The following is a 72,089-nucleotide window of genomic DNA, read 5'->3' as shown; positions in this document are numbered from 1 at the left end:
TGCCGCATCTTCCACTTTTATTGAGGCGGTGACGTCTTTCAAGGTTCCTAGTTCCTGTTGAAACACTTCTTTGGCATTAGCCAAGATGTCTTTTAATCATTCAGGTATGACATCATCATCATTTTTTTTCTTACTGGTCACCGTCAGTGCCTGAATGGAGTGCCAGTCTAAACGTATCTTCCTGATCCATTCATGTCCCAACAACGGTGGACTACCATCTTGCAGAACGTATAAATACAACTTCTGTATTTCCTTGCCGTTGTATACAACAGGCACCCTTATTTTCCCTCTGGGGTATACTTTCTGCCCCGTATATGTCTTCAAGATAATGGATGTGTCTTTCAAAGGTATATGCGGAAATAGCCGCTCGTAATCCCGTCGACTTATGACGGTCAGAGCTGATCCTGTATCTAGCTCCATTTTAACTGGGGACCCCGCTATCGTGAGGGTAACCCAAATGGTCTGGTAATCTTCTTTGGCAATTACATTATGTAATTTGAGACAGCTTAGTCTCTTGTTTCCGGAGTCGCTATCGCTCTTCTGGTCTTCGGAGCTACTGTCCATCATCATTTGTACCTTTCTGTACTTTTCCTTATTGATTTTTTTTCTGTCAGTGGATTTTTTGTTTCCAGATCGGCATACACGTGCAATGTGTCCCATCTTTCCGCATTGCCTGCATGCTTTGTCCTTGAACCAGCAGTCCCTCTGGTCATGGGTGGATCTGCCGCAGCGATAACATCTCTCAAAACCCCATGTCATTTCATGGGTGCCGAAGTCCTGTGGCTTTTGCTGTATCTCTGCAGCTCCTCTTGCTGCTGTTTCGTATGATACAGCCACACTGAAAGCCTTGTCCAGTCTCAAATCTTTCTCAGAAAGTAGCCTTTTCTGTGTTCCTTCACTTAGGAGACCGCAGACGAATTTGTCTCATAGAGAATCTGCCAGTCCTGCCCCGAATTGGCAGTGCTTTGACAGCTTTCTTAATTCGGTGAGGTAATCAGCGTTACTTTCATTCTTGTGCTGATTCCTCCTGAAGAATTTGAATCGTTCCGCTATCAGCAGCGGTGTTGGGTTTAAGTGCTCCTGTAGGGTATCAACAGGCGACTGTGTGGAGTTTGCACATTCTCCCTGTGTTTGCGTGGGTTTCCTCCGGGTGCTCCGGTTTCCTCCCACAGTCCAAAGATGTGCGGGTTAGGTTGATTGGCTATGATAAATTGACCCTTAGTGTTAGGGGGATTAAATACGTGGGGTTACGGGGATAGGGTGGGATATGTGTTGGTGTAGGGGTTACGGGGATCGGGTGGGATATGTGTCGGTGCAGGCTCGATGGGCCGAAATGGCCTCTATCTGCATTGTGGGGTTTCTGTGTGATTCTGTGATCTCCTTAAAATTCTTGTCCATCGGTTTGGCTGGAGTGATTAAGTTTCGTAACAGCCCGTATGTCCTTGCGCCCATCAGATTTAGAAGTACCGATGCCTTTTTATCATCCTCTACTTCATTCGCTGTGCAATATACCTCCACTCTTTCTACATATGTGGTCCAATCCTCTATATCACTATCGAAAGCAGTAATATTGCCAGTCTTAGGCATCCTGAAAATCAAAAATGGCGCCTCCCGCGCTTTCCTTTCTTCCCTGCTGAGAAAAAAATGGCGTCTCCCGCGCTTTCCCGCCGCTGCCGCTGCTGACAATGCTGTTCTCCGCGGTTTTTATTTACACAGATATTTTTAATAGTTGGAGACTCGTTCCCGCCGGACTCTCTGGGACTTTTCCCTCCCTCTGCTTGGTCCGAACGCCGACCTGCTTTGCAGCGCCGGCCGTCTCCCGAGTGCTCCACCCTCCATCTCTGTTTGCCTCCGCCTTCCGACTCGCTGCTCGGCCCCGCTGCAGAGCCACCCGATCGAGCCCCAGCCCGCCGCCCAGGAAGGATTAGTGCAGTACCTGCCACCAGCCCGGCTAGCTGGTGAAACCACAGTTTTTTTTTCTTCGACCTTCGTCTGAGGAATCGATCTCCTTGAGGTGCTGCCGAATTGCAGGTAAGTCCGTTTCCAATTCGTCGCCACTGTTATATCCGTGTGTTAATGGAGACACGGAATGCAGGAGTTGGTTTAACAGGTGTTTACTGAACAAAGTCTGGAGGTGAACTAAAAGATACAAGACGCTATACAGGCTTATATACCCGAGTGGTCACTACCGGCATCACAGTACACAGGGGCTCTTAAAGGTACATACACCACAGGGGCAATTGGAGCTTTCAAGACTGAGATAGACAGAATTTTGTTATGTATGGAGGAAAAGCAGGGTAATGGAGTTGAGGTACATATCAGCCATGATCTAATTGAATAGCAAAGCTGACATGAGGAGCTGAATGGCCTACTCCTGATCCTAATGTTCCTATTTTCAAGTCATCTGTAAGCGGGCATAAAAACAGGAAGGCCCTGAGAATCATTAAAGACGCGAGCCACCCCAGCCACAACCTCTTCGCCCTGCTCCCGTCCGGTAAGCGATACCGAAGCATACGGTCTCGTACCAGCAGGTTTCGAAACAGCTTCTACCCCAGGCCATAAGACTCATGAACAAATAATTTATTATTATTTATTACTGTTGTTTTATTTATTATTACTGTATTTCTATTAGTATTTTTATCATTGTTATGCCATATTTATTCCAATGTTGGGAGGACTTGTAAAAATCAACATTTCATTGTGCAGTACACACGTCTGCTGCATATATGACAAATAAAATTGAATTGAATTGAATTGAATTGAAAATGCTGGAGATACTCAGCATGTCAGGCAGCATCTGTGAAGAGAGAGACCTTTCATCAGAACTGGAAAAAAGCAGGAAATGGATCAGATTTTTAAGCAAGTGTAGGGGCTGTGAAATGGGGGAGGGGATGAAAGAACGAAAGGGAAGGTCTGTGATAGGATAGAAGGCCAGAAGTCTTCCCCCGCATGGCTGACCCTTTCTCTCGCTTTCAAAGATCTCGTTCTACCGGGACCCCTCCCTCTGGCCTCTTACCCTCTCTAGATCTTTTCATTGCAAACTGCCGGTGTGACATCAGCCGCCTCCATTTCTCTGCTCCCCTCACTCACTCCAACCTACCTCCCTCTGAACTTGCAGCACTCCATTCTCTCAGATCCAACCCCAACATAGTCATTAAACCTGCTGACAAGGGTGGTGCTGTTGTTGTTTGGCGAACCGACCTCTACCTAGCGGAAGCTGAACGCCAACTCTCCGACACCTCCTCCTACCTCCGCCTGGACCATGACCCCACTACCGAACATCAAGCCGCCGTTTCCAAGACTGTCACTGACCTCATCTCCTCTGGAGATCTTCCCCCCACGGCCGCCAACCTCATAGTTCCCCAACCCCGCACAGCTCGCTTCTAGCTCCTTCCCAAGATCCACAAACAGGACTGCCCTGGTAGACCCATCGTTTCAGCCTGTTCTTGCCCCACGGAACGTATCTCTTTCTATCTCGACTCTATTTTTTCTCCCCTTGTCCAGTCTCTTCCCACCTACATCCGCGACTCTTCCGACGCCCTCCGCCACTTTAAAAATGTCCTAGTAAAGGATCCCCTTGGAATGAGTGACCATAACATGGTTGAATTCCATATTCAATTAGAGGGTGAGAAGGTTGGATCTCAAACAAGCGTGCTAAGCTTGAATAAAGGAGACTATGAAGGTATGAGAGCGGAATTGAGTAGAGTGGATTGGGAAAATAGATTAAAGGGGATGACGATACATGATCAGTGGTGTACATTTAAGGAGTTATTTTACAACTTCCAAAAAATATATATTCCGCTGAGAAGAAAAGGGTGTAAAAGAAAAGACAGCCATCCGTGGCTAAGTAAAGAAATTAAGGATAGTATTCGACTAAAAACAAGGGCATATAAGGTAGCCAAATCTAGTGGGAGGATAGAGGATTGGGAAAACTTTAAAAGACAGCAAAAAATAACAAAAAGATTGATTAAGAAAGGGAAGATAGATTATGAAAGTAAATTAGCAAAAAATATAAAAACAGATAGTGAGTTTTTATAGTTATATAAAAAGAAAAAGGGTGGCTAAAGTAAATGTTGGTCCCCTAGAGGATGAGACTGGGAAATTAATGGTGGGAAATATGGAGATGGCAAAAACACTGAATGAATATTTTACATCAGTCTTTACAGTAGAAGACACTAAGAATATCCCAACACTGGACAAACAGGGGGCTAAAGGGGGGGAGGAGCTAAACACGATCAAAATCACTAAGGAAGTGGTACTCGGTAAAATAATGGGACTCAAGGCGGATAAATCACCTGGACCTGATGGCTTACATCCTAGGGTCTTGAGGGAAGTGGCGGTAGGGATTGTGGATGCATTGGTAATAATTTTCCAAAACTCCCTGGACTCGGCAAAGGTCCCGGCAGACTGGAAAACTGCAAATGTAACACCCTTATTTAAAAAGGGCAGTAGACAGAAGGCTGGAAACTATAGGCCGGTTAGCCTAACATCTGTGGTAGGTAAAATTTTGGAGTTCATTATTAAGGAGACAGTAACAGGACATTTGGATAATCATAATTTAATAGGACAAAGTCAGCATGGTTTTATGAAGGGGAAGTCATGTTTGACAAATTTGCTGGAGTTCTTTGAGGAAGTAACGTATAGGGTGGATAAAGGGGAACCAGTGGACGTAGTGTATTTAGACTTCCAAAAGGCATTTGACAAGGTGCCACACAAAAGATTATTGCTTAAGATAAAAAATCACGGGATTGAGGGTAATATTCTGGCATGGATAGAGGATTGGCTATCTAACAGAAGGCAGAGAGTTGGGATAAATGGTTCATTCTCAGACTGGCAATCAGTAACTAGTGGTGTTCCGCAGGGGTCAGTGCTGGGTCCCCAACTCTTTACAATCTATATTAATGATTTGGAGGAGGGGACCGAGTGTAACATATCAAAGTTTGCAGATGATACTAAGATGGGAGGGAAAGTAATGAGTGAGGAGGACATAAAAAACCTGCAAGGGGACATAGACAGGCTAAGTAAGTGGGCAGAGATTTGGCAGATGGAATACAATACTGGAAAGTGTGAGGCTATGCACTTTGGCAGGAAAAATCGTAGAGCAAGTTATTATCTTAATGGCAAGAAACTGGAAAGTACTGAAGTACAAAGGGATCTGGGGGTCCTGGTGCACGAAACTCAAAAGGTTAGTATGCAGGTGCAGCAAGTGATTAAGAAGGCCAATGGAATGTTGGCTTTCATTGCTAGGGGGATAGAATATAAAAATAGGGAGGTATTGCTTCAGTTGTACAAGGTATTGGTGAGACCGCACCTGGAATATTGCGTACAGTTTTGGTGTCCATACTTAAGAAAGGACATACTTGCTCTCGAGTCAGTACAAAGGAGGTTCACTCGGTTAATCCCGGGGATGAGGGGATGGACGTATGAGGAGAGGTTGAGTAGATTGGGACTCTACTCATTGGAGTTCAGAAGAATGAGAGGTGATCTTATTGAAACATATAAGATTGTGAAGGGGTTGGATCGGGTGGAAGCGGGGAAGATGTTCCCGACGATGGGTGAAACTAGAACTAGGGGGCATAGTCTTAGAATAAGGGGCTGCTCTTTCAAAACTGAGATGAGGAGGAACTACTTCACTCAGAGGGTGGTAGGTCCATGGAATATGCTGCCCCAAAAAGCTGTAGAAGCTACATCATTACATAAATTTAAAATAGAAATAGACAGTTTCCTAGAAGTAAAGGGAATTAAAGGTTACGGGGAGCGGGCAGGAATTTGGACATGAGTCTAGGTTCGGATCGGTCATGGCCCTGTGGGTAGCGGAGCGGGCCCAGGGGCCGTGTAGCCTGATCCTGCTCCTATTTCGTGTGTCTAATTCTGTTAGATTCAGGAGATGGTTCTGTGATAGTAGATTGGCGGTTAGGATCAGATCAGCCATGATCTTATTGAATGGCGGAGCAGGCTCGAGGGGCCGATTGGCCTACTCCTGCTCCTATTTCTTATGTTCTTATGTTCTTAACAGTTTCCAGTTTCCTGGCCCTAACCGCCTCCTTTTCACTATGGACGTACAATCCCTCTACACCTCCATCCCCCACCAGGATGGCCTGAGGTCACTCCGCTTCTTCTTGAACAGAGGCCCAACCAGTCCCCATCCACCACCACCCTCCTCCGCCTGGCTGAACTTGTTCTCACATTGAACAACTTCTCCTTTGACTCCACTCACTTCCTCCAAATCAAAGGTGTTGCTATGGGAACCCACATGGGTCCTAGCTATGCCTGCCTTTTCATGGGATATGTAAGCTCGAGGAACAGCACCTCATCTTTTGATTAGGCACTTTACAGCCTTCTGGACTCAACATTGAGTTCAACAACTTCAGATCATAACCTCGGCCCCTATCATATATATATATTTTTTATCCACACTTTTTGTCTGTGTCTTTTTTTCTTCTCTCCCACAGGGCAGCTGTCTTTCATTCTGCCAGCACAATTTACACTTCATCTAGAGCCATCCTTTGTTTCTTAACCTGCCCCATTACCATCTCCTCTTGCCTTGAATATCTCCTAATGTCTCTTAATCTCTCCTGCCTTCTATCCTATCACAGACCTTCCCTTTTGTTCTTTCATCCCCTCCCCCCTTTCCCAGCCCCTACACTTGCTTAAAAATCTGTTCCATTTCCTGCTTTTTTCCAGTTCTGACGAAAGGTCATCGACCTGAAACGTTAACTCTGTTTCTCTCTCCACGGATGCTGCCTGACCTGCTGAGTATCTCCAGCATTTTCTGTTTTTATTTCAGATTTCCAGCATCTGCAGTATTTTCTTTCTGTAAGCGGGCGTTCTGTCTGAGCAAGAGTTCTTGCCTGGATGGTTATGGCAAGGTCATCTGCATATCCAAATTTCCTAGACTGGGACAGCAGGATATCACTGAAGTAAATATTAAAAAGTGATGGTGCCGAGACTGAGCCATGTGGGAGCCCGTTATTCAGTAGTCAAGGTCTTCCAATTAGCTCCGTGAGATATACGCGCAACTTGCGGTTAGTGGGCATGGGCATTAGTAGGAGCAGTGTTGGTTTGCAGCATATATTCTAGACACTTTCAGCAGTAGGCCATCCCTCCATACCGGATAATTTGCTGCAGAAAAGTCCACAAAAGCACGGTGGCATAGTGGTTAGCACTGTTGCCTCACAGCGCCAGGGACCCAGGTTTGAATCCGGCCTCGGGTGACTGTCTGTGTGGAGTTTGCACATTCTCCCCGTGTTTGCGTGGGTTTCCTCCGGGTGCTCCGGTTTCCTCCCACAGTCCAAAGATGTGCGGGTTAGGTTGATTGGCTATGATAAATTGACCCTTAGTGTTAGGGGAATTAAATACGTGGGGTTACGGGGATAGGGTGGGATATGTGTTGGTATAGGGGTTACGGGGATCGGGTGGGATATGTGTCGGTGCAGGCTCGATGGGCCGAAATGGCCTCTATCTGCACTGTGGGGTTTCTGTGATTTCTGTGAAAAGCCACTGCTGTCTTGAGCACATGCTGATAACCAGCTTCAGTGTGGGCTGAGAGTGCAAGCACCTGGTCACAGGTTTAAACCCACACTGTTCCTTAGAGATGTAATTCTCCAGGGGTGGCAGGAGCCTTTGGAGTAGCATTCTTTGCAGGAGCTTGTACGTAACACACAGCAATGATATCGGTCGGTGCTTTTTAAAAAATCATTGGCTGCGTTCCCCGGTGTTATGAATGGCGATGACCTTTGCATGTTGGCCTAACTTGGGCAGCTGAACAGAGGTGTGCACGTTGGTAAAGAGGCACTCAAGCCAGTTGCGGGCATGCTGACCTCGGTTCTTCTGGAATTCTGGGAAGACGCCGTCTGAGTCTGCGGTTTTACCAGGTTTGTTAAGTGCCAGAGCTTGCCCTTCTCTAGTGAATGGCCTTGATAAATACGATGCTGGTGGGCAGTTAGAAAGGGAGCGAAGCAGCTCTTTTTTGATGCTGATCAGCATAGATCTTGGAATTGAGGAGTATTTGGGTGGCAATTGTGTCAGCTGGGGGGTGGGGGGGGCTCTACTTTGGGACAATTTAACAAGATTACAAAAGTCACCGCAATTCAAAAGTAATTCATTAGCTATGAAGCGCTTTGGGGTGTCCTGAAGACATGAAAGGTGCTATATAAAATGTGAGTTCTTCCTTTACATTAAAATGTTTATCTTTTGGTTTATATAACTTGCAATTGTACAATGGCAAATTAAATCATAAAATTAAAAAAAATGCTGGAAATACACAGCAGGTCAGTCAACATGTGAAGAGAAAGCGCAGTTTATGAAGTTTCGGATGCATATAGTTTATCAGAACCCTGTTGAAGGGGGCACACCTGAAACATTGACTGTCTTGTGTCTTTCTAGCAATTCTATACTTCAAATCATACTGCATCAAGTAATATTTTTTTTTAATGGCCCTTAATGTCTGAAATACAGTGTTTTTTTAATGTTGTGTTTGACACCATGGGTGGAAACCTTGAGAAGAGTTTGATGGAAGGAATTGACCATCTATAGTTGCTCCATTGCCTAGGTGTTAAAGGTCATTTTCAGTCATTATTTCTACTTCCTAGTCTGTTCTCTGCGGTGGTGGAAGAGTCCCGAAGGCTGTGTTGCCTGCCCGGTGCCAGGGTTAAGGATATCTCCTCGCGGCTGGAGAAGAACTTGGAGTGGGAAGGGGGAGGATCCAGTTGTCGTGGTCCATGTAGGAACCAATGACATAGGTAGAACTAAGAATGAGGTTCTGCTGAGGGAGTTTGAGGAGCTAGGGTCTAAATTAATAAGCAGAACCACAAGGGTAATAATCTCTGGATTACTACCTGAGCCGCGCGCAAATTGGCATAGGGTTAAGCAGACCAGAGAGTAAAATGTGTGGCTGAAAGAGTGGTGTGGGAAAAAGGGGTTTCAATTCATGGGACACTGGCACCAGTACTGGGGAAAGAGGGAGCTGTTCTGTCGGGACGCGCTCCACTTAAACCGGGCGGGACCAGTGTCCTGGTGAATCGAATAACTAGGGCTGTATATAGGGCTTTCAATTAAAAAAAGGGGGGTGGGGGGAGGGGTCAGGTGAGGGGAAATTTAGAAATCTAAAGAGAAAGGTCAAGGCAATAGAGCAGTGCAGCGATTTGGGTAAAAATAAACAGAGTGTGACAGGAAGGAACAGAGGGGGAAAAATTCAGTATCGCCCCGTTTGGAGCGCCATTATCGGCCGTGCGCAAAGTTTAGCGCCTGGCGCTAATTATCGCCTCCGACAGCAAACTTGGCTTTTATCGCCCCTGGAGGTGATTGGAGCGCTAAATCAGGCGCTTCACACCTGTCTTAAGGCGCAAAGGCCAAGGAGCGAGGCGCTACCTCAGAGCACTGGGGAAGCTCATGTGATGTCAGTCAGCAATGGAACACAGACACACTGGCGCCGGCCAATTCTTAAAGGGGAGTTCTGACAAAAGGTCATTGACCTGAAACGTTAACTCTGTTTCTCTCTTCACAGATGCTGCTTGACCTGCTGAGTTTCTCCAGCATTTTCTGTTTTTATCTTAAAGGGGAGGGTTGATTTTGCTCTCCATCCACATCCTGCTCATTACAGCCTTGAATCTCGCCCTGGAGAGACTTGTACATCAAATCTGCTGGAAAGAACAATGGAGAGACCCAGGGAAAGAGCTCAGAGTGCAGCCCCCACAGTCTCTTCTAAATCGATACAAGGGCAAATCAAAATGAACCTGCAAAGTGCTGCTCAGTACCCAAAACTCCTTCACACAGCGTTGAATCTCTCCAGAAGTCTCTCTCTCTCTCTCTCAGAATGCATGGTGCAAAAATGTCACCAACAAAAAAAGGCAGGAAGCGGTCGCCTTTAAATAGCGCTCCCCCAGTCTCTTCCTGACTGCAAAACGCTCCCCTCAACCTGTCATTGCTAGCGGCAGGTGGTAAGGCAGGGGGCGCCACTCAATATCCACTCCAGGGGGCTACTGGGGCATTGCGCACTCGACTGACGTCACGATCTGCCGGTGCAGGAGATCGTGGCGGTAGTGTTTAGCGCCGCCGCAAAATGTCTAGTTAATTTCGTGAGCGGCGCAAACATTGCCGTGCCCAAGCGCTACTTGCTTTGTGCCCCATTAGCGCCCTCTTAAGGCGCTAACGAGAGGCGCAAACAACTGAATTTCCCCCCAGAGAGTTTAATGGTAGCAGTGCAGCAGAGAATAAGGTCAAAGCAGAGAATAATGGTAAAAAATTTAAATTAAAGGCTCTTTATCTGAATGCACGAAGCATTCGTAACAAAATAGCCGAACTATGGCACAAATAGAGATAAATGAGTTTAATCTAATACCCATTACAGAGACATGGTTGCAAGGTGGCCAAGGTTGGGAACTAAATGTTCCAGGGCACTTGACATTTTGAAAAGACAGGCAAAATGGAACAGGAGGGTGTGTAGCCCTGATAATAAAGGATGACATAAGGATAGTAACGAGAAAGGATCTTGGCTCAGAAGATCAGGAAGTAGAATCAGTATGGGTGGAGATAAGGAATAACAAGGGGCAGAAAACACTGGTAGGAGCAGTATATAGGCCCCCTAACAGTAGCTGTACTGTTGGACAGAATATTAATCAAGAAATACATAGGTATGAGGGGTGAGTTGGCAAAGGTAGATTGGATAATAGATTAAAAGGTATGGCGGTAGGTAAGCAGTGGCTAGTATTTAAAGAAATATTTCATAATTCTCAACAAAAATACATTCCCATTGAGAAACAAAAACTCCATGGGAAAAATGATCCAACCGTGGCTAACTAAAGAAGTTAAGGATAGCATTAGATTGAAAGAAGAAGCTTATAATGTTGCAAAGAATAATAGTAAGCCTGAGGAATGGGAGAGTTTCAGAAACCAGCAAAGGTTGACCAAAAATTGATAAAGAGGGAAAAAATACAATGAGAGAAAACTAGCAAGAAATATAAAAGCAGATTGTAAGAGTTTCTACAAGTATGTAAAAAGGAATAGAGTAACAAAAGTAAACATTGGTCCCTTAGAGGCTGAGACAGGAGAAATTATTATGGGGAATAAGGAAATGGCAGAAACGTTAAAACAAATATTTTGTACCTGTCTTCACAGTAGAAGACACAAAAAGCATACCAAAAATGGTGGGGAACCAAGGATCTAATGAGCGTGAGGAACTTAACGTAATTAATATAAGTAGGGAAAAAGTACTAGAGAAACTGATGGGATGAAAAGCCGACAAATCCCCTGGACCTGACGGCCTACATCCTAGGGTTCTAAAAGAGGTGGCTGAAGAGATAATGGATGCATTGGTTTTGATCTTCCAAAATTCCCTAGATTCTGGAGAGGTCCCAGCGGATTGGAAGGTCGCAAATGTAACACCACTATTCAAGAAAGGAGGAAGGGAAAAAACAGGGAACTACAGGCCAGTTCGCCTGACATCAGTCGTCGTGAAAATGCTGGAATCCAAGGAAGTGGTATCAGGGCACTTAGAAAATCATAACATGATTAGGCAGAGTCAACATGGTTTATGAAAGGGAAATCATGTTTGACACATTTATTAGAGTTTGAGGATGTAACTAGCAGGGTAGATAAAGGGGAACTAGTGGATGTAGTATCTTTGGATTTCCAAAAGGCATTCAATAGGGTGCCACATTAAAGATTACTACACAAGATTAGGGCTCATGGGATTGGGTAATATAGTAGCATGGATAGAGGATTGGTTAATGGACAGAAAACAGAGAGTAGGGATAAACGGGTCATTTTCAAGTTGGCAGGCTGTAACTAGTGGGGTGCCGCAAGGATCAGTGCTGGGGCCTCAGCTATTTACAATCTATATTAATGACCCAGATGAAGGGACCGAGTGTAATGTATCCAAGTTTGCTGATGATACAAAGCTAGGTGGGACAGTAAGCTGTGAAGAGAACACAGAGTCTGCAAAGGGATATAGATAGACTAAGTGAGTGGGCAGTAAGGTGGCAGATAGAGTATAATGTGGGGAATGTGAGGTTATTCCCTTTGGTAGGAAGAATAGAAAAACAGAATATTTTTTAAATGGTGAGAAACTTTCAAATGTTGGTGTTCAGGGAGATTTGGATGTCCTCGTGCAAGAAACACAGAAAGCTAGCATGCAGGTACAGCAAGCAATAAGGAAGGCAAATGGCATGTTGGCCTTTATTGCAAGGGGGTTGGAGTATAAGAGTGAGGAAGTCTTGCTACAATTATACAGGGCCTTGGTGAGACCACACCTGGAGTACTGGGCACAGTTCTGGTCTCCTTTATCTAAGGAAGGATATACTTGCCTTGGAGGCGATGCAACAAAGGTTCACTAGATTGATTCCTGGGATGAGAGGGCTGTCCTATGATGAGCGATTATGCAGAATGGGCCTATACTCTCTGGAGCTTAAAAGAATGAGAGGTGATCTCATTGAAACATACAAGATTCTGAGGGGGATTGACAGGGTAGATGCTGAGAGGTTGTTTCCCCTGGCTGGATTGTCTAGAACTAGTAGGCATAGTCTCAGGATAAGGGGTAGGCCATTTAAGGCTGAGATCAGTTAGCCTGACATCAGCTGTCGGGAAAATGCTGGAATCCAAGGAAGTGATATCAAGTCACTCAGAAAATCATAACATTGACGGGATTGAAGGCCGATAAATCCCCAGGGCCTGATAATCTACATCCTAGGGTATTTAAGGAAGTGGCCCTAGAAATAGTAGATGCATTGCTGGTCATCTTCCAAAATTCTATAGACTCTGGAACAGTTCCCATGGATTGGAGGGTAGCTAATGTTACCCCACTATTCAAAAAAGGTGGTAGAGAGAAAACGGGGAATTATAGACCGGTAAGCCTGACATCGGTAGTGGGGAAAATGCTAGAGTCCATTATAAAAGATGTAATAGCAGAGCACTTGGAAAACAGTGACAGGATCGGACAAAGTCAACATGGATTTACAAAAGGTAAATCGTGCTTGACTAATCTACTGGAATTTTTTGAGGATGTAACGGATAGAATAGATAAGGGAGAACCAGTGGATGTGGTGTTTTTGGACTTTCAGAAGGCTTTTGATAAGGTCCCGCATAAGAGATTAGCGTGTAAAGTTAAGGCACATGGGATTGGGGGCTAGGTACTGACTTGGATAGAGAACTGGTTGGCAGACAGGAAGCAAAGAGTTGGAATAAACGGGTCTTTTTCCGAGTGGCAGGCAGTGACTAGGGGGATACCGCAGGGATCGGTCCTCGGACCCCAGCTATTCACAATATATATTAATGATCTAGACGAGGGAACTAGATGTAATATCTCCAAGTTTGCAGACAACACAAAACTGGGTGGGCGTGTGTGCTGTGAGGAGGATGCCGAGAAACTCCAGTATGATTTGGACAGGTTGGGTGATTGGGCAGATGCATGGCAGATGCAGTATAATGTGGAGAAATGCGAGGTTATCCACTTTGGTGGCAGAAACAGGAAGGCAGATTATTATCTGAATGGCAATAGATTGGGAGAAGGGGAAGTGCAATGAGACGTGGGTGTCCTTGTGCACCAGTCGCTGAAGGTAAGCATGCAGGTGCAGCAGGCGGTTAAGAAGGCAAATGGTATGTTGGCCTTCGTAGCAAGAGGATTCGAGTACAGGAACAAGGATGTCTTGCTGCAGTTGTACAGGGCCTTGTTGAGACCACACCTTGAGTATTGTGTGCAGTTTTGGTCGCCTTATCTGAGGAAGGATGTTCTTGCCATGGAAGGAGTGAAGCAAAGATTCACCAGACTGATACCTGGGATGGCAGGAATGACGTATGAGGAGAGATTGGGACGATTGGGCTTATACTTGCTGGAGTTTAGAAGAATGAGAGGGGATCTCATTGAAACTTATAAAATTCTAACAGGACTAGACAGACTAGATGCAGGAAGGATGTTCCCGATGGCGGGGGAGTCCAGAACCAGGGGTCACAGTCTAAGGATAAGGGGTAAACCATTTAGGACAGAGATGAGGAGGAATTTCTTCACCCAGAGAGTGGTGAACCTGTGGAATTCTCTACCACAGAAGGCAGTTGAGGCCAATTCATTAAATATATTCAAGAAGGAGTTCGATATATTTCTTAAGGCTAAAGGGATCAAGGGATATAGGGAGAAGGCAGGGACAGGGTACTGAGTTTGGATGATCAGCCATGATCTCATTGAATGACGGAGCAGGCTCGAGGGGCCGAATGACCTACTCCTGCTCCTATCTTCTATATCTATGTTTCTATGAGATGAGGAGGAATTTCTTCACTCAGAAGGTTGTGAATCTTTGGAATTCTCTGCCCCAAAGGGCTGTGAATGCTGAGTCTTTGAGTATATTCAAGGCTGTGATCGATAGATTTTTGGACTCTAGGGGAATCAAGGGATATGGAGATCGGGCGGGAAAGTGGAGTTGAGGTCGATGATCAGCCATGATCTTATTGAATGGCGGAGCAGGCTCGAGGGGCCGTATGGCCGTCTCCTGCTCTTATTTCTTATGTTCTTATAAAATGTGGTAATGGTACTCCAACAGTGAAAGGTAAGGCAAGCTACCTTACAATGTTTAAGGTATACTACTAAATTTATGGAAAAATCACAATAACGTTCTGGTGATGATGTTACATTTTGAAAAGTTTATATTAAGTGCGTAAACATCAAATATTGGACCGCTTTGACAGTACTGGAACCGTAAAAAGAATGCTGCATTGTTTATTAAGTTCTCGGGGAAGGTGACCCAGTTGCATGATGTAGAGCATACGCTGAACACCAATCAATGAAACTACATTTTTCTTTTTCAAGATGAACTGGGCTAAATTAGATTGTTTGAGGGAACAATTTTTTAGGGCTATCGGCCAGGAAAATTGTTGTGTATGTGCCTTTAAGAGAAGAACTGATTCTATACTGCAGTACCGGCAGTGACCACCCCTGTATATAAAGCCATAGCAGGCTTCTGTATTTCAGTCTTGAATTACTCTCTGTTCAATAAATACCTGTTTTATTGTTCTCCTGCAGTCTGAGTATTATTGATCCTCGGACACTACACTGGCGACGGGCAGGTTCGAACTCACCTGCAGTACTGCATCACCTCACGGGGATCTTTTCCCTGAAGAGAAGCTTCTTGGAGGTCGAAGTCAGAACGGCGGGCGTCAACCGCGGGCAACCGGCCAGGGATCCATCGGAGAGTTGCAGGGGAGGCTGTGGACAGCTGGGCCTGGCTCCCCAGTCGAGGTGTTCCAGCAAGTCATGCTGGTAGCAGGTAGTGCGCTGACCCTTCCGGACTGCGGCGGGCTCGGGCTCGATCGAGCGGCTCTGCAAAGGAGCCGTGCAGCATCGTCGGGAGGAAGAGAGAGAGGGTGGAGCGCACAGGGCGCAGTCGGTGCTCAAGAACAGGGCAGCGTGGAGAGGATAGAACGCGGGGAAGGAAAACTGAGACGCACCGAGGCCGCGGGTCACCGCCATTACCCTGTAGAACGCTAGGAGCAGCATGGCGGCAAGGGGAAGAAGGAAAAGCATGGGAGGCGCCATTTTATTCCATTGGGGAAGAAGGAAAAGCGCGGGAGGCGCCATTTTATTACATTGGGGAAGAAGAAAAAGCGCGGGAGGCGCCATTTTAAATCACCCAAGATGCCGAAGAGTGGCAGTATCACTGTTTTCGACAACGAGGTAGAAGACTGGACCACGTATGTGGAAAGAATTGAAGTGTACTGCAAGGCAAATGAGGTGGCCGATGGAAATAAGGCGTCGGTATTATTAAATTTGATGGGCACGAGAACGTACGGCCTATTGCGGAATTTAATTACCCCAGCTAAACCAATGGAGAAAAGTTTTGAAGAGATTGTTAATATCTTACAGGAACACCTAAACCCTACACCGCTGCTGATAGCAGAAAGATTCAAGTTCCATAAAAGAAACCAGCACAAAGATGAGAACAATGCTATCTTACGGAACTACGCAAGTTATCGAAGCACTGCCAGTTCGGAGCAGGACTGGCAGACACATTGCGGGATAAGTTTGTCTGCGGGCTCCAGAGTGAAGGAACCCAGAAATGACTACTTTCGGAAAAGGACCTGACGCTAGAACAGGCTTTCATCGTGGCAGTATCCTACGAAGCAGCAGCACGGGGAGCTGCGGAAATACAACAGAAACCACAGGAATACAGCGCTAACGAAATGGCGTATGGAGCAGAAAAGTGCTATTGCTGCGGCAGAACAACCCATGATCAGAAGGACTGCTGGTTTAAGGACAAAGTATGCAGGCAATGCGGGAAAATGGGACATATAGCAAGAGTCTGCAGGTCGGGAAAGAAAACCAACACTACAAGAACTACTAAGGAAAAGTACAAGAAAGTAAAGAAATTGACAGACAGTAGTTCGGAAGATCAGGAGAGTGATAAGGACTCCGGGAGCAGGAGACTAAGTTGTCTAAAGTTACACAACGTGATCGCAAAGGAGGATCACCAAACCATTTGGATCACCCTCATGATAGCAGGGTCCCCAGTAAAGATGGAATTGGACACAGGATCAGCCCTAACTGTCATGAATCGACGAGACTATGAGCGGCTATTCTCACACATACCCTTGAAGGACACGTCCATTGTATTGAAGACATACACGGGGCAAAAAGTCTACCCCAGAGGAAAAATAAGGGCGTTTGTGTGGTGGCCGGGAATCAATAAAGAAATCGAGGATATGACCAAGAGATGCACAGGATGCCAGAAGGTCCAAAACGCTCCACCACAGGACCCGCTACATCCATGAGAGTGGCCCTCATCTCCATGGCAACGGGTACACATTGATTTTGCTGGTCCATTTATGGACTCAATGTTCCTAATCGCTGTGGACGCCCATTCGAAATGGTCAGAGGTCATCAAAATGTCCTCCACCACCACGGAGAAAACTATGGCAGTCCTACGGACCATCTTCGCCAGGAATGGCTTGCCAGAACAGATTTGCTCTGACAATGGGCCACAGTTTGTGTCAGAGGATTTCCGGAGGTTTCTGAGGAATAATGGGGTGAAGCATTACACATCTGCCCCATATCATCCAGCCACAAATGGATTGGCTGAGAGGTTTGTTCAGACCTTTAAAAAGGCCATAAAGGCAATGCATAATGACGACATACCACTACAACAAAAGGTGGATAATTTCTTGTTTGCTTACTGGAATGCGACACATGCAGTCACCAACCAAGCTCCAGCCATAATGTTCTTCAATCGAAGGCTAAGATGTCGCCTGGATTTGCTCAAACCAAACATAAGACGAGATGTTGAGGATAAGCAATTCCAGCACATAAATGAGAAGCCAACCAGGAGCTTCAAGATCGGGCAACCAGTCTTGGCCCGCGACTACCGAACAGAAAAATGGCAGCCAGGAACGATATGCACACAGCAGGGACCACTAATGTACACAGTGGACGTTGGAGAGAGCATCGTGAGACGCCATGCTGACCAGATTCTAGAGTCACAGGAACAAGCCAAACCCATACCACGAGCAGGTGCACCTGGTAATCAACCCGAAGTACAGATTGCACCTACCTCAGAAGCAGTGGTATTGGAAGCTGATGAACCAACCAATGACAATGAGCCAGAATCAACTCCACCGCAAGAACAGGATACTCGAGAAAGGTGCTATCCAGTAAGGATCAGGAAGCCTCCTCAAAGACTGAACTTATAAATGATTATTTCAGTTGATGTATATAGTACAGAGAAAATTGTAATTGTAATTAGTTATTATTTAGTTGTTAAATGAATGTTATGTACTGTTTATCTAAAAGCGGAAGAATTGTTGTGTATGTGCCTTTAAGAGAAGAACTGATTCTATACTGCAGTACCGGCAGTGACCACCCCTGTATATAAAGCCATAGCAGGCTTCTGTATTTCAGTCTTGAATTACTCTCTGTTCAGTAAATACCTGTCTTATTGTTCTCCTGCAGTCTGAGTATTATTGATCCTCGGACATTACAAAAATAAAGGTGCTTTCTGCTTGAATATAGCATGTAGAATGGCATTACAGCTAAATGTTTTTTGGTAACTTTCCATTGTGAAATGGACTCCAGCTAGACTAGGGTTGCCAACTGTGGCTGGACGTATTCATGGAGGTTCCATCACACAGCCTCCTGCCACCTCGCCCAGTCACAGAATCACAGAAACCCCACAGTGCAGATAGAGGCCATTTCGGCCCATCGAGCCTGCACCGACACATATCCCACCCGATCCCCATAACCCCTACACCAACACATATCCCACCCTATCCCCGTAACCCCACGTATTTAATCCCCCTAACACTAAGGGTCAATTTATCATAGCCAATCAACCTAACCCTTTTTTCCCCGTCTCTGATATTTTAGTAACTAACAAATTAAAGTGTTCAAAGACAATGAAAGAAACACAATTTTTTTTAATGCCTTTATGGTTTTTCTCCCAGGTTGCTCGCAGCCTTGTCCAGGAGATTAAACTCAAAATCCTGGAGACTCCAGGACAATCCTAGAGAGTTGGCAACCTTAAGCCAGACCATAGACAAACTTTAAGCTCCTCATACCAATATAATACTTTAAATAAGTGGTCTCTTCACCTTGCTATGTGCATGTTTACAACTTGTTTTTGTTACTTCTGAACCTGTAATGAAATAGAAATTAACTTCTGCTTCCCCAATGTATTACTTTGCAAAGTTGCTTTTGTTATCAAGCCAATTTATTTAAGGCCAACAGTGTAAAGCAAAAACTAAATTAAATATTGAAACTCAAGTGCCATCAGCCACTGATGCAATCCATCCCGTTCAAGCAAGAGAAAAATACTTGAGTTACCATTTAAACTGTGCTTGTTGAGAGACTGCAGCAGCTACTCAGGTCATGTGCTGAATCCCACCAGCTCTCAATAAATCCCTTTGCTGCGAGCATTGCCAGTAATTCTGACTTCCTTGCTTCACATGTGTTGCTGCATTCTTCTCCATCAAATCTCAACTGCACCAGCTGCAAGTTCAGATGGATTGCAGATTTACATGTATTCCAGTCTAAAATACACCAGCTAAACACTCTTGAGCTCACTCAGTGTCTGTGCAAAACACAATCCGCTAACTTTTCACACGGCCATAAGTTTGAGGTCAGCTCCCCGTTTACCCCCGTCCCGTGGTACATACTGCCACAGATGTCCAATGTGTAAACTGATATCCTCCGACGACTAGCCTGGTTGAAGGCCAAAATGTAAATAGTAACTCAACTGAGACCAACAGTGCAAATTAAGTCTAAACAATAATGGATGAGGAGGCTTAAAAATAAACTTTTTTTTTTAAAAGAAGAATGCATATCTAATAACTGGCATCAGTTTTTGAAGCAGCATTTTTTTTGTAGAATCAGGGGGGCTCCTAGATATTAAAGTCTCAATACATTTAGAATTAAATTCTGAGGATAATTTATTGTTACTGCACTAAGTCAGCTGCTTCACTACTTTAAAAAAAGGACATAACTGCTGCCAACGAAGTGAAGTGGCTGCGCACGCGCAGTCCGAGTGTTTTTTTGGTGGTTCGCTGTGCCGGAATGGAGCGGGCTCGTTAAAAAATGCTAGAACGCAGCGAGCTTGTTGAAATAAAGCCGGGAAGGGAGCGGGCTCGTTTTAATAAAAGCAGGAACGTCATGCTTCTGGCCGCTGGAGCTTCCAGATTAATGCACAGAACGCTTCTATTCAGCTGCTGGTCGTTGGCAGCAGTCACTCCGTTTTATATTGCAGAACTGCTTCCTAAAGTCATGTTGCACCGCCACCTGCAGCTCCAGCTGTAGAAACTGCTGGGCTTAAATTGTGTGGTGGCTTCTATCTTACTGTTTAGAGATGCTGTTTTTGTGGGTGCTGCTGGCCAGGAACATTTATTGCCCATCTCTGGTTGTCCTGAGAAGGTGGGGTTGGTGGGCCTTTCTTCTTGAAGCGATGGGGTGCCGTTATGGCTGTGTGAAAAGTTAGCAGTTTGTATTTTGCACAGACACTGAGTGAGTTCAAGCGTGTTTAGCTGGTGTGTTTTAGACTGGAATACATGTAAATCTGCAATCCATATAATGTAACCCTGATAGCTTACCTGCGGCCCTAGGAGGAAGCTTCAAGTCCAGCAATGATAAGGGCATCAATGGGCTCTCACATTGGCTAATAAGGCGATTAAATCCTTTGGTGTCTTTCAAACAAATTCCAGCTCCATCAGAACAATGCCTAACTGCACTTGCAAATGAAATATTCCCGAACTGATTAGGCCAGAATCACATGTCCACTTCAGGGCCCAAAAAACCTTCTTCCCATCCAACAAAGACACCGTGAAATTAATTTTGAGGGGATAGGGAATTATTGATTCCATGTGCCCAGAAAATACAAGCACAGCAAAAATGGTCGAGGTCTGGAGTCAATCTTATCCAACGACTGGGACTCCATTGCAATGCCATAACAATTAAACGGCCAAATTAATAATCACCTTAGGACATACCCTTTCATTTAATATTTTAATTCACCCCTTTTGTGTTTTTGTCCTGCAGAGGTGCCTTAATACTGTTGCAATGCTGTACAGGTAGAATTAACAGTAGTGTGAGAAACTGATCTTGTACACAGTAGTTTGGAAACTGAATAGTTGTTAGTTATTTAAATAATGGATTATGTTATGATAAAACTGGTTTACTTACCTATTTAGCTAAACGTGTTCCTGGATTAGGAGTGATTAATATCATCACTCACTATACATTGGAATGATCTTATTTCACCACACTGTTTCCAACCTTAATGACACAAACGCAGACAGCAGAAAATATTAAAATTCATGTTGCATTGAACATCATTAACTTTCTATAGATGGCCTATTGCAGAAGCACATCACCTGACATCTCAGCAATTTTGTGCAGGTCTACTATGCAATGCAGGTAAATAAATTAAAATGAGTATCTCACCTCTTCGTACATTCCACTAGCGATGGCAATGTGAAATGAGGGTGATGTTCACGCCTCTGTTGACTTCGATAGAGAAGGAGACAACTTGCATCAACCTCTTCTTCCCCTGTTGACAATGGAATCACCCAATTAATGTAATGTGGACTTAAAGTAAAATCAACCGAAACCTTAGCACGCAAACAGATATTCTGAAACCATCACTGGCTCAAATCAAGATTCAGTAGCTTGGGAAAAGTCACAGAAGGAGCTCTGCCTTAGGTATTGCAACAATACACTTACAATGCCCCAAGCTCAGTCAGTAACTTGTTACTTTGACTGGGACATACTCCACAGCTGTAGCAGTCAGTGAAGCTCTTTGTTGTTATTCCCATTAAAATACTGTATTCATTCCATAAGGAAATTCATTTCAGCTAATTCTTTGCAGGGTACTTACATAATCTTTGTATGTTACGGCTGTGAATGGTAACTAGTTCATGACCCGACTACTATGTGACTCACAGTGGCGTGATGCTCCCTGCGGGCAAATAGTTTGTTGATATAGGCTGTCTAAGATCACAAATCAAAAAGAGCCACTTGAGTGAGGTTCTGAATGCTGGCCAGTACCCAGAGAACTACCAGTATGAGTCAGTGCCTTCAGCTGGAGGTGCAGGTGATGGGGAGTGAGGGCGGGATGTTGGTGGGGGGAGGGGGGGGGCGAGGTTGGAATTGTAATTAAGGCCGTATGAAAATATAAAAACTCTATGCTGGTGATTACATTATGTATTAATTGAATCATTGTTGTGCCAAGAGAAGCAACTTGTTTTGCCCAAGGCATTAAAGTTAAGGTAGCATATTCCCCTGTAACTACAGTACTGTAACTTTCCCATGTCACCCCATCCAAAAAACTTGGAGTTACATTGCTGCTCTGCAGCAGGAAGAATTCAGCTGCTGTTGCACTGATGTACATTTTTGTATCAAAACGAAACCAGCAAAATCCAGATTAGGGCCTGATGCAATAACTTCTTTACACAAAGGGTTGTTGGAACATGGAATGCTTTGCTACAGGGAGTGGTTGAGACAGAGACTAGTGCATCTTTTGAGGGAAAATTGGGTAAATATTTGAAGCAGAGGAGAATGCAGGGCTACGGGTAGAGATCAGGACAGTGGGATTAGTTTTGGATTGATACAGGGCTAGGGGAAAGCGTGGGGCAGTGGGATTGTTTTGGATAATGCCAGCAGACAGTTGGCACAGATACGATGGGCTGAATGGCCTTCTTCTGTGCTGTACATCTCTATAGTTCTTTGGTTCTAAGAGCTGATGTTACTACATGACCTCCTCCAGTTAGATCTGCAGTCTCATCCCCTGCTATCCATTTAAGAACATAAGAAATAGGAGCAGGAGTAGGCCATTCAGCCCTTCGAGCCTGCTCCGCCATTCAATGAGATCATGGCTGATCTTCTGCCTCAACTCCATTCACCGGCCTTATTGCCATATCCCTTGATGCCCTTACTAGTCAGAAATCTATCGCCTTCTGTTTTGAATATACCCAATGACTGAGCCTCCACAGCCCTCTGGGGTAGAGAATTCCAAAGATTCACCACCTTCTGTGTGAAGAAATGTCTTCTCATCTCAGTCCTGAATGGCCTACCCTTTATCCTGAGGCTATGGCCCCTGGTTCTAGACTCCCCAGCCAAGGGAAACACTCTCCCAGCATCCACCCTATCAAGCCCTGTAATAATTTTGTATGCTTCAATGAGATTCCCTCTCATTCTTCTGAATTCAAGAGAATACAGGCCTAGTTTACTCAGTCTCTTCTCATACAACAGTCCCGCCATCCCAGGAATCAATCTCGTGAACCTTCGTTGCACTCCCTCTATGGCAAGTATATCCTTCCTTAGGTAAGGAGACCAAAATTGTACACAGTACTCCAGGTGTGGTCTCACCAAGGCCCTATATAATTGGAGTAAGACTTCTTTACTCCTGTACTCAAATCCTCTTGTAATGAAGGCCAGCATACCATTTGCCTTCCTAATGGCTTGCTGCACCTGCACATTCACTTTCAGTGACTCATGTACAAGGACACCCAGGTCCCTTTGAGCATCTGCATTCCCCAATCTTTCACCATTTAGGAAATACTCTGCCTTTCTGTTTTTTCTACCAAAGTGGATAACTTCACATTTATCCACATTATATTCCATCTGCCATGTTCTTGCCCACTCACTGAGCCTGTCGAGATCCCCTTGAAGCCTCTTCACATCCGCTTCACAACTTGACACTGCCACCTAGCTTTGTATCATCAGCAAATTTGGAAATGTTACATTTAGTCCCCTCATCCAAATCATTGATATAGATTGTGACTAGCTGGGGCCCAAGCACCGATCCTTGCGGTACCCCACTAGTCACAGCCTGCCATCCTGAAAATGACCCGTTTATCCCTACTCTTTGTTTTCTGTCTGTTAACCAGTTCTCAATCCATGCTAGTATATTACCCCCAATTCCATGTGCCCTAATTTTGTTCACCAACCTCTTGTGTGGGACCTTATCGAAGGCCTTCTGAAAATCCAAATACACCACTCCACTTTGTCTACTCCCCTAGTTATATCCTCAAAGAACTCCAATAGGTTTGTCAAACAGGACTTCCCTTTCATAAATCCATGTTGACTCTGCCCAATCTTACTATTAGTTTCTAAGTGCCCAGTTATTGCATCCTGTATAATAGATTCCAGCATTTTTCCAACTACTGATATGAGGCTAGTAGTTCCCCATTTTCTCTCTCCCTCCTTTCTTAAATAGCGGGGTTACATTTACTATCCTCCAATCTGCAGGAACCGTTCCAGAATCTATAGAATTTTGGAAGATGAAAACCAATGCGTCCACTATCCCAATGGCCACCTCTTTCAAAACCCTAGGATGGAGGTCATCCAGTCCTTGGGATTTATCGACTTTTAGTCCCATTAATTTTGCTAGTAATGTTTTTTTACTAATAATAATTTCTTTAAGTTCCTCATTCTCGCCACACCCTTGGTTTTCTCGTATTTCTGGGAGGTTTTTTGTGTCTTCCTGTGTGAAGACAGAAACAAAGTATTTATTTAATTTCTCAGCCATTTCCTCATTCCGCATTATAAATTCTCCCGTCTCTTATTGTAAAGGACTTACATTTACCTTCGCCAGTATTTTCCTTTTCACATACCTATAGAAGCTTTTACAATCCATTTTTATATTTTTTGTATCCTTTTTGGATTGTAGGATGGAAACTTGCAGCTCAGATAGTCTAAATGCTTCCTTATCATCCACGAGACATAATTTAGCAAAATTGAAATGGTTGCCTCAAGTTCAGCCTCCCTCCTTCCTCTACACCATGCAACCAAGGGCAGGAAACTCTTGGTGATATCGGAACGTGAACGATATTCAAGGCTGGAATTTAAATTTAGGCTACCTAACAAAGTCCAAATCTGGTCTCATTACATTACACCACTCACTCACCATCATTCTACAATGATTCACCTCTTCCTGCGGTCACAATATTTTCTGGGCATTTTTACACAATGAGGCAAATTAGTGCATGTGAGGAAGTCTCCAGAAGGCAGCTCTCAAGATAGAGATGATTATTTCTGTGTGGCAGTGAAGTATAGTTCTTCAACTAATAGATCAAATGGAAATCTTCCAATGTTAAAGTTGTGAATTACCATTATCCCCAGCATCTATCTACATGTGCATTTCCAGCTGGGATCATTGCACAGTAATCAGGAGGAAACACTGGCTCTTTGTCTCCCTATGCTGGGGGCACTAAAGCTATTTACAGTATCCCAGGACTACCCTAGCTGGAATTGGCTAAAAAGAAGTGTCTTATCTGGAAATCAGTATTTACCGATATATTGGCCCAGAAATTCGGGTCCCATCGCGTGAGTACGCACTGGGTACTCACGCGTAGGCCCAACGAAAGTGCCGGTTTCGTGCATGCACTGCGCATGCGCGGGAAACCGGCACTTCCGTTCCCCTGAAAGAAGGGGTTCACAGGTCGAACGCGTGCGCCGGAGAGGCAGCGCGTGCGCATTGAACTTACGTTTTTTTTAAACAGGTTTTTCCGGGAGGGTAAGTCTCCAGCAGTTACACTTTTAAAAAGCAGGCGCAAGGCCTGCTTTTAACAAGCTAAGTGGTGAATTAATTAAAATTAAAATATTTTTTCCACAGGTTTATTATTTTGAAATACTTTAGAGAAAGGTAAGTTAATTTTTGGCCCCGTTAGAAAATGTAATTAATTTTTTCAAAAATTTAAATTATTGTTTAAAATAGTTATTTCATGTAATTTATAGTTTATTTTAAAAATGTGATTTAAAAAAATATTATTTGAGGTTTTAGTGATGTTCTGGGGCTTATAGTATTTATAGGTTTGACAGCTCTTCCTGTCAAACTTATGAATGACGCATTCCCTGCTACCATTGGCTCTCCATGGCCCACGTGATCCCAGGGGACGCTTCGAACTAACTGCGCCCCTGGGATACGCAAGCACTGCGCGCCGGCAGTTGGAGGAGGCTCAGGATCGGAATCCCACACGGGCCCACAGCACAACGGCCGGCACGCTAGGTAAGTGCAGGTCGGGGGCTTGCACCCGCGGGAAGCCCCCGACCCGAATTTCTGGGCCATTATGTACAATATATTGAGAGTTCCCCTGTCCATTTCACGCTAACGATTTTCTGTTATGCCTATTTTCGTCACACCCATCCGTCACACCTGGGTATTACTTTTAATCCAGACTACAAGGTGTATCAATATACTTAGTCTCCCAATACTATTGCTCCTCCAAGCTCTGTCGCCCAGTTCCATTACTCTAGATAGTGGTGCAAGTAACTGAGTTTCATTTAATGTGTTAGTATTTATTTTCTGTCCTCCCTCAGGCTGTCAGGTAAGTTTTACCTATAACTTATTTTACTTTTATTTGCTGCCACCTCCGCCTTGACCCTTGCCAAAATGTATATATTTCTTTCTTTCTTTTCTTCCTCCACCGGTCTTTATTTTACAGTGCCTTTTACTTTTATTCCCATCATGGGCCCCCACCACCTATCACTCCTGAGCCTGCTTCCTGCCACCTGTGGGCCTCCTGCGGACAACCCCCCCCTGCTTCCCAATATTCCCAGGCCTGGGTCCAATTTACTGGCTCTTGTCTGTCCTAGCTGTCATGGAGCTTTCTGCTCCACCCGGGCCAGAACCTGCACCTCCTATTTTCCTGCTCTGGCCTGTCCACCACAAGGCTCCACTACTGCCCCAGCCCTGTTACATAAAAACATAGAAGATAGGAGCAGGAGTAGGCCATTCAGCCCCTCGAGTCTGCTCCGCCATTCAATGCGATCATGGCTGATCATCCAAATTCAGTACCGTCCCTGCTTTCTCCCCATAACCCTTGATCCCTTTAGCCTTAAGAAATATATCCAACTCCTTCTTGAATATATTTAATGAATTGGCCTCTACTGCCTTCTGTGGTAGAGAATTCCACAGGTTCACCACTCTCTGGGTGAAAAAATTCCTCCTCATCTCTTTCCTAAATGGCTTACCCCTTATCCTTAGACTGTGACCCCTGGTTCTGGACTCCCCCGCCATCGGGAACATCCTTCCTGCATCTAGTCTGTCTAGTCCTGTTAGAATTTTATAAGTTTCAATGAGATCCCCTCTCATTCTTCTAAACTCCAGCGAATATAAGCCCAATCGACCCACTCTCTCCTCATACGTCATTCCTGCCATCCCAGGTATCAGTCTGGTGAATCTTTGCTGAACTCCTTCCATGGCAAGAACATCCTTCCTCAGATAAGGCGACCAAAACTGCACACAATACTCAAGGTGTGGTCTCACCAAGGCCCTGTACGACTGCAGCAAGACATCCTTGCTCCTGTACTCGAATCCACTCGCTATGAAGGCCAACATACCATTTGCCTTCTTAACCGCCTGCTGCACCTGCATGCTTACCTTCAGTGACTGGTGCACAAAGACACCCAGGTCTCATTGCACTTCCCCTTCTTCCAATCTATTGCCATTCAGATAATAATCTGCCTTCCTCTCTTTTCATTCGACCAAAGTGGATAACCTCGCATTTATCCACATTATACTGCATCTGCCATGCATCTGTCCAATCACCCAACCTGTCCAAATCACACTGGAGTTTCTCGGCATCCTCCTCAAAGCACACATGCCCACCCAGCTTTGTTTCGTCTGCAAACTTGGAGATATTACATCTAGTTCCCTCGTCTAGATCATTAATATATATTGTGATAACTGGGGTCCTAGCACCGATCCCTGCGGTACCCCACTAGTCACTGCCTGCCACTCGGAAAAATAGCCATTTATTCCAACTCTTTGCTTCCTGTTTGCCAACCAGTTCTCTATCCAAGTCAGTACCTTACCCCCAATCCCATGTGCTTTAACTTTACACGCCAATCTCTTATGCAGGACCTTATCGAAAGCCTTCTGAAAGTCCAAACACACCACATCCACTGGTTCTCCCTTATCTATTCTACCAGTTACATCCTCAAAAAATTCCAGTAGATTAGTCAAGCACGAGCCGACAGCGGCCTGTGCCCAAATATCACCCACCATCAGACCCCCACATCAATATCATTAGTACTGTCACACGCCTCGATGAGTCTTTGAAAAAACGGGCTTTACAAAGTCTTAATTTTTGTTTAGAATACAATAATTTTGCGCCTACCTCATACTGAAAAATCACCCACCCGAAACTCAAGAGTACCCAAACATAGCAACGTGGTGGTAACAGGAAGGGTTTTTTAAAAAGTTTTTAGTAAAGCATTTTCAGATGCAGTAATAGTTTTTGTAAAGAGCAGTGACCTTTGGAGATTAAATAAAGCCACTAATGAGGTTTGTAAACCAACTATCAACCTATATTGGTTTATGTTTGAAAAAAAAGCAACTCATGATTTCTGTACCAAATCCCATGTTTTTAAGAGCTTGTCTCCTGATTTATGAGGCGGTGAGGTTGGCAATACTGAAGGTCAGATAATGCAAACTTTGGACAATGCAGAATGAATCACTGTTCAAGGTTTGCATTAACTTAAAGAAATGTTGGATAATCTAGTTTGTTTAAAAACTCAAGGGTCTTGGAAATTATGGAGTTTCTTTACCCGACTCTCAGTCACAACATCGTGGTGCACATATCCACTGGTCTGTGGGGACAAACCTTGGTGATGCTGCGCTTTTCAACAGCAAGGAAAGCAGGTTGCAGATTCTGATGAAAGGTTATACCTGAAATGTTAATTCTCCCCCGCCCCCTCCGCCCCCACTCCACATATACGATAGCCTGACTTGCAGCATTTTATGCTTTTGCTTTATTTTTTTGACATGCACATTCAGTTTCATTTCCTAACAAGTGCACACGCACCCCCCGGAAAAAAAACAACCGTCGGCGCTTTTTTTTTTGTTTCACATTTACTGTTTTTTATTGTACAACAGTACTTATACAACTCATCAATTACATAGTAAATCCATTACAGCCATTGACCACAATAAGAAAAAAATAAAGCCTTGAGAACAGCTTTACGGTTAACAATATAAATGCAATGATAAATTTTACAAATGAATCAATAATATTTTTTTAGGGAAACTAGATTTTTATTCTTTATTCAAGTACAACAGTACTTATACAACTCATCAATTACAAAGTACATCCATTGACCACAATAAGAAAAGAATAAAGCCTTAAAAACAGCTTTATGGTTAACAATATAAATGTAATAAATTTTACAAATGAATCAATAATTTTTTTTAGGGAAACTAGATTTTTATTCTTTATTCAAGTACAACAGTACTTATACAACTCATCAATTACAAAGTAAATCCATTACATTCATTAGCCGCAATAGAACAAAGCCTTAAAAACAGCTTCAGGGTTAACAGTATAAATGCAGTGGTAAATTTTTACAGATAAACCAATAATATTAACAGTACAGGCATCCACAGTGAAAAACAATTTTACGCCAGTCATATTGGCAATCTAGTAGTTGTCCTTTTTTTTAACATTCAAGTACAACAGTACTTATACAACTCATCAATTACATAGTAAATCCACTACATTCATTGACCACAATAAAAAGGATAAAGCCTTAAAAAACAGCTTCATGGTTAACAATGTAAGTGTAATGATAAATTTTACAAATGAATCACTAATATTGCCCTGGGCGCTTGGGCTGAAGGCAAGCCTGCCGGCGCCGCGTTGGCTCTCGGGGGTTGTAGTTTGGCCGGACGGCCAGCGGGCGGAGTGGCGGACTACATTACCCAGGGGGCCGCGCGCTGGTGACGCACGCGGAAGTGGGGGAAGGGCAAAGAAAAGAAGCCGAACGACAGGCGCCGGAGCTCGTCCCGCAGTTTTTGTGGGAAGAGAATCACCGCGTAAACATCGAGCGACAATGGCAGGATCCGGGCTTCCCAGGCGCATCACCAAGGTATTGGACCCCAAACGCTGTTTATTATACACATACATTTAGTTTAAATTACCTGTTGTGAGGCGGTCGGGGATTTTTTGTTTCTCGCTTGAGAAGCCACTTCCGCTTTGTGAGTGAATGCTGAAGAGAGAGAGAGAGAGAGGGCGCCTCATGGCCTCAACATGGCGGCCGGGAGAGAGAGAGAGAGAGGCGAGTGCGGGCCCGAGGCGGCTGGCTCCGCGGATCGGGGCCTACACGGCCCAAGTCAGGCGTTGGCAAATGAGCTAGGCCGCCGCCGCAGCGGGTTGCGTCACAGAGCGCGGGGAGCGCGGCGAGGCGGAGGAGGCGGAGGCCTTCACAGCGCTCGCCGCCTGCGCACCAGGGCGGGCTGCTCGCGCGCTCATTATTGCAGGCGGCGGCTGGGCGTTGTCTGTCTGTGTGTGGTTGAGGAGGAGGGCGGGCTGGAGCCGCAATGGGCAATCAATGAGAGGGCGGGGGGAAACACAGCCCCCAGTCTGAAGGCGCGCTGGCCGTCAACGGGTGAAAGGCCGGGCCCGGGCTAACACCCTGTGACCTGATCGCCAGCCCGGGCCACCCGCCAGGGGTGGGGCTGTGGGGAATGGGGGAGTTGTGTGTGTGTGTGGGGGGTGGGAGGGTGTAAGGGAGAGGGGGGGTTAGGGCAGGGCTGTGGGAGTTGGGGGAGAGGGGCGGGGCTGTTGAGGATGGGGAGAGGGGCGGGGCTGTAGAGGATGGGGAGAGGGGCGGGGCTGTAGAGGATGAGGATGGGGAGAGGGGCGGGGCTGTAGAGGATGAGGATGGGGAGAGGGGCGGGGCTGTAGAGGATGAGGATGGGGAGAGGGGCGGGGCTGTAGAGGATGAGGATGGGGAGAGGGGCGGGGCTGTAGAGGATGAGGATAGGGGCGGGGCTGTAGAGGATGGGGAGAGGGGCGGGGCTGTAGAGGATGGGGAGAGGGGCGGGGCTGTAGAGGATGGGGAGAGGGGCGGGGCTGTAGAGGATGGGGAGAGGGGCGGGGCTGTAGAGGATGGGGAGAGGGGCGGGGCTGTAGAGGATGGGGAGAGGGGCGGGTCTGTAGAGGATGGGGAGAGGGGCGGGGCTGTAGAGGATGGGGAGAGGGGCGGGGCTGTAGAGGATGGGGAGAGGGGCGGGGCTGTAGAGGATGGGGAGAGGGGCGGGGCTGTAGAGGATGGGGAGAGGGGCGGGGCTGTAGAGGATGGGGAGAGGGGCGGGGCTGTAGAGGATGGGGAGAGGGGCGGGGCTGTAGAGGATGGGGAGGGGGGCGGGGCTGTAGAGGATGGGGAGAGGGGCGGGGCTGTAGAGGATGGGGAGGGGGGCGGGGCTGTAGAGGATGGGGAGGGGGGCGGGGCTGTAGAGGATGGGGAGAGGGGCGGGGCTGTAGAGGATGGGGAGAGGGGCGGGGCTGTAGAGGATGGGGAGGGGGGCGGGGCTGGAGGGGGAGAGGGGGCGGGGCTGTGGGGAGGGGTTTTTGGGGGAGGGGGCAAGGGGCGGGACTTGTGGGGAGGGTAAGATAGGGGCGGGGATGTTGGGTGGGCTGGTGAGGGGGTAAAGGGCAGGGTTGTGAAGGGGCGAGGTGGGCTGATGTGTGGGGAAAGGGGAGGGAGCGGGGCTCGAGGCGAGGTGCTTCTGCTCTATTGCACAATAAGGGAAGTGCTTTGTGATGCAAATTGACTGCTTGGGTAGATAAACTCCTAATACGCAAGCAAAAAACGGGATGCTAGAAATCTGAACTAAACAGAAATTGCTGGAAACATTCAGCTGATCAGGCAGACCTTCTGACGAAAGTCCATCAACCCGAAATGTTAACTCTGTTTCTCTCTCTCCACAGATGCTGCCTGATCTGCTGAGTAGTTCCAGCATTTTCTGTTTTTATGGGTAGATAAGCTGTTCAGTTACATAGCACAGAAAGAGACCATTTGGTCCAACTGCTCTATGCTGGTGTTTGTACACACGGTTCATAACATAAGAAATAGGAGCAGGAGTAGGCCATTCGGCTCTTCAAGCCTGGTCCGTCATTCAACAAGATCATGGCTGATCTTCGACCTCACTATCCCCATCTTTCTGTTCACCTGTCTGTTAGCTGAAGCACAAACATCTCTTGGACTAAATAGTTAATTTTGTACTTCATTGCACAACTGAATGTTTTATATGCTTTTGGGTTGATAAATAAAGGTAATCCTGTGTGAGCTACAGAATAAATTAATCAGGCCATCAGAAATCCAAGCCAACATAAGGTGTGTGCTACAGACCACCAGGTTAACACAATAAAGGCACTTTGCTCGTTGAAGAGATAAAGGCATCTAAGGAGAGGAAATATACTTTTAATCAATAACTTAAGTCAGACAAATGTACATTGGGAAAGACCTATCTACAGTCTGCGTTAGTGAGTACAATGCATGACTAATTCAAGACTGGGTGTGTAAGTGAAGTCTCAACAGCTAGTGTTCATTTTGAGCTCTGGCAACGTACAGAAAATGGAATCCATAGTACCCTTGGGGGAGCACAACCACTGGGTTAAATGTGATCGGTGATTCAGAAATACCAAAGACCAGGATATACATACCCAAGATCAGCAAGCTCGGACTAAACAACTAACCCTAACTGGATTAATTAAGGGGAAGCTAGATAAGTACCCAAAGGGAGAAAGGAATAGAAGGTCCAGTGATGAGGTGAGATGAAGTAAGGTGGATGGAGGCTCGTGTGGAGCATAAACATGGGCAGACCAGTTGGGCTGAATGGCCGGTTTCTGTGCTGTAAATTCTATGTAATATATAATTACATTGCAAGGGAAGTAAAGGAAATTAAAAGTGAAAGAGGGACAAATTACTTCCATTAGTCTAGCAAAGGGATGGGATTTCCTGGGATGGATATAAGAGTATGCAGAAACGCATCAAAAGGGCGGTCAGGGGCAAAGCAAAGCAGTTTCTCCAGAGACCTGGAGAGAAAAAAGCGCACCTGCAGAGGATGACCATGGGGGTTTGTGCGGGGATCAGTATTGCAATAGCAGGAGGGTGGTTGGATCTGGACGAGCTTGAAACTGGGGATAAACATGCAATAGTAAATATTAGAATGATTACTTCCTCAAAGTATTCACCTGGGGGCGATGCCATCCTCTCAACAAAAAAGGTACCATGGCAAGAAAGTCCCAGACAAGCTGAAAGGGCCTAAAATGGCCATCTCCAGGGTTCGATGGTATTTATCGCAATGTGCTGACTGATTAGATGAGGGAGCTTTGAGAGGCATTGACGCTCATGAGGGAGGTAGAGGACACTGGGGAAGTATCAGATTAGGAACGGGAACGTAATGCTCGTATTCAAAAAGAGTGACAAAACAGAACGCGCACCGACAGACTTTATAGTTTTATGTCAATTCCATGTAAAATAATGGAATTGACTATTGGGAGTAAACCTGAAGGTCAATATGTACAACATAAACAGCTGTCAGTGTGGCTTTAGAAGGGGAAGATTCTGTCTGACCAAGCTCTGAGTTCTTTGAGGAAGTAACAACCCAAGTAACGGTGTTGTACTTAAACTTCCAAAAAATCTTTTTCTAAAATTCCATATGAAAGACTACTTGGGGAGTTTGGGGTAAGACTTAGGAATAGGTAAGGAATTGGCTGAAGGGTACTGGTTAGAGGAGTAATAAGTGATATATCAGGGAGGCTCCAGGGTTTGGTCTTCATAGAACCATGCAGCACAGAAGTATGTCATTCAGCCCATCATGTCTATGCCAGCTCTTTGAAGACTATTCCAATTAGTCCCATTTCCCCATCACTTTCCCTAAAGCCCTACAAATTTCTCTTTTTCAAGTATTTATTTAATTCCCTTTTGATTAAGGGCAGCACGGTGGCATAGTGGTTAGCACTGTTGCCTCACAGCGCCGGGGACCCGGGTTCGAATCCGGCCTCGGGTGACTGTGTGGAGTTTGCACATTCTCCCGGTGTTTGCGTGGGTTTCCTCCGGGTGCTCCGGTTTCCTCCCACAGTCCAAAGATGTGCGGGTTAGGTTGATTGGCTGTGATAAATTGACCCTTAAGTGTTAGGGGGATGAAATACATGGGGTTACGGGGACAGGGTGGGATATGTGTTGGTATAGGGGTTACGGGGATCGGGTGGGATATGTGTCGGTGCAGGCTCGATGGGCCGAAGTGGCCTCTATCTGCACTGTGGGGTTTCTGTGATCTGTGAAAGGTACTATTGAATCTGTTTCCCTTTTAAGGCCGTGCATTCCAGATCATCCTAACACTCTGCATAAATAAACTTCTCATCCCACCCTTGTGTCTGTGTTGGGACCGCTGTTGTTTCTAGTTTGCATCAATAGATTGGATTCGGAACCTAAATGCAAGTTGGTTAAATTTGCAGACGGTAGCAACTGGGCAGGGAAGTGGAATCATAAGAGGCAGCCCAAAGATTACAGAATGAGTTAAAATATGCGAGTGGGCTGAACAACAGCCGAGGAAATTTAATGCAAAATATTGCACATTGGTTGGGGGGGGAAATGGGTGACCTATGTACTCTGTGAATTATGCTGAATTAGCTAAGAATGAAGTTGAATAAGGTAGATAGATGCATTTTTTTGTTCTAGTGGGAGAGTCTATAATAAATCCAGAACCTTAAAATTAGCTAGGCCATTCAGGGGTCATATCGGGAAGTCTTTCTTCACACACTGGGTAATGGAAATCTGTAACTCTCAAAGCTTTTGAGGCTATGTCGATTGAACATTTAAAAACTGAGATTGATAGTTCCATATCTCTTATACAGCAAAAATCTACGGTGGGTAAATGGAGTTAAGATACTGATCAACCATGATCTAATTGAATGCCTGAGGAGGCAGTGATCAAACTGCAGTGCTCTGGTCAGACTGCATCTTAAGTAGTATGTCCAGTTCTGGTTGCCAAGAAACAAGGGAGATATTCAACTGCTGAATTTAGTGTGAAATGTCAGTACTTTTAATAGCAAAAGGCTTTTTGGTATATTAATGAAGTATATCCTATTTGGATACATTTTTCAAAAAAAGTTTGCAGACAAAAACCGCTTGGAAAAACTGGTTGTGCATAATTTTAGACATTAGCCCCTCTTAGTTGGCAGTTTGCTCGTCTGCTCTGCTCACGGGATTCCTGGAGAGTTTTCTAGCTAGGAATAGAGTTTCTGCTTTGGGTGCAATTGGAGAGGGCAGTTTTCCACTGCAGTAACAGCACGACGAATCCTGGATCTGATGTGGCGTGGGATAAATACAAAGGATTGAGCTGCTTTGTTGCTATATGTCTTGACTTAACCTCAGGAATGCCATCCAGAATTGCATTGAATTTACAGCACAGAAACAGGCCGTTCGGCCCAACTGGTCTGTGCGGGTCATCTAACCCAATCTGCATATCGATCTATTTCTCCCTCGTGTACTTACCTAGCTTCTCCTTAAAGATATCCGTGCTATTCACCTCGACTACTCCATGTGGTAGCAAGTTCCACATTCTCGCCACTCTGGGTAAAGAAGTTTTTCCTGAATTCCGTATTGGATTTATTGGTGACTATCTTGTATTTATGGCCCCCAGTTTTGGACTCCTCACAGGTGGAAACATTTTCTCTACATCTATCCTATCAAACCCTTTTATTGTTTTAAAGACCTCTACTAGGCCACCTCTCGGCCTTCTCCTGGAGAAAAGAGCCCCAGTGTTTCCTGATAGTTATATCCTTTCAGTTCTGGTACCATCGCCCCTGTAAATCTTTTTTGCACCATCTCCGGTGCCTCTCTATCCCTTTTGTAATGTGGTCCAACCAAACACCGGTAATCAGAGGGTTTCTCTCTAGTTTCAACTCCGGATGAGGAAGGTATCTGAGTAACTTTATTCTTCATCTGTTTACATTTTTAGATATAGCTTTGCAATATTTGCTTAAATTGCAGGTAAATTACTTGACTACCCTTCTCCTCTTCCATCCTATCACCATTGTCCTTTTTCTCAGCTATTTGCACGATTGTAAAAGATAACTCCTCCTTCGTCCCCAAAGTAGGTTTGTTGAAGCTGTTGGTGGGCCACTGTCCAGGGAGCTTTTTTCCCAGCAATCAACACCTGAACAGGTCCACGGTCCAGATCTGGATGGTCAACATCAAAGCCCCTTGTAACCATCCCTCTCTGGCTCAGGCCAGAACACCTGAGCAAAAACTCAATCAAAACAATTGCTCAGAATTTTCGCACTGATTTAACCTATAAAAGTTCCCCCTTTCAGTATCTCAGTTTAATTTTCTGCCTGGATGTCACAGTACATTGAGCATTGTCGTTCCACCTGATAAACTATAACTCACGATGCATTGTCTCTCATGCATAAAATTTGTACGAAGTAGATGAAGTCTCCCAACTCAAGCCCCAAACTGATGGGGGCACCCTTAGAGTCATAGAGTTATACAGCACAGAAAGAGGCCCTTTGGCCCATCGTGTCTGCGCCGTCCATCAAGCCCTGTCCAATCTAATCCCATTTTCCAGCATTTGGTCCATAGCCTTGTATGCAGTGGCATTTCAAGTGCTCATCCAAATGCTTCTTGAATGTTGTGAGGGTTCCTGCCTCTACCACCCTTTCAGGCAGTGAGTTCCAGACTCCAACCACCCTCTGGGTGAAAAAGTTCCTCCTCAAATCCTTCTTAGAGGAATTGTAGCTTTGAATAGACAATTTAATGGGTATGTTTTGTGTTTTTAATAATTGTGAAGGAATTACTTGAGCAATTTAGTAACTTATGTTACCACTTCCAGTTTAAGATGATTTGAGCCAGTCACACAATGCTTTGTCCTACAGGCTTGGCAGCTTTGTGGCCATACTCTAAGGGTGGGTGCTGGAAGAATGACTCCTAATTATATGGACTAGTGACAAAGCTTGGTTTACTTTTTATTAGAATTTCTTGATGTAGTTTTGTGCTGGCTTTATGAATGTTTGACGGACTACGCTGTAATAATACCACAGCTCCAACAACTTTGATGTTTTGACCCTGGGAAACCAAAACTAGGAGCTGTAAATATAAGACAGTCTAATAAATCCAATAGGGAATTCAGGAGAAACTTCTTTACCCAGAGTGGTTAGAATGTGGAACTCGCTACCACATGGAGTAGTTTAGATGCATTTAAGGGGAAGCTAGGTAAATGAGGGAGAAAGGAATAAGGTTATGTGATGGGGTTAGGTGAAGAGGGGTGGGAGGAGGCTGGTGTGGGGCATAAACACCGGCATAGACTAGTTGGGCTAAATGGCCTATTTCTGTGCTGTACATTCTGTATAATTCTCATCTTTCCTGCTCAGTGGGACTGCCCTTGCTTGGCTCCAGTCTTGCCTATCAAATCATAGCCAGAACATCTCCCGCAAATGCTTCTGTTCCCACCCCCCGTGCCATTACCTCGAGTCGCCCAAGGATCTATTGTTGGCCCCCTCTTCCTCATCTGCAACTGGCCTTCGGTGACATCACCCAAATCATGAGGTCAGGTGCCACATGTAGGCTGGCTGCACCCAGCTGTACCTCTCCGCCACCTCTTTAGACCTCTCCACTGCCTCTGCGTTGCCAGCCTGCTTGTCCGACATCCAGCCCGGGTGAGTCGTAATTTCCTCCAGTTAAAGACTAAAGTGTTCCCCTTGGGCCCCCACCACAAATGCCATACTCTCGCCTCCAGTACCCTCCCCGGGCACTGTCTCGAGTTCAAGCTGACTGCAACCGTGGCATCCTGAGCTTCCAACCCCATATCTTCTACTTGCACCACTGTAACATCGTGATGCGCTATCGATTCTAATAAAAGGCTGAGTAGAGTTCAGAACAACAGGCTTTTATTAACTACTGAATGCAACTACAAACAGATCAGGACTATGCCTCTAGTGGACGACCGAATGGCAGAGAGCTGCCGTGCAGCCGTCCTTATACCAGGTAGCCAAGGGCGGAGTCAGCTGAGGCATAGTCAGGTATAACAGTGAAACAAGAGTGAACGACAACAACAATAGTGAACGACAGTGGTTTATCGCCCATCGCCACCCCTGGCTCAAGCCATCTGCTGCTGTAACCCACATCCATGCCTTTGTCACCTCCAGACTCGACCAGTCCAATGCTCTTCTCGCCAGTCTCCCATCCTCTGCTCATCCAAAACTCTACTGTCTGTATGCGAGCCTGCAATCGTGCCCAAATCCTTGCTGGTTTGCATTGGGGGACCAGTCAAATTTAAAATTCTCATCCTCGTGTTCAAATCCCTCCCTGGCGTCACCGCTCCCTATCTCTAACCTCCTACAGCCCTCCAAGAGCTCTGCATTCCTCTTGCCTCGTGCACACCCCCCATTCCCTTCGCCCCACCATTGGCGGCTGTGCCTTCAGCCATCTAGGACATAAAGCTGTGTCATTGTCTCCCTAAACCCTCTGCCTCTCCCACCTATCTGACCAAGCTTTTAGTCGCCCATTCCAATATCTCCTCCTTTGGTTCGGTGTCTGATTACGCTTCTGTGAAGTGCCTTGGGACATTTTCTTATGTTGAAGGTGATATATAAATGCAAGTTGTTGATGTGAAATTGGGCATTACAAATTTGAATAAATTGAGTTTTTTGCAAGAATCCTGCAACCTGCAAGAAAATTTAAAATTAAATGTTATATTTGCAATTATAAAGGCAGTCGGCATACTGCACTCTGTCAACAGGATGAACCACAGTACTTTACAAACTACGAGCAGTGTGCGATATAATTCAGATATACTTAGGAATTCCGTTTGTTTATGAATAAATATTCATTGGCATATAGAAAGAAGGCATTTCTATAGCGCCTTTCACGATCACCAGACATCCCAAAACACTTTACAACTAATGAAGTACTTTTTGAAGTGTAGTCATTGTTATAATGTAGGAAACACAGCAGCCAATTTGTGCACAGCAAGCTCCCACAAACAGCAATGTGATAACCAGATAATCTGTTTTTAGTGATGTTGATTGAAGGATAAATATTGGCCAGAACACCAGTGAGAACTCCCCTGCTCTCCTTCAAAATAGTGCCACGGGATATTTTACGTCCACCTGCGAGAGCAGAGGGGGCCTCGGTTTAACGTCTCGGTGGCATAGTGGTTAGCACTGTTGCCTCACAGCGCCAGGAACCCGGGTTCGAATCCGGCCTCGGGTGACTGTCTGTGTGGAGTTTGCACATTCTCCCCGTGTTTGCGTGGGTTTCCTCCGGGTGCTCCGGTTTCCTCCCACAGTCCAAAGATGTGCGGGTTAGGTTGATTGGCTATGATAAATTGACTCTTAGTGTTAGGGGGATTAAATACATGGGGTTACGGGGATAGAGTGGGATATGTGTTGGTGTAGGGGTTACGGGGATCGGGTGGGATATGTGTCGGTGCAGGCTCGATGGGCCGAATGGCCTCTATCTGCACTGTGGGGTTTCTGTGAAGACGGCACCTCTGACAGTGCGGCACTCCCACCGCACCGCACTGGAGTGTTGGCCTAGATTTTGTGCTGAAGTCTCTGGAGTGGGATTTGAACCCACAACCTTCTGACTCGGAGGTGAAGGTGCTACCCACTGAGCCACATCTGACACCAAACTAGTGGGGCTCATCCGGGATGATGTAAGCCGCAAGTTTGCAATGTAACGTTTGTCGTAACGATTTATTGATTAAAGATACTGCAGAGCTGACCGTGAGATGCAGAGATAATAGCTGTCAGTTCAGCTGTGAAACCGAGGGTGGCGGCTCTCCGTGCTAGTCCTCTCAGTCACAAAGCTGGCTGCTGACTCCACCAGCCAGCTAGCAATTTTGGAACTTCTAACTTTTACTGAAAGGGCAAAGAATCTTGCAGTATATTCGGTTAATTTCTCCTCTAATAGCTTGAAATAATGCTACATACCTTCTGTGTTTCCCAGAGGACTCCTGGCCCCAGTAAATTAAAAGTGGACTCGTAGATACCTTTCTGTGTGGTCTATCCCGCTCTGATCTATAACTAAGCAATGTCATTGTTCTTTCTGCTTTACTAGCCACAAAAGTTATTGCCAGATTTCTTGGTCTTCTGTTACTGTAAGATCCTACGGCATTTAGCTTCAAATGCCTCTTGTCTGCACTCAGGTTTTGGCAGACTGTCTAGGTTTGCAATAATTGTCTTCAGTTTATGTATGGTGATGCTCTCATTCCAAATAGTGAATGCTGCTGATAGTCTAGAGCGCGAAATATCTCCGTAATCTGCGCAGCTTGTTTGATGGTGTGAATTAAAGTCCACGCCTGTCCCTTCTATAAACTGTGTAGTGATTATCAGTTGTCTGGGTTCTGTTACTTTTTCTTACTCTATTTCTTTCTTCAACTCTGTTTAATAATTCCTGCAAGCCCTCCGAATTGTTCCCAAATGCGTTACAAATGATAGTTTCTCCACGTGAAAGGTCGCTGGTTTGTAGCTTTCACGGGAAAACAAATGGAATTCTTGAATACAATTTCAAAACATTGATTAAAAATAAAAATTGGATTTAACTTACTGAATCATAAGCCTGTCCACGTTTATTTGCTCCTTGGTACCCAGCGAGACTGTTGATCGTGAAAATGTTCTCAGTGGAAAGTAAATAACACGCCTTCATCATAGAAACATTGGAAAATAGCATTGTGGTTTAAAAACATAGAAACATAGAAGATAGGAGCGGGATTGGCCATTCGGTCCCTCGAGCCCGCTCCGCCATTCAATGCGATCATGGCTGATCATCCAAACTCAGTACCCTGTCCCTGCTTTCTCCCCATACCCCTTGATCCCTTTAGCCTTAAGAAATATATCCAACTCCTTCTTGAATATATTTAATGAATTGGCCTCTACTGCCTTCTGTGGCAGAGAATTCCACAGGTTCACCACTCTCTGGGTGAAGAAATTCCTCCTCATCTCTGTCCTAAATGGCCTACCCCTTATCCTTAGACTATGACCCCTGGTTCTGGATTCCCTGACCATCGGGAACATCCTTCCTGCATCTAGTCTGTCCAGTCCTGTCAGAATTTTATAAGTTTCAATGAGATCCCCTCTCATTCTTCTAAACTCCAGCGAGTACAAGCCCAATCTCTCCTCAAACGTCATTCCTGCCATCCCAGGTATCAGTCTGGTGAATCTTCGCTGCACTCCCTCCATGGCAAGAACGTCCTTCCTCAGATAAGGCGACCAAAACTGCACACAATACTCCAAGGTGTGGTCTCACCAAGGCCCTGTACAACTGCAGCAAGACATCTTTGTTCCTGTACTCAAGCCCTCTCGCTACGAAGGCCAACATACCATTTGCCTTCTTAACCGCCTGCTGCACCTACATGCTCACCTTCAGCGACTGGTGCACAAGGACACCCAGTCTCGTTGCACTTCCACTTCTCCCAATCTATTGCCATTCAGATATTTTATTTCACTGGTCTCAGTACTGTTGGATTGTGCAAGTAAATCTACTCTTCTTGTCCTTTTTTTTATTCCCTTTTTCCCCTCCCCTCGCCCAATCTACCCAAGTAGCAATTTGGGGCTGATCATGACTCATTTGAATGGGTCAGCATTGTCAAAGGGCCATGGGTGATTCTTGATGTTGGAGCCCAGGGAACCGAGTGCTGGCAGGCCATTCACCCATGGGGCATCTGCTCTGAACCAGAAGCCAATCCTGTTCTGATGTCCAGGGCAGATACTTTCCAGCAAGGATTGGGAGCTGGACCTCTGGCTTTTATTCCCACCCCGGGTGTGCGTTTACTTGCTGAGCTATTGGGGAGTGCTACATTTGTTTTGCTAATTTCTGGCTTTTAAACATTGTCGGCAATAATATATTTTGTGACTTGATTTTTTTTCTTTAGCAGAGAAGTTTTGTAATAGAGTAGCTAACTGAAGATTTGCAAAGAATTCATGAGGCAGATTGCTCCAGTCTCCATGAAAAATTGTGTTGTGATAATCGTGTCTTGTAAAGTTGACTAAAATGTGTGCGTACCTAAAGAAACCAGAGTTGTGGGTGTAACATTTGTGTTTAGAGTTCTCCACATTGTGAACTATGTTGGGTCATTGTTAAGCCAAGTGGTTTGGAGTAAGTGATTTATCGTCCGTTAGAAACTGGCACTTCCATGTCTCCTGACCTTGCAGCTTACAGTAGAAATCACCGTACACAGTAAGTGTCCGAATTCACAACACTGTCACGTCAAATTACTTTTGCCCAAGTCTCTCTCTTAGGCAGGAATAGGCAGATCAGATGAGAGTAAACAGGAATGGGTTTGTTGAGCCTTGCGGCCGTTTCCTGTTCTTCAAAATTCTTCTGTTCTGAGCTCACCTAGCAAGTGGCTGTAGAGTGTCATCAATAAAAGCAGGTTGGTTACCCATCCTTTCAGCTAGAGAACATGTGTAGTCCTGTGGTTCACATGAATACACCTTTAAAAATGGCAATGCCTCAATTCCGTTAGGCAGTGTACAATCATTCTGAATTAAAGAGTAGAGTAGCGTGATAGAGTTCAGTGGGTACCTGCAGCAGTAACAGTGAGGGTGACTTACCTAGAGAAAGACATTTGCATTTGGACACTACCTTATTTCTCTGCCTCCCAGCTGCCCACAGTTAATGACTAGAAGTTGGCAGCCATTAATGCCACAGACAGCAATGACCAATGTATCCAAATCCGTAAACCTTGAATTTGTTCACTGATGCAATGCAGTGTCATTTTTAGACCTTCGTGTTCGCTGTAACAGCAATGCAACATTGTTCAATCAGGGTGTTGATCTCATTCCTCATTTTAGCTTGTCAGGAATGTCATCTTGAAGTCGCTAACCCGGCGTGTGCTTAGTACAGTACCACATGACACTCTCCCAAAACCTCATGAAATTGCAGAAAAAAATTGCCTCTGCCATTGGGGGAAAAAAACTATAAACATTTAATGTTTGAAAAGTCTTGGGCTTTACTTTAGCTGGAATGTGTATCCATTATTAGAGATGGCAAATGTCTAGTGTACTTGCTATCTGTCACACATTGCCTAATGCAAATGTGAGACTTTGTGGCTTAATTTTTTAATCATTTGGAATGTATGCAAATTCTCCAGGATATGCGAGTCCCAGCCACTTAATTAACCATCCGCAAACTGGGTTCTGATCTCTAGTTTGATTAACAGGTAACCTTTGAATTGGACATCATCGCTTTAAAGAGGCATGGAATGATCTTCCGAACAACATATACATTGTACTTGGTTTAAATGCTCCTCATTACAAAACATTACATTATTTCAACTTACCACAAGTACCACAGGCGATCTGATGGTATACACACCATTATGAAGCAGAAGACTTGCGTCGCCTCTTACTAGCTAGCACTGGCTGTGAGCTGCAAAGGCTGGCAGATTAATGCAGCCATGAATTGGCTGGACCTCAAATGTGGCTGTTGTTTCTTTTGGGAACTTCAATGACTTGAAAGGTCTAGTGTTGTCCCTGCCACTTTGTCGTATATAACAATGTTATGTACACGCACACACGGCAGATGAATGCAAAGTGTTCAGAATAGCTCTCTTCCCACTGCTTCCACAGTAACTTTAATGGAGACAGCGAAGGCACGAGTTGATTATATTTCTGCGCTGTGCTCCTATTGCTCCAACAACAAGGACTGTGGCCATCAGCTCAAAGTGGTGCTTCTACCAAGCAAACAGCACCTGATGGTGCGTTAATTGGCAATGCCGCTGATTTACAGTTTTCATTGGGGGGGGGGGAATTGCACACTCCCGCCCCCCAAAACAACAGTGACGATTCCCAAACCATATTTAATAAAAATTGAATGTACCATGCTCACTGGAAATCAGTAATTAATTGAAAAAAGTACAGTGACATTAAAATTTTCTTACTACAATCTAAAGTTAGAGCGTACCTACACGCATGTTCTATCAAAAGAAAGCTTATCATTAGGGGAGTCTCATAGGCGTATTTACTTTTTGGTCAGACAAAAATTGTTTGGACACTACAAAAAATGTTCAAAAATCCTCAAAACTCCGCTCATTACCGGTTGGCCAATCCTACACCTCATTAGCGTTGTGACGTGCTGGTTGACCAATCCTACAGTTCAGTGACCTGATGGTTCACCAATCGGTGCGTCACGGGCAGGACCTAATCCTCCAGTCTCCCGAAACTTTGCTGCCATTTTTTTTCATCCCCACAGCGACAGCACCAGCCAAACAAACCCCCACATTGCGGCTCCGGGAGCGGCGGGTGAGTTTACACACAGCGGGCGGGGGAGCGGCAGCGGCCGCCCATCAACCGCGCCACCCGTGGGGGAGCTCGGCTGGGGTCCGTCTCGGCCCGAGAGCCCAGCCGGGCCTGAAGCGCTAGGCCCCGCACGGCCGGTATCACAACGGCGCTAGGCAGAGAGTGGGGGAGGGGGAGAAGGAGGGACAGACAGAGGGACAGACAGGGGCAGGGAGACCGCACGGCCCAAAATTGCCCTGGCAACGCCGGGCACCCCCAGCTAGTGTTTCATAAAGTAGGAGGGATACCAAGGATTAAAGTATCTGTTGAAGTTCCCACATCCTCAGCACTGATTTTTCTGCACATCAGACCTGTGAATTTTTTTTCCATCGGAAAAGTAGAACACTGACCGAGGGGTTTGGATACTTGCGAGAAAGCCTGTATATAATGAGGGCGGAAATGATGTTGGTTCACACTGAGAAACCCCACTCATTCAGGCCCTGCATTCTATGGAGATCTGTCTGATCATATATTGTGGTGCTAGTTTTAGCCACAAGAGGCCCCCAGTGAGTTGCATTAAGTAATGAAGCTGACTGGTGTATTTGCTGAAAATGTGCTATGAAATTTCGGCTCCTTCGCTAACGCAGGCTGAACTCCTTCTTGTTTAGTGGAATCCTTGGATAAATAGATTTAAAGCCTAACTGGAACAACCAGACCAAATAAAATCATCTTGAATTACTGAGTATGAAGTGGAAGTTAAGCTACAGTTATCTAAAGCTCTGGTTAAACCCCACCTAGAGTACTGCATTCAGTTCTGGGCACCGCACCTCAGGAAGGCTATATTGGGCTTGGAGGGGGTCCAGTGCAGATTCACCAGAATGATATACCGGGACTAAAAGGGTTCAATTGAGGACAGGTTGCATAGACTAGACTTGTTATCCCTTGAGTATAGAAGATTGAGTCAACTAATTGAGGTGTTTAAGATGGTTAAATGATTTTATAGGATAGATAGAGAGAAGAAGGGGGCATAATAAAATTAGAGCTAGGCGGTTCAGGGATGATGTCAGCCAGTGGCTCAGTTGGCAGCACCCTCGCCTCTGAGTCAGAAGGTCATGGGTTCAAGCCCCGCTCCAGGGACTTGAGCACAAAAATCTAGGCTGACACTCCAGTGCAGTGCCGAGGGAGTGCTGCACTGTCGGAGGTATTGCCTTTCGGATGAAACTTTAAACCGATGTCCCGTCTGCTCTCTCTGGTGGATGTAAAAGATCCCATGGCACTATTTTGAAGAGCAGGGGAGTTATCCCCAGTGTCCTGGCCAATCAATTCCTCAATCAACATAATGACCAGATAATCTGTCTTTGTTATCACATTGCTGTTTGTGGGAGCTTGCTGTGCGCAAATTGGCTGCTGCGTTTCCTACATTACAACAGTGACTACACTCCAAAAAGTACTTCATTGGCAGTAAAGCGCTTTTTGAGATGCCCGGTGGTCGTGAAAGGCGCTATATAGATATGCAAATCTTTCCTTTTATGTCAGAAAGCACTTCTTCACACACGGTAGTGGAAATCTGGAAAACTCTTCCCCAAAAAGCTGTTGAGACTGGGGGTCAATTGACAATCTCAAACTGAGATTGATAGATTCTTGTTTGGCAAATACAATGTTGCTGGGGAGATGCTTGCTACCCTTTTTGGTACATATTTAAAAATGGCTTATCTGTACGCTCATGCTTTTCCAACATAGTTTCTTTAAATCGGGGTCTCCAGATCTTGACGTGTCTGCAGGATTATCAGATTTTTAAGTATTTGACTTAACCAGCACATTTCCATCGCTGTACATACCATTGTTCAGTGTAGCACAGAAAGATCGGAAAACCACTGCCTTGCTCAATGTAGAGAATGCTCTTACTGAACATCTGTCTTCATAGCCAATGACCTTTCCTACTAAAATGGTAATATTGAGGCACTCCAACTGCCTTGACGAATGGAACTTTCAAATATTTAAAGAGCAGAAATCATGCACCATATTTTATTTATTTGCCTTGGATTTTGTTTAGGCGCATGGCTTGACATGAAACCCGGCCACGGTTCTGGCTGCACTTTCACTGTGTAGCTGCTGCCTTCAAATTTTTGTTAGCTGTGAGAAAAGAAGAAAGAACTTGCATTTCTATAGTGCCTTTCGTGACCTCTGGACATCCGAAAGTGCTTTACAACCGAGTACCTTTTGAAGTGTAGCTATTGTTGTAATGTAGGAATCGCGGCAGCCAATTTGCACACAGCAAAATCCCACAAACCGCAATGAGAGAAATGACCAGATAATCTGTGTTAGTGATGCTGGTTGAGGGATAAATAGTGCCCTGCAGTTCTCCGAAATAGTGCCATGTGATCTGTTGCGTTCACCTGAGAGAACAGACCTCGATTTAACATCTCATCCGAAAGGCGGCACCTCTGGCAGTGCAACACTCCCTCAGTACTGCACTGAAGTGTCGGTCTGGATTATGTTCTTAAGCCTCTGGAGTGGGACTTGAACCCACAACCTTCTGACTGGGGTAAGAATGCTACCACTGAGCCAAGGCTGACCCTTCTGGCAGTGCTGTTTGTTTTGGATGAGTTGAAGACATGTTCACAAGTGGACTTCATGTTGTGTAACAAGTGTCGTTGAAGAAATCTGCTGTGAAGTTGAAAGCACAGCAGTAAGCATGGTACTGTAATTCAATATGGGATATTTAAAACCACAAATGCTTCTGGCTCCCTTGATTCAGCAATCTGATCGGGGGATACGTAACACAGTTGTTAGTGTGTTTGTATAATTTTCATTTAGAAATTAATTTCACATGTAATTGGGCGTGTGTATTACTAACTTGTCCTTTTTTATCATTTTCAGGAAACCCAGCGCTTGCTCGCAGAGCCAGTGCCTGGTATAAAGGCAGAAGCAGATGAATTCAATGCACGCTACTTTCATGTTGTTATAGCTGGTCCACAGGACTCCCCATTTGAGGGTGGAACTTTTAAACTTGAACTATTTCTTCCAGAAGAATATCCAATGGCGGCTCCAAAAGTTCGCTTCATGACCAAAATATATCACCCAAATGTAGACAAGCTGGGCAGAATCTGTTTAGATATTCTGAAAGGTAATCACCTTAATTTTATTCAGTGTATCTTGACCAATGCAGCCTTTGTGTGGTTTTTAACTAATGCCATGTTTTGATTCCACAGATAAGTGGTCCCCAGCTTTGCAGATTCGTACAGTACTGTTATCAATCCAGGCATTGCTAAGTGCTCCAAATCCAGATGACCCATTAGCAAATGACGTAGCTGAACAGTGGAAGAGCAATGAAGCCCAAGCCATAGAAACAGGTACGTGGGATTATTTGATATTCTGCTAGTAAAGGAAATAGAAATGAAAGGGGCAGCTCCAGCTTCCGATTCGACATGAATTAAACAGCTCTTGTGCGGCAGTAATAACCCCAGCTACGGTCCTTTTGACCCTTTCACTTTGCTGGGATGCTCTTGTCCAGTGCTGTATAAAAGGCCTCACTTGGGCTGTCTCTGTCTTCAAACATGGTGCAGATTCAGATATACACAGCATTATCACCAGTGGCCATGATGGGTGCTTCCAGCTCCTGGTCTTCAAGTATTATGCCTGCGAGACCAATGGCTTCCAGCAGGAGTCAACTTAATAGTGTCGAGACCATCGGTTTGGAGGAGCTGTTTTCTGTGATACTGTTGCCCTGTGCAGGTTGTGGTATCGGGGATAGATGATAAGGCAGTGTCAGTTGCCACTGACTGAAGGTCTAGCTTGCTTTTGTTGGGATGGTCATCAAACAAATAATTACGGATAGGCAAAGCTGTCCACATTAATTTCAGAAAAGTCTACATGTGTCAACTTGTAAATGCCAAGAAGCTGGGGCAATCCTATGATTTTGGGGAAAGGGGTTTCGAACCTTATACTGTCTGGATACACTCATTGTTGAGACCTGCCATTGTCTTTTGGGATGTGCCCTGAAATTCTGCTCAACATTATTTCAGGTTGTCCCCGACACGGAGCTGCAGGGAATCTGGTTCTAGTGGGGTATGGTAGTGTAAGTGGTTATGGACAAGTAATCTACTGGACTAATGTTCCAGAGAAAATGATTTTAAATCCCACCATGACAGTTTGTCAGGTAAAAAATCTGGAAATTAAAAAGTCTGTATTGGTAAAAGTAACAATGAAGCTGTCAGATTATCGTTAAAAACTCATCTGGTTCACTAATGTCCTTTTTAGGGAAGGAAATCTGCTGTCTTTACCTGGTCTGGGCTCTCTCTGACTCCAGTCCCACACCAATGTGGTTGATTCTTAACTGCTCTCTGGAGTGACCTACCAAGCCACTGCGTTCTATCAAACTGCTACAAAGATATACTTAACAGAATTGTGTGAGCACCTTCACCACATGGACTGCAATGGTTCAAGAAGGCAGCCCACCACCGCCGCCACCTTCTAGGGATGGGCAATAAATGTCCGACTTGCCACATCCCGAGAATGAATTACAAAAGAAACCATGGCAGCATCTCGCCAATACCACAAAGTAGGTGAGCAATTGAAGCTCTTCCCCTTTCTCTCCAGCCCAGCCCCAGCCCCACCCCCTTTCCTGGGACTTTCTCCGCTGGCCCTTTAATGCTGTCTTCAGCAAAACTGTAGCCAGTTCTGTGAAAGTGATTGCTGGCACTTTGGTCCAGGCAGGGTCAGCCCCCACAGCCGACAATGAGCACTGGGGTTTTCCGTGTGTTTTGCAGGTGCAATTCTAACTTTATACTCCATGATGATACCAACTGTCTCTGGGAGTGTCACTTTACACAGTTGCATTCTGGGTGGTATTTCAGGTATAAAATCCCAGTCAGCTGCAAACTGAACTGCTGACTGCGAGCGTGGGAGAAAAGCCTGGCTTTGGATGCGATCATTTTGATTATTACTCCTTTTTTATAAAAGGATTGTTTGTTTTCAAGGGCGTGATATCGGAATTGGCTAACTGGACAAATTGTTTCTACTCATTTTGTTACTGTCATAGTTATGCACAGCTGTGCAAAAAATATTGCAGTATGTTTGAAACCAGTTTCCACGTGAGAACTGTGTGCTTAAAAATGTCTTTATCTTGCAGCCAGAACGTGGACTAGGCTATATGCCAGTGGGAACTTCAGAAGTTGAATGCACGTCACAACTCCTCTTGTTCTGCCAAGATCTCTTGCCTTGCATTCAAAGAACACAGTCTTAGAAAACTGCAGAATAAACCCAGACAATAAAATTCTTGGTGTTTAAATGCATATTAGAGACTATTTGTCATGTTCCGATTCACTATTAAAGCATGAGCAGAGTCTATACCACTTTGCTTTCTCTCTTCCCCCAGTTAATTTGAAAGCAGCGATGCACCTCTGCTTTATTTACAATGACTGGCGTTTTTTTCTCTTCGCACTGTGAATGAAGATCGGCTCAGTTAGCTGCTTTGTCGTGTAAGTTTATTTTTTGGGTTTTGTTTTTCCTGTGATGCTGAAAGCATTTTGAAAGCAGCTAACTTATACACAGTAGATCATGCCCTTCACCAAAACTAGTAACCTTTCTTTTATGGTGCAGTAGATTACGCAGCTTAGCTGGTTATTAGTTTGTCCAGTCAGTAAAGGAAAGGGGGAAAAAAGCAGCACATCCATATTGTGACTCTCCAATGTAGACCCTGAAAAGGCTTGTTACTTTGTATGGCTTGTCTGGGGGGGGGGGGGGGGCGAGATTTCTGTAATGTTTTAGTAAACTTTTTTTGTTCCATTTGGCTGTTGTACTGTGTTACTCTTTCCACAGAAACGCAATGCGGTAAATAAATCTTCGAGGTTTTACTGATTGGTTTCATGCTCATTAATGAGAGTATTTACACCCCATCTTTTTAATTACGACAAATGACCATGTTTTTCATTTCAAAGCCCAAGGCATCATGTTCAGATCTTGCATGCAGTCCCAGTGAACTGAATAGAAAGTTTAAGAAAGAACAACTGTCTTGGAGCACTGCACAACATTTGTAACTGCACCTGTAGCTTGCATTTATTAAAGGGGGATTCAGTCATTCGTTCTGTCAATTCGACCATCTCTTTATTTGGACCTGTGATCTGTTGGAGCACGTTAATGTATGTTGTCCATTTCAGCTTGGTCACATGCTAACAAAAGGAAATTCCAGAGCATACCAAAAATAAAAATTGGAATTTTAGAAAGTTTGAAATGGTACATTTTTATCTGAAAGTCAGCATGCTGAGCAATGTATAATACTTAATATACACACCAGTGGTCTGACAACAGTCCTCTGAAATCATGTGCACCAATTGGCTGCCATGTTTCCTACATTACAGCAGTGACTATGCTTCAAAAATACTTTGTTGGCTGCAAAGCTCTTTGGGATGACCTGAGGTCGTGAAAGGCGCTATAGAAATGCAAGTCTTTCTTTCATGTCAACTGTCCCAGTCAATAGTAACCTTGCTTCTCCACGAGTTAAACCTGAACCTTGCAGCTGTCTGCTCGGCCTAGTTGACTGTTCTGGTTGGTCAGACTTTGATCATAATACAGGAAACTTTCTGGTATCCGGCACTGACGGGATCGAGCTGGTGCCGGTCGATCAACACTGCCGGAGAAACCAGCGCTAATGTTAAAACATACGGAGCTTCGGAGCTCCGTATCTAGCAACAAACCCTGTTGCTTAGCAACAGCTTCAAAACAGTCGGCGCAGCTTGCAAGCGTCTCTGTAGCTAAGTAACAGCTTCAGCTAGACGCTTGCAGGGCCAGGAATGGAGAAAAAAAGCAACGAAAAGTAAAAAGTTATCTGAACCGACTTCTGAATTTTGCCGGTGGATAGAGCTTTCCAGACATTTAACCTCCGTTTAAACAAAAGTTTCCTGTACTGGTGACGGAGCCAGGTTGGGTCAAGTGATGGGCAGGCCTGGGACCTGAGAATGTCCGAGTCTGCGACACTCTGCTGTTTCCTCGAAAGCACAGTCTTAAATATATTACAATCCTTGGCTTCAAATCTTACTTAAACCCATCCCAATCTTCAGATTTCTAACTGCAGGTAATGGTGAACACTAACAAGCTGAGTTAGTATCTGGAACCTGCAGCTCTGTTGGTTTGGAAATGCGTATGCTCTTATCTATAACTTATTTAAAAAAAAAAATTAAAAAATAGCTGCTGCCCAGCACAAAGGTGTCGGTGGTGGCACTCTTGCCTCTTAGGAGGTTGTGGGTTCAAGTCCCACTCCAGAGCACAAAAATCCAGGCTGACACTCCAGTGCAGTGCTGAGGGAGTGCTGCACTGTCGGGAGGTGTCGTCTTTTTCTCAAGATAATTAGCAAAAGAACCAGAGGAAAGATGAGAATTATTTTTACACGAGTTGTTATGATCTGGATGCTTTGCCTGAAAGGGTGGTGGAAACAGATTCAGTAGAGGTGGATAAATACTTGAAACAAAAAAATTTGCAGGGCGATGGGAAAGAGTGGGGAAGTGGAACTAATTGTACAGCTCTTTCAAAGAGCAGGTACTGGCACAATGGGCCGAATGGCCTGCTGTGAATGATCAATGGTTAAATTGGTGCAATCTAAATGTATTATTGTACATGAGATCATTTTACTGCTAATATAGTTCAAGATAGCTCCTGGGCTGGCAGCTCCCAAGGGAGCTCCTCTGCTGTGCCACTCCCCTTGGTCATCTTTGCCCTTTCTCCCCCAAATCTGCTCTCTGCTACTATTTAAGTTTCCCTGGCTCGGCTCTTGAATAGTGGGTGTATTTTGGCCAAAGCTGCCAGTTTAGTTACCTGAGCCCACTGCTCATCCCTCGACCATGTCTGCTCTTTGTTTTCATCGATAAGCACTGGATCTTTGCTCAAATTTAGCTTCCAAATTCCTGGACTTCTCTGCTGTCAAGACTATGCTTTTCCACTGTAAGACCTGGCTACTGTGACTCTGACCCTCATCGGTTGCTTAAGTTTTAAGGTAACTGTCTAGTATACAGCCCGCCCTGCTGATGCTGCTACCCACTGAGCTTATGACTTTCCTGCTGGTTATTCACCTTTATTTGGCTAGTGTGGTTCCTGGTCAGAAATTCACGTTCCTGGGCCAAAGGTCATTTCCCTGCCACCTCTGGATTTTATAGTGATGTTCAACTTTGTCACTGTTTTACTACCCCACGATTATTTCTGCACAACAGTTGGCTCTTCATTCCCATCGTAATACCTCCAGCAGTGCCCCCTCCAATACTTTACCCCTTCAAATAGCTTCTGGACTCACTCGCCTGCCACACCTGTGCGAATCTGGGCATCAGTTCATCAATACTATCAACTTTATCCCACAACAGTACCTCTGACTTTAACTCTGGATTCCCTCCAAATGTCTCCCCTCTCTTCCCCATTTATTACCAGAACATATCTATCCTAGTCTTGCTATGTAACCACGCCTATGTAACTTGAGCTTCCCTGTGTCCATTCACGTGCCTGTTTTGGTGGCCACTCCGGACCCGAGCCCATCACTTCTATTTCTGTTTATTTTTCTTTTCTCCAACCCTCCTAGGCTCCTCTCCTGTCGTCATGCCTCCTTTTCAATTCTCCCCTCTCTGGTAGTTTGCTACCCCCCCCTCAAATCCCTACCCCAACCCTGCAGCACTTCCTGACCTTCCTATTCTCCTGCTGTCGTCCCAGGCTTGACTCCCCCTTAGATAAGCCTACAGCTTCCCTCTGCCTCTCTTGGCATCCTCCGAAGGGCCCATCGAGACACTCGTCACTGACTCCTTACGAGCAATAACTCTTAACTGCCCCATCCTACTCTCTCTCACCGTCCTACTCACCCCTCCCAGTGTAGACCCTGCCAGCAGATCAGTTCGCACCGCATCTCCCTCCAGAGTGTCTGTTCACTTGTGAATAAGGCCCTTGCAACCCATGAGCTTATTGTGGATGATTGCATGGACGTCGTGGCCTTGACAGAAACTTAGCTGACGGGTGATGACACGTTAATGAAACCTCCATCCCTAGCTTTACCTTCCACCACTTGCACCATCTAGATCGCCGTGGTGGCGGTGTGGCTTTTATCACCAAATCACACCCTGGTCTGTCCTGCTCCTCTGGCACCTCCTTTTGAGCATCTCCCCTTATTCCACCCACTCATCTCATTTAAAATCCTCATTCTCTACTGCCCACCCAAGTACCAAGCCAAGTTTCTCACTGAGATATCTTCACTGCGTTCCTCCCTCAGCCTCTCCACCAAGTGACTTCCCATTCTTGGTGATTTCAATCTCCATCTCAGCTTGTCATGCGCGCTCCCTTCTACGTTCACTGCCCTTAATCTCTCCCTCCTTATAAACTCCTCTACACATATTCATGGCCACCCCCTCAACCTTGCCATCTCACGTGGCCTCTCTATTCCCATTGTGTCAATCACATAATGCCATCTTTGATCACTTTGTTGTATCCCTCTCCACCCACATCGCCCTTCCCCACCCCCCAACCCCACTTCCTTCTGTGTCCGCCCCTAGAAGTCACAACGGCACTTTCAAATTCCCAACTGTTTAGCCCTTGGCCCTCCATTCACCGTTCCATTTCTGCAGCTAGCGATCTGCTCAACTGCACCCTCACCTCCACATGTGAGGCCCTTGTCCTCATTAAAACTATTTCTCTCTCACCCTGGTTGTTCCCCTGGTACAGCCCTCATCTCATCTCTCCCTTAAGACCAAGGAACACAGATTAGAACGTTTATGGTGGACAACTGGTTTAGCCATTCATCACCAGATCAGGCTGGGTCACAAAGCAGCCTCGGGTCCTGCTCTCCTTGGCCAAAACTGCTCACTATTCCAGGATCATCCTGGAATGCAACGATAACACCCCCGGCTTCTCCTCTCCACTACAAACTGGCTTCTTAAACTCCTCTTCCCCTGTCTCCTCCACCCTCACCTCCAACAACATTGTGTACAATTCTGGGTACCACACTTTAGGGTGGCTATTAAGGCCCTGGCGAGGGTACAGACCAGGTTTACCAGAATTATACCAACAATGAGAGACTTCAGTTATTTCAGAGATTGGAGAAGCTGGGATTGTTCTTAGAGCAGAGAAGGTTAAGGGGAGACTTGATAAGCATTCAAAATTATGAGGGGTTTTGATAGAGCAAGTAGGGAGAAATTGGTTACCGACCCACTTGCCAGAGGAAACAGAGGTCATAGATTTAAAATAACTGGTAAAAGAACTAGAGGGGAAATGAGAAAATTCTTCACATGGTTGTCAGGATCTGAAAAGCAGTACCTGAAAGGAGGGTGGAATCAGATTCTATATTAAATTTCTAAAGGCAATTGGACATGTCCTTGAAGAGGACTAATTTTCAGGATTATGGGACTAAATTGGACAACTCTTTCAAAGAGCAAGCACGATGAGTCGAATGGTCTTCTGTTCTGTAAGATTCTAACAAGTGTGAGGAGCTCATGGCCGCCTTTGTCACTTAGATTGAGACCATCCGTTCAGCTGCTTCTGTTGCTTCCCTCCTTTCTCCTAGCTCACCAAGCCAAACTTCCCCGAAGGTTTCTCCCAAGCCCTAGCCCTCGCATCTTTCTCTCCTATCTCCCCTCATGCCCTCTCCGAGCTCATCTTATCCATGAAGACCCATCTCCTGCTCCCTCGACCCTGTTCCCACCGAACTGCTGATCTCCAACTGCCCTTCCTGGCCCCATGTTAGCTGATATTGTAATCAGTTCCTTCTCCTCAGGTACTGTTCCCCCCTCCCCTTCGAATGTGCCATCATTACCCCCCTCAAAAAACCCACCCTTGACTTCTCTGTCCTTGCAATCTACCGCCCCATCTCCATCCTCCCTTTCCTCTCCAACATCCTTGAACACTGTCACCTCCCAAATCCGTGCCCATCTTTCCCGCAACTCAATGTTCCCTCCAATCCGGTTTCTACCCTGCCACGGCACTGAAATGGCCCTTATCAAAGTCACAAATGATATCCTGTGTGAATGTGAACTATCCCTCCTCATCCTTCTCAACCAGTAGCCTTTGACATGGTTGAGCACATTATCCTCCTCCAGCACCTCGCCTCTGTTGTCCAGCTTGGTGGGACTGCACTCGCCTGGTTCCATTCTTAAATATCCAGTCATAGCCAGAGAATCACCTGCAATGGCTCCCCTTCCTGCTCCCAAACCATTACAAATGGAGAATTAAAAACTCTCCTATTTGCGACTGGTCACCCAGAACAGACCAAGGAACATATAAAAACAGAAAATGCTGGAAATACTCAGCAGGTCAGGCAGCATCTGTGGAGAGAGAAACAAAGTTAACGTTTCAGATCGATGACCCTTTGTCAGAACTGGAAAAAGCTGGAGACGGAGGAGGTTTATAAGCAAGTGTAGGGGCAGGGAAAGGGGGGAGGAAAGAACAAAAGGGAAGGTCTGTGATAGGATGGAAGGCAGGAGAGATTAAGAGACAAAAGGGATGATGGTGCGAGGCAAAAGGAGATGGTAATGGGACAAGTTCAGAAACAAAAGATGGCTCTCGATGAAGTGTAAATGGCGATGGCAGAATGAAAGACAGCTGCCATGTGAGAGAAAAAAAAATGGAAAAAAAGGTTAGGGTCTGAAATTGTTGAATTCGATGTTGAGTCCAGAAGGCTGTAAAGTGCCTAATCCTCGAGCCTACGTTGAGCTTCATTGGAACAGTGTAAGAGGCTGAGGATGGAGAGGTCTGAGTGGGAATGGAGCGGAGAATTAAAGTGACAGGCGACCGGAAGCTCGGGGTCACCCTTACGGACTGAACGGAGGTGTTCCGCAAAGCAGTCACCCAATCTGCATTTGGTCTCCCCAATGTAGAGGAGACCACATCGTGTGCACTGGATACAGTATACTAAATTGCAAGAAGTACAACTAAATCGCTGTTTCACCTGGAGCGTTTGGGGCCCTGGACAGTGGGAAGGGAGGTGGTAAAAGGGCATGTGTTGCATCTCCTGCGCTTGTACAGGAAGGTGCCAGGGGAAGGGGTGTTGGGGGTGATAGAGGAGTGGACCAGGGTGTCGCGGAGGGAGCAGTCCCTTCGGAATGCTGAAAGGGGAGGTGAGGGGAAGATGTGTTTGGTGGTGGGATCATGCTGGAGGTGGTGGAAATGGCAGAGGATGATCCATTGAATGTGGAGGCTGGTAGGGTGAAAGGTGGGTATAAGGGGAACCCTATCGTGGTTCCGGGAGGGAGGGGAAGGGGTGAGAGCAGAAGTGCGGGAAATGGAATGGACACGGTCAAGGGCCGTGTCAACCACAGTAGAGGGGAATCCTCGGTTGAGGAAAAAGGAAGACATGTCGGAAGCACTGGTATGGAAGGTGGCATCGTCGGAGCAGATGCGGCGGAGATGGAGAAACTGGGAGAATAGAATAGAGTCCTTACAGGAAGCGGGGTGGGAGGAAGTGTAGTCCAGGTAGCTGTGGGGGTCAGTGGGCTTGTAGTGAATGTTTGTCAATAGCCTATCCCCAGAAATGGAGATGGAGACATCAAGGAAGGGAAGGGAAAAGTCGGAGATGGACTATGTGAAGGTGAGGGAAGGGTGGAAATTGGAAGCAAAGTGAATGTAATTTTCTAGTTCAGGGCGAGAGCAGGAAACAGCACCGATACAGTCATCAACGTATCGGAAAAAGAGGTGCGGGAGGGGACCTGAGTAGGACTGGAACAATGAATGTTCCACATATCCCACGAAAAGGCAGGCATAACTAGGACCCATGCGGGTTCCCATAGCAACACCCTTAATTTGGTGGAAGTGAGTGGAGTCAAAGGAGAAGTTGTTCAATGTGAGAACTGTAAAGTCTGTGGGTTGTGCAGCTAAGAAATACACAGACTTCAGAAGTAACAAACAAACAGGTCTTTACTATTCGAAGGTCAGGGCGAATCTGCCCCAGCAATCCTGCCACAACACTTATATACTGGTGTGGCCACTATCGGTATTACAGTATACAGAAGCCAACAAGTAGTGCCACCCCTAAAGTAGTTCTCTTAAAGGTGAACGGTTACATACAATAGTTTCCTTAAAGGTAGACGGGTACATACACTACAATCCTCCCTTTTTAGCTTTCAACATACTAAGTCCATAGTGAACATACATTCTAACATATATACAGGTTTATGTAAGACAGTTCATAGATTCAGTCTTTCTGGGGGTTTCCGGATTCTGTCCGGATAACGCCGCAGTGGTGTCGTCATTTCAGGCGGGCTAGGAGGTGCTTCTGGCAAGTTCGATTCGGCTTGAAAAGCCGTGTCAGGTTCAGCTGACTCCAGTATCACTAGATCGGAAGTAGGTGTTCTGGGTATCTCAATCTCAACCTTACCCGGAGAAAGTGGTGAAGTCGGTTGCCCATTTGTGGCGGACCCTATGATTTGGTCAACATGACGCCTTATTATATTGTCTCCAATGTCCACGGTGTACATCAACGGCCCCAGCCTTTTCCCAATAGTTCCAGGCTGCCATTTCTCAGTACGGTAGTCCCGGGCCAAAACTCGTTGACCGATCTGGAAAGATCTAGTGACCCTGTCGTTCATGCCCTGGAATTGCCGGTTCTCTACGTCTCTTCTGACGTTTGGTTTTAGTAAATCCAGCCGGCATCTTAGGCGTCTATTACAAAACATCATTGCGGGAGTTTGATTTGTGACCGCATGTGTTGCATTTCGGTATGCCAACAAAAAGCTATCCACCTTATGTCGTAGACTTATGTTTTCATTACTCATGGCCTTTACGGCCTTCTTGAAGGTCTGGACAAACCTTTCAGCCAATCCATTGGAGGCGGGATGGTATGGGGCTGACGTGTAATGTTTAACCCCATTGCTCTTTAAGAACTTCTTGAATTCTTCGGACACAAATTGTGGTCCATTATCAGAACAGATCTGTTCCGGCAGGCCATTCCGAGCAAACATAGTCCTTAACACTGTGATGGTTTTTTCCGTCATGGTGGTGGTCATCTTAATTACTTCCGGCCACTTGGAGTGGGCATCCACCGCTATTAGAAACATCGAGTCCATAAATGGACCAGCAAAGTCGATGTGTACTCTTTGCCAAGGCGATGAGGGCCACTCCCATGGATGCAGAGGAGCCTGGGGTGGCGCGTTCTGAACCCTCTGACATCCTAGGCAGTTCTTCGTGATCTCCTCTATGTCTCCATCAATGCCTGGCCACCACACAAACGCTCTTGCTAGATTCTTCATCTTGACTCCACCCAGATGTCCTTCGTGCAGCTCCTTTAGCACTTTCTTTTGGAGTTTGGGTGGAATCACCACTCTAGATCCACACATCAGGGTTCCTCGACACACTGACAGTTGTTCTTTCCTCTGTGCAAATGCTTGCAGTGTTGGTTCGCTCTGTGCTGGCCATCCCTCCACCGTTACATCATAGACTCGTGAAAGAGTCGGGTCATTCCTTGTCTCATTCTCAATCATTGAGTTTGTTATCGGTAGACACTCCACTATGGATGAGTGGAACAACTCTACTGGGTCCACTATACTCGCTTCTTCTACCATCGGCAATGGCAAGCGGGACAACCCATCAGCATTTCCATGCTGTTTAGACCTTTTGTACTCAATTTCGTATTGGTGTGCCCCAAGTAACACGGACCACCTTTGTAACCTTTGTGCTGTCATGGTGGAAACGGCCTTATTTGGGTTGAATATGGACACCAACGGCTGGTGGTCTGTCAGCAATGTGAACTTTTTACATTGTAGGTAATGGTTGAATTTCTTCACGCCCCACACAAGACTGAGGGCCTCCCTATCTATTTGGGCGTAATTTCGCTCCGCGGGTGTCAATGATCGGGACGCGAAAGCCACTGGCCTTTCCGAGCCATTTGGTAGCCTGTGCGAGAGTACTGCCCCAATTCCGTACGGGGAAGCATCGCAAGCTAGACGAAGGGGTAATGCTGGGTTGAAATGAGCCAACACTTCTTCAGAGGTAATCAACTACTTGCTTCTGCGAAAAGCCTTTTTGCATTCTTCACTCCACTTCCATGGTGTTTCTTTCCGCAACAGGTCATTCAGCGGATGCAGCACCATGGATAAATTTGGCAGAAACTTGTGATAGTAATTAATCAACCCCAAGAATGATCTTAACTGTGATACGTTTCCTGGAGCGGGGGCCTTCACGACCGCTTCTATCTTTTCAGGTGACTTATGCAGTCCCTCTCGGTCAATGACATGACCGCAGTATGAGATCCATTTTTGGAAGAACTCACACTTCTTGCGATTAACCCGAAGACCATACTCCTTCAACCTGGTGAGTACCAGTTTCAAATTCGTGAGGTGTTCTTCCTCATCTTTTCCCGTGATTAAAATGTCATCTAAGTAGCACTGCGTGCTTGCAATTCCTTGTAACACCTGTTCCATGGCCCTCTGCCAAATTGCTGGCGCCGAAGCTACCCCAAAGACCAGTCTATTGTAGCGATACAAGCCTCTGTGAGTGTTGATGGTGAGGTACTGGCGTGACTCTTCCTCGACTTCCATCTGTAGATATGCTTGAGCCAGATCTATTTTCGTGAAATGCTTCCCTCCAGCCAACGAAGCAAAGATATCTTCAATCCGCGGAAGCGGGTATTGTACCGTGTGAAGCACCGGATTCACAGTGATCTTGAAATCTCCGCAGATGCGGACCTTCCCCGGTCCCCCTGGCTTATTACCTGGTGAGGACTTCATGACGGGAACAATGGGCGTGGCCCACTCACTCCAGTCCACTTTTGACAGAACCCCTGATCGTTCAAGTTCTTCCAGTTCTGCCTCCACAGCTGGTCGTATTGTGTAAGGTACCGATCTGGCCTTAAAAAACTTTGGGCTTGCATTTTCTGCAATCTTAACCTTTGCTTTAATCCCTCGCAGTGTTCCCAGTCCTTGCTGGAATACCTCCTTAGCTTCGTCCAATATTCTGGACAACCGTTCAGGTTTGACATCCTCTTTTTCGGAACCCACCGTCATGGTGTTTAGTGACTGCCAGTCCAACTTTATTTTTCGGATCCACTCCCGTCCCAGAAGTGGTGGTCCTCCCTCAGGCAATACATACAGGTCCAACCGGTGATGTTCTTTATCCTTGTATCTCACCTTGACTTCTATCTTTCCGATGGGGAATACTTTGTGCCCCGTGTATGTCTGTAGTACTCGTTCCGTATCCCGTAGTGGAATATGCTTGAAATTTTTTTTATAGTCATGCTTATTCATGACCGTCAATGCCGATCCGGTGTCCACTTCCATTTTTACTTGGACCTTTGCAATCTGTAGCGTTATCCAGATAGTTTGTCGGTCAGCTTCATTGCTCACGTTGTGAATTCTCAGACTGTCCAGTCCTTTGCATTTGGAGTGTGAGACCGACTTCTGTTCCCTCAGACTCTTCTTAGTCACCTCTTGCACCTTCCCATACCATTTTTGTGGTGACTCCTTATTGTTGTGCGTTGCTCCTGACCGGCATACCTTAGCTATGTGCCCGATCTTGCCACATTTCCTGCATTCTTGGTTTTTAAACCAGCATTGATTCTGGTCGTGTGTTGTCTTCCCACAACGGTAGCATTTTATTGTGCTCGAAGTAATTTGGTCCACCCCTAGTGCCGCCGCCTTTAGCTGCATTTCCGCCGTTCCTTTCGCTGCGGCTTCGTGCGATGCAGCTATGAGGACAGCCCTGTCCAGTGTGAGGTCATTTTCTTCCAGTAGTCGCTTCTGCGTTCCTTCTTTGGACAATCCGCATACGAACTTGTCACGCAGTGCCTCTGTCAGATTCCCTCCAAACTGGCAGTATTTCGCTATCCTACGCAGTTCGACCAAGTATTCCACATTGCTTTCGTCTTTCCTCTGCGTTCTTGCGTAGAATTTGAATCGTTCAGCCAGCATCAACGGTGTGGGGTTCAAGTGATCCTTCAGCACTGCTACCAAATCATCGAAAGTCTGATCTGCCGGTTTAGCTGGTGAGAGAAGATGCTTCAACAACCCGAATGTTTTCGCACCCATCATGTTAAGTAAGGTTAAAGCTTTTTCATCCTTAGCTATTTTGTTAGCCTTACAATGTATCTCAATACGTTCTACGTACGTGGCCCAGTCTTCTATCTCCGAATTGAACTCGTTGATGTCCGCCCGCTTAGGCATCTTCCTTTCCTTGGGTACAACACAAGTATTTCTTTAAGTATTCTTATTTATTTGTTTATTTCTAAGATGGCGGTTTTCCCGCGAAAATGGCGGTTTCCCGCTCTTTCCTTCTCGCCCCGCCCACTTCACTGGCGGTTTCCCGCTTCTGTCGTCTTCTCCGTCTAATGGCGGCTTCCCGTGTTTCTTCCCTGGTGGAAGGGGTACGCTTTCCCTGCAGCGGACAGGTTCAGCCGCTGGGCTGGCTTCCGCACAGCTCCCCTTACTCGGCTCTGTCTTTTCCTCCCGCCCGCACGGCTCTACCGGCGCTGGGTACACCCCGTTAACGGAGGACAGTTCAGCCGCTGGACTGGCTCTCGCGCAGTCTCTCTCTCCGTACCCGGCTCTGTCGCTCTCTCTCCCGCGCGTTCGGTTCCACCAGCTCTGGGTACCCCGTTGGTGGAGAACAGCTCAGCCGCTGGACTGGCTCTCGTGCAGTCTCTCTCTCCTTGCTCGGCTCTGTCTCTCTCTCCCACCCGCACGGTTCCTGTTCGCCTCCCAGCCCTCTCGCAGACCGGTATTTCCCTCCCCGGCTGCGGCTGGGTTTCTCTTCCCGCGCCTACTCCCAGTCTCAGCGCTTCGTGGCTGCGGTCGCTGCCCGGCTTTTCCCGCCGATCGAGGTCCGACTGTCTCACGACGCCGTTGGACCCGACTTTCTGACTGGCTCTGTTCCCCCTCGACCGTGGTCGAGTGCACAGCCATTATCCTCCGGATATTCTCTACACCTTCCCCTACTCACAGTCTCTTCGGCCGCCTTGTTTCCAGCTGATCGGCTCACTCCGCACCGTGGTAGAAGGGTAGTCAGTGCCTGTTGCTGATGGAAGCTTTTGTTGCTAAAGTCTTCCTCCTTCCTCCTGCTGCAGCCTCGTGTTTTCTTTCAGCAGCACGACGAGGGCGGTTGCCTCTCTTCGACGCTCTTCGTTGCTTTGGTAGTCTTGCCGCAGGGTACGATCGGACTCGTCGCCACTGTAAAGTCTGTGGGTTGTGCAGTTAATAAATACACAGACTTCAGAAGTAACAAACAAACAGGTCTTTACTATTCGAAGGTCAGGGCGAATCTGCCCCAGCAATCCTGCCACAACACTTATATACTGGTGTGGTCACTATCGGTATTACAGTATACAGAAGCCAACAAGTAGTGCCACACCTAAAGTAGTTCTCTTAAAGGTGAACGGTTACATACAATAGTTTCCTTAAAGGTAGACGGGTACATACACTACAATAACAAGTTCAGCCAGGCGGAGGAGGGTGGTGGTGGATGGGGACTGGTTGGGCCTCTGTTCAAGGAAGAAGCGGAGCACCCTCAGGCCATCCTGGTGGGGGATGGAGGTGTAGAGGGATTGTACGTCCATAGTGAAAAGGAGGCGGTTGGGGCCAGGAAACTGGAAACTGTTAAAGTGACGGAGGGCATTGGAAGAATCGTGGATGTAGGTGAGAAGAGACTGGACAAGGGGAGAAAAAATAGTCGCGATAGGAAGAGATAAGTTCCGTGGGGCAAGAACAGGCTGAAACGATGGGTCTACCAGGGCAGCCCTGTTTGTGGATCTTGGGAAGGAGGTAGAAGCGGGCTGTGCGAGGTTGGGGAACTATGAGGTTGGCGGCCATGGGGTGAAGATCTCCAGAGCAGATGAGGTCAGTGACAGTCTTGGAAATGGTGGCTTGATGTTCGGTAGTGGTCCAGGCACAGGTAGGAGGAGGTGTCGGGGAGTTGGCGTTCAGCCTCTGCAAGGTAGAGGTCGGTTCGCCAAACAACAACATCACCGCCCTTGTCAGCAGGTTTAATGACAATGTTGGGGTTGGATCTGAGAGAATGGAGTGCTGCAAGTTCAGAGGGAGGTAGGTTGGAGTGAGAGAGGGTGGCAGAGAAATTGAGATGGTCGATGTCACACCGGCAGTTTGCAATGAAAAGATCTAGAGAGGTTAAGAGGCCAGAGGGAGGGGTCCAGGTAGAACGAGAATTCTGAAAATGGGAGAAAGGATCAGCTGTGCAGGGGGAAGACTCCTGGCGAAAAAAGCGGGCACGGAGACGAAGGCGGCAGAAAAAGAGCTCAGCATCGTGCCGCGCTCGAAATTAATTGAGGTGGGGGCGTAAGGGGATGAAGCTCACGCCTTTTCTGAGGACTGATCGTTCGGGGTCAGAGAGGGGAAGGTCAGAGGGGATAGTGAAAACACGGCAGGGGTTGAGATTGGAAGAAGGGATGGGGTCAGAGGAAAGTGAAGGGGAAGAAGGTTCCGGAGGGGTGTTGGTGTCCAAGAGTTGTTAAAGCGTCGGATGAGGCGACGGATGAAATGGAACTGCGGACCAGGACAGCTTTCAGATAGAGTGAGTCGGTGCTGCTGAAGAGAGGTCGAGAGTGTTCATGTGGCGGCGCATGGCGTTCAGCGTGGATCCAGCTTTTTCCAGTTCTGACGAAGGGTCATCGACTTGAAACGTTTAACTCTGTTTCTCTCTCCACAGATGCTGCCTGACCTGCTGAGTATCTCCAGCATTTTCTGTTTTTATTTCAGATTTCCAGCATCTACAGTATTTTGCTTTTGTATCATGAAACATATAATTACTTAATGCCCGAATCGCAAATATGGAGGCGGTATCACAGCAATACACTCCGCTACTGCTGATGATCTGGCTTAACCACCTAAGTGTAAAATTATAGTTGTTGTTCTACATCTACATCAGGCATACGAAATAGTAGAACCGCTACCTCTGGTGTCCCCCAAGGATCTATCCTTGACCCCCTCCTATTTCTCATCTACATGCTGCCCCTTGGCGACATCATCCGAAAACACAGCGTCAGTTTCCACATGTACACTGACGACACCCAGCTTTACCTCACCACCACCTCTCTCTTGACCCTCTCCACAGTCTCTAATTTATCCCACTGCTTGTCCGACATCCAGTACTGGATGAGCAGAAATTCCCTTCAACTAAATATTGGGAAGACCATTGTCTTTGGTCCCCACCACAAACTCCGTTCCCAAGCAACTGACTCCACCCCCTCTCTCTGCTCAGTGTCTGAGGCTGAACCAGACCCTTCACATGCCTTGGCATCCTATTTGACCCCGACACGTGCTTCCAACTACATATCCGCTCCATCACCAAGACCTCCTACTTCCGTTTCTGCCCTGCCTCAGCTCATCTGCTGCTGAAACCCTCATCCATGCCTTTGTGACCTCTAGGCTTGACAATCCAATGATCTCCTGGCTAACCTCCCATCCTACACTCTTCATAAACTTTAGCTCATCCAAAACTCTGCTGCCCGTATCCTAACTCGCACCAAGTCCTGTTCACCCATCACCCCTGTGCCCGCTGACCTACAGTGGCTCCCGGTCCGACAAGGCCGCGATTTAAAAATTCTCATCCTTGTTTTCAAATGTCTCCATGGCCTCGCCCCTCCCTATCTCTGTAACCTTCTCCAGCCCCACAACCCTACGAGATAGCTGCGCTCCTCTAATTCTGGTCTCTTGCCCATCCCCAATTTTCATCGCTCCACCCCTGGAGGCCGTACCTTCAGCTGTCGAGGCCCTAAGCTCTGGAATTCCCTCTCTGCCTCTCTACTTCTCTATCATCCTTTAAGACGCTCCTCTAAACTTACCTGTCTGTCCTAATATCTCCTTATGTAGCTCAGTGTTTGATAACGCTCCTGTGAAGCGCCTTGGGATGTTTTACTACGTTAAAGGCGCTACATAAATGCAAGTTGTTGTTGTTAATGGCAGCATACTGCAGTAACCCTCGCTGAAATATAATTCTCCACTTTTATATTTCAAAAGAAAAAAAAAGTTCTTGCAGCCTGCTGTCCTGTCCAGTTGCCTGTGTTTTTGTCACCTCCACTGATTAACTTAGAAATATCCACCTTCATTAATTTGCACTTAAATTTTTGTATGTGGATGAGTGTCGGGGAAATTGAATTTACCAAACTTTAATTGATCTATCCCAAGATACAATTGACTTTACGCCTGCAATATAAAACTTCTCCCACGGGAATTACTTTGGCTGGGGGGTGGGGAGGGCTCTATTTCCATTCCGCTGCCTTAGGTTCAGCGGAAACCCCTCCACCAAATGACAGTGATGGAATGCAAGACACCCTGGGGAAATCGACACCCTCACTCAATCCCTTTCCCTCCTTCCAAAATAAACCCCATGAAATGGAGAGGGTCGATGAGGGTTAATGCTGTGTATGTGGACTTTCATAAAGTGTTTGATAAAGTTCCACATAATGGACTTGTTAGCAAAATTGGATTAAAGGGACAGTGGCAGTGTGGATACGGAATTGTCTAAGGGACAGAAAGCAGGGAGTAGTGGTGAATGGTTGTTTTTCAGACTGGAGGGAAGTGTGCAGTGGTGTCCCCCCAGGGGTTGGTGTTGGGACCACTGCACATTTTGATATATATTAATGACCTGGACTTGGGTACACAGGACATAATTTCAAAGTTTGCAGATAACACAAAACTCAGAAATGTAGCAAACAATGAGGAGGATAGTAACAGACTTCAGGAGGACACAGACAGACTGGTGAAATGGGCAGACACATGGCAAATGAAATTGGAATGCAGAGAAGTGTGAAGTGATACATTTTGGTAGGAAGAATGAGGAGAGGCAATAGAAACTAAAGGGTACAATTTTAAAGGGATGCAGGAACAGAGTGACCGGGGGGTGAATGTACACAAATCTTTGAAGGTGGCAGGACAAGTTGAGAAGGCTATTAAAAGCATATGAGATTCTTGGCTTTATTAATAGAGGAATAGAGTACAAAAGCAAGGAAGTTACACTAAACCTTTATAAAACAGTGCTTAGGCCTCAGCTGGAGTATTGTGTTCAATTCTGGGCACCACACTTTAGGAAGGATGTCATGGCCTTGGAGAGGGTGCAGAGGAGATTTACTAGAATGGCACCAGGAGTGAGGGACTTCAGTTATGTGGAGAGACTGGAGAAGCTGGGATTGTTCTCCTTAGAGTAGAGAAGGTTAAGAGGAGATTTGATAGAGGTGTTCAAAATCATGATGGTTTCGATAGAGTAAATAAGGAGAAACTGTTTCCAGTGGCGGAAGGGTTGGTGACTGTAATGATATCAGCAAATAGTGATGGTATTTGCCTGTTTGATTATGATGCCTTACCAGCATAGTTGCCTGATTGATTACTTATGCCTGACCAGCAGAGGGCATGTGACAGAGACAAGCAGTTTAGTTTTGGTTTCGCTTTAGATGGATTTCTAACATGATGTCTCCTGTAAATGCTGTTAACTGAGTTGAACATACTTTAGATAAAAAGTAATTCTCTTTCATAAATGTCTCGTCATTGAACCCACAAAGAAATCAATACATGGTGTCAGAAGTGATAGAAAGAGATGAAGAGAAAAAATCTGAAGTTAAATCAGCTCTCCACAAATTAGCAAGCCAAAAGAGAACATCGTTGCTTACCATTGGAGAATAGCAAACGAAGTGAAAAAATGGAAGGTTTACACCCACCGGCGAAGCTTCAGTTGACAGGTAATGTGGCTGAAAATTGGAGGAGATTCAAACAACGTTTGGAGTTGTTTTTATCAGCAATCGGAGCTGACGAGAAAGGTGATAAAATGAAAGCGTCAGTGTTCTTACATGTCGTGGGTGATGAAGCGCTGGAGGTGTATAATAACTTCACATTCGCTGCTGATGGAGACAAAATGAAGCTAGATAAAATAATGGAACAGTTTGAGGCCTACTGCATACCTAAATGTAACGTGACGTTTGAGAGGCACAGATTTTTCACATGTGTTCAGAAAACGGGTGAGACTATTGATCAGTATGTGACTGAACTGAGAAACCGAAGCAAAACATGTGAATTTGGGGGACTGACAGACTCGCTGATAAAAGACAGACTGGTGTGTGGTATTCCAGATAATGGTCTAAGGGAAAGACTGCTAAGAGATCAAGATCTAGACCTGGGAAAAGCCATAGCACTGTGTAGGGCTACAGAGACTGTGAAGTCGCAAGCAAAAGAGCTGTTCAGTGACAGTAGCTGCAACGTGGATGCAGTGAGAAAGAACGGACACAAACCGTTTAACAAAAAGGGCGCCAATGTGAAAAAAGAGGCGTAGCCAGCGAACAAAAATGAAAGGGGCAATCGAAAGTCATGTAGTCGATGCAGTACACAACATACACCAAAAAAGTGTCCAGCATATGGTAAAACATGCAATAGTTGCAACAAAAACAACCATTATGCCCGTTGCCGTAAGAACCAAGCGCAACAAAGCAAGGTCCATACAGTAGATGAAAGCGAGATAGAGGAGTTCTATGTGGATGTTGTGTCTGAAAACAAAGAAGGAAAAAGAGACTGGATGTTGACAATAAAAGTGAATGACATACACATTCCATTTAAATTGGATACTGGAGCACAAGTTAATGTGATATCAGAGACTGATTTTAAGAAAATTAGACCCAGACCAAAGATACATGGAATAAAAGTGAAAGTGACAGGATACTCAGGTACTGATATACCAGTGAAAGGAAGATGCATTGTCAAAGTGACACACAAGGACAGAGAGCACACGCTAGCATTAATCGTGGTGCCAAAGGATGTGCAAGCCATACTAGGTTTAAAAGCCTGTGAGAGACTGAACCTGGTAAAGAGAGTCCTCGTTGTGGAAAGCAAAGGAGAGACAGTCTATGATGAACTCATGAAAGAGTACAAAGACCTATTTCAGGGTCTAGGCTGCATTCCAGGAGAACACACGATCAGAGTAGATAAAAGTATGACACCGGTCATACATCCATGCAGAAAAGTTCCGTTTGCTCTTCAAAAGCAACTGAAGGCAGAGTTGGACAGGATGGAAAGCCTGAACGTGATTCAGAAGATAGATGAGCCAACTGAGTGGGTGAGTTCCCTCGTCGTAGTGGACAAAAAGAATGGAAAGCTCAGAATTTGCCTGGATCCAAGAGATCTAAACAGAGCAATAAAGAGAGAGCACTTCAAGCTTCCTACACGTGAGGAAATCATGTCACAGTTTGCAAATGCAAAGTATTTCAGCAAGTTAGATGCATCATCAGGATTTTGGCAGATGAAATTGGACGAAGCAAGTTCAAGACTGTGCACGTTCAACAGTCCATTTGGCAGATACAGATTCCTAAGGTTACCATTTGGCATTGCCTCAGCTCCTGAAGTGTATCACAAAACTATTCATATGATCTATGAGCATCTGGAGGGAGTTGATACATCAATGGATGACATCATAGTATGGGGAACCACGAGAACTGAGCATGACGAGAGACTGAAAAAAGTGCTGGAAGCAACAAGGAAAACAAACCTGAAGCTGAATAGAGAGAAATGCCAGCTCGGGGTGACAGAACTGACATTCGTGGGAGATATCCTTAGCAGTGAGGGCATCAGACCAGATCCCAGAAAGGTGTCCGCCATTGAGAATATGCCAAAGCCACAATGCAAAAAGGACGTGCAGAGGTTTAATGGAATGATCAACTACATGGGTAAATTCATATCCAACCTCTCAGAAAAGATGGCGCCACTGAGAAGACTAACTGAAAAGAACATAGAATGGGAATGGAATCATGAGCATGAGAAGTCATGGAGCGATCTAAAGAAACTGCTCACAGAGGAACCAGTTCTGAGGTTTTATGACCCAGCGAGACCCATCAAGATATCATCAGATGCATCACAGAGTGGGCTCGGTGCCGTTCTTCTGCAAAAATATGACTACTGGCAACCTATTGCATATGCATCGCGCTCAATGACAGACGCGGAGACGCGATATGCTCAAATAGAAAAGGAGCTGCTCAGCATCACATACGCCTGTGAAAGATTTCACCAGTTTGTGGCAGGACAAGCAATCAGTGTAGAGACTGACCATAAGCCCTTGATTGCATTGTTCCAAAAGCCACTAAATAGCTGTCCGCTTAGAATACAAAGAATGATGATCAGGCTGCAACGCTATACACTGAATGTTGCGTACACACCGGGTAAGCTGATGTATACAGCAGACACGTTGTCCAGAGCTGTAGACCCAAGTGAGCCCGCAAACACCAAAATGGATGAAAAAGTGAACGCCTACGTGGACATGATCACAAGTGCACTGCCCATAGCAGATGCAAAAATGGAGCTCATAAAGACTGAGACAAACAAAGATGAAACAATGAGACGACTGAGGAAAAGCATCTGGGATGGATGGCCCAACATGAAGCAAGACTGCTCACCTGACATGGCAGAGTACTGGAACTGCAGGGCGGAACTATCAGTGGTCGAAGACATCATCTACAAAGGAAGTAAAATAGTTATCCCAAAGAGTCTGAGAAAAGAGATGCTAAAAAGGATCCATGGAGGACATCTGGGAATCGAAAAGTGTAAGAAAAGAGCACGAGAGGTGATGTACTGGCCACGAATCAACCAAGATGTGACAAATGAGGTGTCAAACTGCACAATATGCCTGAAATATTGAGCAAGCAATCCGGTAGAACCACTAAAGCCACACCCAGTGCCAGACAGACCTTACCAGAAGGTAGGCGCTGACCTATTCGTATGTCAAGGGAAGGACTATCTTGTAGTCACAGACTATTACTCCCTGTATCCAGAGGTTTGTAGACTGTGCACCACCACTGCAGATGCTGTGATAACATGTATGAAAGCCATATTCTCCAGACATGGCGTGGCAAGCGAGGTCTTCACAGACAACGGACCCCAATTTTACAATGCAAGTTTCCGACACTTTGCCAAAGAGTGGGACTTTGTCCACACAACGTCAAGTCCTCACTATCCACAGTCCAATGGACTAGTGGAAAAATCGGTCCAGACAGTGAAAAGACTGATGTACAAGGCAAAAGACGGTGGAACTGACTTCTACCAGAGCATGCTTGTATACCGCACAACGCCGCTCGAGTGTCGTAAGTCACCAGCCCAACTCCTTATGGGACGTCGGCTAAGGTCAAACTTACCCATCCTGGAGAACCTCCTGAAAACAAAAGAGGGGGAGAAAGTGAGGCAGTTCAAAGAACAACAGAAAGAAAAGCAAAAGTACTACTATGACAGAGGAACACAAAACCTACCTGAACTCCACACTGGTGACCAAGTAAAGTTCAAAGACAAAACAAACACATGGACTCAGAAGGGAACTGTCCTGAGTGAAGTTCAACCAAGATCATACACCATTCAGACAGATGAGGGTGCTGTTCTGAGAAGAAATCGTCAGGATCTTCTCATGGGACCAGCCACAGCAAGTCAAAAGACTGATACTGTTGAACAACCTGATCACACAGCAGGTCAAGAGACTGATACTGTTGAACAACCTGATCACACCGCTGAGAAATCATCATCTGAGGCAACAACTCAGATTCAAGGACAATCAATCAGAAAATCCTCAAGACACGTGAAGCCTCCTGAGAGACTCATTGAGCAAATTTAAGGACTATTGTTATAGAAGGAAGTAATGCTATCTTATTCTTTCTTCAAGTTCTAGTGTATTTACATATTTCATGTGAACACACAAAGCAAGGTTAAAAAACCTTGATCATGATAATGATAATGTAAGTTCATTAAGTGTTACAGTTAAAATGCAGATTAATACAAAGAAAACATGTTGTTAGTTAAAAGTAAAATACTTTTGTTTTAAGAAAGGGAGATATGATATCAGCAAATAGTGATCGTATTTGCCTGTTTGATTATGATGCCTTACCAGCATAGTTGCCTGATTGATTACTTATGCCTGACCAGCAGAGGGCATGTGACAGAGACAAGCAGTTTAGTTTTGGTTTCGCTTTAGATGGATTTCTAACATGATGTCTCCTGTAAATGCTGTTAACTGAGTTGAACATACTTTAGATAAAAAGTCATTCTCTTTCATAAATGTCTCGTCATTGAACCCACAAAGAAATCAATACAGTGACCAGAGGACACAGATTGAAGGTGATTGACAAAAGAACCAGAGGCGAGATGAGGATTTAAAAAAAACACAGCGAGTTGTTATGATCTGGAATGCGCTGCCCGAAAGGGCGATGGAAGCAGATTCAATAGTAACTTTCAAAAGGGACATTGGATAAATGCTTGAAAGGAAAATATTTTACAGGGCTATGGGGACAGAACCGGGGAGTGGGACAAATTGGATAGCCCTACCAAAGAGCTGGCACAGGCACGATGGGCCGAATGGCCTCCTCCTGTGCTGTATCATTCTGTGATTCTATGAGGAATGAGAAATGGGCAGTCAGTTTGTATAACCCTGATATTCTATGATCATTTACCACCATCTGCTTTGACTTGAACTTCACCTCAATTGCGGGTTCAAATTGCTCCTGTATTTATAACTATATTCACATGAAACTTGCCGTGTGCTCTTAACTCATTCACTAGCCCACTTTAGCAAATGCATTAAAATACCTCGCACTGGAATTTCATGCTGACTTTCATTAAATTGTTCAGTTTCACTCTTTATTCTGCCAAGAGAAAGTTCTGCGAAGTTTCCCATCATCCTTCTTCTCTTCCCCTCTTCCATAATTAGACAACATTCCAGCCTATCTAACGGTTGTGTAGCCCACAAAGTATACCATGAGATCAATATTTCTTTAATTTTTTTTTACATATTTAGATTCCTTAGACACACAGTTCTACTCGCCTGATCAGAGGAGCAGTTACAGGCCCAAAGTTGCTTGTAGATCCCTGGTTATACAGCTTGTTCTCACTACAACCTGGAAATGGCTGCTTCAGACCCACTGCTTTTCTGCTGCAGTCAGGGGCTGCTGCTACCCCCACGGTGCCACTGGTTAACGGGTTAACTTTGGATGGACTGCAGGAGACACTGCTTCTGCCTGCAATAATGGGCAAGTGATTCACTCTTACAAGCAAGATTTGAGGGAAGCTGTGAATGGAAGAGTTTTGGCTTTTGTGAAGTTCATGAAACTTTCTTTTTGCACATTACCAAATGTGAGTAACCAATCTGGGAAATTGGCAGTTCTAATCTGTTGGCCAGCACCTCAGCATTTAGCTAAAATTAGCACGTCAGAATGTAGAAAAACTGGCATAAATGGTTGCTCTACAAATAGACTAATTTGACCTTTAATAGTGGTCCTCACATAGCTCTGGATTAGACTCATGTCTCTCCCTGCTCTGCATTGTGATCAGAAGTGGACTTGTCCTCTCTCAGCCCTCTTGCTTTCGCTCTCACTCTCGAGCTTTCTGTCTCTTGATTTCTGTCTGTGTATTTCTCTCTTGTGCTCTGTGTGATCGTTTCCTCTCTCTCTCTCTCTCCTGTGCGCCCTGTCTCGTGTGCTCTCTCTCCACAGTTGTGTTGATGAGCTGGTCTGGTTCCTGTATCCTGCTCTGTTTTTCTATAGGTGTTCCTCAACCACATTTCAAAAAATAATGACACGAATGTCAAGAATCCAGCTGCAACACAATCCCAACTTGAACCATGAACCTTCAGAGACTAACCTGGAGCAGGTGTAAAATCCAATCTGGTCTTTTATTTTGCCGGCGGTGGGGGGGGGGCGCGGTTGTTGGTGATTGATCCAT

At 45.7% G+C, this 72,089-nt stretch overlaps 1 protein-coding gene across 1 annotated transcript; it reads left to right on the top strand.

Moving 5' to 3' along the window:
- Positions 1-29,173: 29,173 nt before the first annotated feature.
- LOC147105503 (ubiquitin-conjugating enzyme E2 N) lies at positions 29,174-49,322 on the top strand. The gene is made up of 4 exons (XM_086009916.1): positions 29,174-29,326; positions 46,348-46,594; positions 46,680-46,820; positions 48,599-49,322. Exons 1-4 carry the CDS (start codon positions 29,291-29,293, stop codon positions 48,643-48,645), a joined length of 471 nt encoding a protein of 156 aa, XP_085866042.1. The 5' UTR covers positions 29,174-29,290; the 3' UTR covers positions 48,646-49,322.
- Positions 49,323-72,089: the final 22,767 nt, after the last annotated feature.

The sequence above is a fragment of the Somniosus microcephalus genome, chromosome 17, assembly GCF_052327205.1.
Source record: "Somniosus microcephalus isolate GS21.2 chromosome 17, FLI_Smic_1.0, whole genome shotgun sequence".
NCBI lineage: Eukaryota > Metazoa > Chordata > Chondrichthyes > Squaliformes > Somniosidae > Somniosus > Somniosus microcephalus.
Note: the sequence above shows the minus strand (reverse complement) of the source record. Positions and strands in the feature narration are given on the sequence as shown.

Coding starts and splice junctions, on each gene's coding strand:
- LOC147105503 (XM_086009916.1), top strand. CDS start 29,291: ATGGCAGGATCCGGGCTTCCCAGGCGCATCACCAAG. Junction 29,327..46,347: donor TTCCCAGGCGCATCACCAAG/GTATTGGACCCC, acceptor TATCATTTTCAG/GAAACCCAGCGCTTGCTCGC. Junction 46,821..48,598: donor AGCCCAAGCCATAGAAACAG/GTACGTGGGATT, acceptor TTTATCTTGCAG/CCAGAACGTGGACTAGGCTA.